This window comes from Herpailurus yagouaroundi, unplaced genomic scaffold (assembly GCF_014898765.1).
Source record: "Herpailurus yagouaroundi ecotype Mexico unplaced genomic scaffold, PumYag 189, whole genome shotgun sequence".
NCBI classification, from domain to species: Eukaryota; Metazoa; Chordata; class Mammalia; order Carnivora; family Felidae; genus Herpailurus; species Herpailurus yagouaroundi.
Window position 1 is genome coordinate 756,277 of NW_024412420.1, and position 72,089 is coordinate 828,365.

The 72,089-nt window shown below is 38.9% G+C and overlaps 2 protein-coding genes and 1 non-coding gene across 3 annotated transcripts in view; 2 read left to right on the forward strand and 1 right to left on the reverse strand.

Annotated features, from left to right (window-relative positions):
* Positions 1-1,033: 1,033 nt before the first annotated feature.
* LOC121045205 (U6 spliceosomal RNA) lies at positions 1,034-1,136 on the reverse strand. The gene has a single exon (XR_005797634.1). It is a non-coding gene; the product is annotated as a U6 spliceosomal RNA (small nuclear RNA).
* Positions 1,137-6,998: 5,862 nt separating this feature from the next.
* PPM1D (protein phosphatase, Mg2+/Mn2+ dependent 1D) lies at positions 6,999-55,340 on the forward strand. Its single transcript, XM_040496921.1, has 6 exons — positions 6,999-7,674; positions 24,249-24,477; positions 32,097-32,221; positions 45,052-45,242; positions 47,087-47,329; positions 53,850-55,340. The coding sequence occupies exons 1-6, from the start codon at positions 7,203-7,205 to the stop codon at positions 54,405-54,407; spliced, it is 1,818 nt and encodes a 605-aa protein (XP_040352855.1). The 5' UTR covers positions 6,999-7,202; the 3' UTR covers positions 54,408-55,340.
* A 12,152-nt stretch (positions 55,341-67,492) lies between these two features.
* The window catches only part of BCAS3 (BCAS3 microtubule associated cell migration factor), a 632,238-nt gene continuing 627,641 nt past the window's right edge, over positions 67,493-72,089 (forward strand). The window contains exons 1-4 of the mRNA XM_040497881.1: positions 67,493-67,502; positions 67,599-67,682; positions 68,218-68,295; positions 69,625-69,712. Of these exons, the coding sequence (XP_040353815.1) occupies positions 67,493-67,502; positions 67,599-67,682; positions 68,218-68,295; positions 69,625-69,712 (260 nt within the window). The remainder of the gene's footprint in view (positions 67,503-67,598; positions 67,683-68,217; positions 68,296-69,624; positions 69,713-72,089) is intronic.

The window sequence follows — 72,089 nt, forward strand, 5'->3', positions numbered from 1 at the left end:
AGTAAAAAAGATCAGAGGGGTGCCTGACTGGCTCAGTCAGTAGAGCATCCAGCTCTTGATTTCAGCTCAGGTCATGAGCCCAAGATCATTGGATCGAGTCCCGCCTTGGGCTTTGTACTGACCTTGGAGCCTGCTTAAGATTCTCTCTCTCTCTCTCTCTCTCTCTCTCTCTCTCTCTCTCTCAGATAAAACAAATATAGGAGCACCTGGGTGGCTCAGTCAGTTAAGCATCTGACTTTGGCTAAGGTCATGAACTCTCTATTTGTGAGTTTGAGCCCCACGTGGGGCTCTATGCTGAAAGCTCCAAGAACCCGCTTCAGATTCTGTGTCTCCCTCTCTCTCTGTTCCTCCCCTGCTTGCACTCTGCTCACAATCTGTCTCTCTCTCTCTCTCTCTCAAAAATAAGTAAATAAATAAATAAATGAATAGTTAAAAATTAAATAAATAAAAAATAAAAAGAATACAGGGGTGCTTGTTGACTCTGATGGTTAAGTGACTGACTTTGGCTCAAGTCATGATCTCGTGGTTTGTGAGTTCAAGCCCCGATTAGGTCTCTGTGCTGACAGCTCAGAGTCTGGAGCCTGCTTCAGATTCTATGTCTCCCTCACTCTCTGCCCTTCCCTCCCCCCTCTCTCTCCCTCTCTCAAAAATGAATAAACATAAAATAAAATAAAATAAAATAAAATAAAATAAAATAAAATAAAAATATTTATTGATTTAATTTTTTAAAAGTTTGTTTTTGACAGAGAGAGAGAGACACAGAGAGAGAGAGAGACAGAGCATGAGTGGGGGAGGGGCAGAGAGCAAGGAAGACACAGAATCTGAAACAGGCTCCAGGCTCTGAGCTGTCAGCCCAGAGCCCGATGCGGGGCTGAAACTCACAGACTGCGAGATCATGACCTGAGCTGAAGTCAGAAGCTCAACTGACTGAGCCACCCAGGTGCCCCAAAATAAATATATTTTAAAAAGATCAGATAGTAAGAAGTCCTCTGCAGAGAATTTAAGTAGGGTTATCATAGAAGTCGCTTTTTCTTTAAATATGGAATGCTTCACGAATTTGTGTGTTATCCTTGTGCAGGGACCATTCTAATCTTCTCTGTATTGTTCCAATTTTAGTATATGTGCTGCCCAAGCAAGTGCTAAAGGCCTCTTTTAAAAAACAGGCCTGACTGCTTTCAACAAGAGCAAACCTATGGAAAGAGCCCAAATGTCCATCAACTGATGAATGGATAAAGAAGATGTGGTTTATATACACAATGGAATACTACTTGGCAATGAAAAAGAATTAAATCCTGCCATTTGCAGCAACGTGGATGGAACAGGAGGGTATTATGCTTAGTGAAATAAGTCAGTCAGAGAAAGACAGATATCCTATGTTTTCACTCATATATAGAACTTGAGAAACTTAACAGAAGACCATGGCGGGTGGGAAGGGGAAAAAAATAGTTACAAACAGAGAGGGAAGGAGGCAAACTGTAAGAGACTCTTAAATACAGAGAACAAACTGACGGTTGGTGGAGGGGGTGGGGGAAAGGGGAAAATGGGTGATGGGCGTTGAGGAGGGCACTTGTTGGGATAAGTGCTGGGTGTTGTATGTAAGCAATGAATCACGGAAATCTAACCCCAAAACCAAGAGCACATGGTATACACTGTATGTCAGCTTGACAATAAATTACGTCAAGAAAAAAAAAAAGAGAAAAGAAAACAGGCTTGAGCAATGACAACTTGATCAAGGCAAAAGGGCCCCCAGCAACCACTTGGCTGAATACACAGGCCCATCAGGCGGCCCACATCAAAATATCTATAAGCCCTAGCTCACCAATGGGCTTTTTATATCCAGGCAGTTACCAAAAAGGGGAAAATTTCATATGTCCCCATGTCTCCTCACCTTCTTGCTTTATTTTTTTTTTAAATTTTTTTTTCAACGTTTATTTATTTTTGGGACAGAGAGAGACAGAGCATGAACGGGGGAGGGGCAGAGAGAGAGGGGGACACAGAATCGGAAACAGGCTCCAGGCTCTGAGCCATCAGCCCAGAGCCCGACGCGGGGCTCGAACTCACGGACCGCAAGATCGTGACCTGGCTGAAGTCGGACGCTTAACCGACTGCGCCACCCAGGTGCCCCTATCACTGTCTTGCTTTAAATACAACCTCCACCCACTGCCTCCTTGCGGACAGTCTCTCTTTTGCAGTCCTGCCTACCCATCCCTTGCAGTGTATTCAACAAACTTCTTTTTTGTTGTGCTTTGGATGAGCCCTTTCACCGTCCATGCCACCATCTTCCACCCAATCATCGCCTCACATTTGGGGGCCGCCATCCGACTGGGCAGAGAGACACCGTACGTTATGTGGTAGAAATACTGGGTGGCTACTTTAGACTGGATAGCCAGGAAAGTCCCTTAATATTTAGACTGAGGTCTGAATAGCATGAAGAATCCAGCCTTGTTAAGCTACTAGAGGTGAGGTAAGCATTCTTTATTTATAATTCTTTATTTACAAGTTTATTTATTTATTTTGAGAGAGACAGAGACAGCGTGAGTGGGGGTAGGGTCAGAGAGAGGGGGAGAATCCCAAGCAGACTCTGCACTGTCTTCCTGATGTGGTGCTAGAACACATGAAACAGATCATGACCTGAGCCGAAATCAAGAGTTAGTTGCTTGACTGACTGAGCGACCTAGGCTCCTCCGCAGGCATTCTGTGGGGAGGGAACAGCTAAATGCAGAAAGTCCTAGGACTGTTAAATAGATTGGCTGGTTCAAGGAACAGAAAGAAGGCCAGTGAGGCTGGAGTGTAGTGGGGAAGGGGAAAACTATTATGAAATAATGTTATTTTACTTTATTATTTTTTATTAAAGAATAATTGACATACAATATTGTATTAGTTTCAGGTGTACACCATAGTTGGTTAGAAATTTATATGCGTTATGAAATGGTCACCACAAAATCTAGCTACCATCTGTCACCATACAAAGTTGTTACAATATTATTGATATTTCCTATGCTGTATGTTACCTCCCCGTCTTATTCATTTTACAACTGGAATATTGTACCTCTTAATCCTTCACTTATTTTGTCTATCTTCCCACCCCCATACATATTATTTTAAATGTGAGGGGAAGTCATGGAGCATAGTGAGTCGCAGAATGACTTGACCTGATTTACGGTTTTGAAAGATCACGATAGTAGCCAGTGGAAAAAGGAATGCCAGGGTCAAGAGTGAAAGAAATGAGATTTTGCGAGGAGACTGATGTAGTGACCCAGGTGAAAGGTAATAGTGACTTAAACTGGGATGGCAGTGGTGGAGGGAGTGAGAAGTGGTGGATTCAGTATTGATCTTGGAGATTTAGTCAAAAGGATTTGCTGATGAATTAGAAGGATTGGAAATTGGTAGGGAGATGGAGTGGGGGGAAGAGAATGAAAGAAAGAATAAAAAAACTCCTAGGTTTGGTTTTTTTGTTTTGTTTTTGTTTTTGTTTTTGTTTTTTTTTGGCTTGAATAGCATGGTGGATGGTGATGCTTACTGATGTGGATAAGACTGAGCGAGGAGAGCTATGGTCCTGGATGCTGTTACCTAGGGGGAGTGTATAGGAAGAGAAAAGAGCCCAGGACCAAGCCCTGGACTCTCCCCAGCAACTTAAGGTCTGGCTGGGGAGCAATCAGCAAATGAAAATGAGAAAGGGTGGTTTGTCAATCAGGTAGGAAGAAAACCAGCATAGTGTGGTTTCTTTTCAACCAAGAGAAGTTTTAAGAAAGAAGCATTGGTTTGACTTGCTACTAAGTTTCAAGAAGGAAACAGTGGTTTCATTTGCTTCTTCATTTGGAGCAGAGTCAGTAACAGAAAAATCATTCTTAGCTTTGGAAATAAAGAGGTCTGGTTATGTCACAAAAAGTCTAAGAACAATGGGTATTGTTGCTTGTTTGGAATAGGTTAAGGAGAAATTATGAAGTAGGAATTAAATGTAGAATATTAGAGACAAATCTTTCAAAGAATCTTCCTGTGAGGGGAGCAGAGACATGGGGTAGTGTAAGGGGTCAAGGTAGGTAGTTTTTTGTTGTTGCTTTTTTAAGTGTTTATTTTTGGGAGAGAGAGCAGGTGAAAGCAGGGGAGGGGCAGAGGACCTGAAGTGGGGTCCAAGCCGACAGTAGAGAGCTGGATGCAGGGCTTAAACTCATGAACCATGAGATCATGACCTGAGCCAAAGCCAGAGGCTTAACCAACTAAGCCACCCAGGTGCCCCTGTTGTTGTTTTTAGTTAAAATAGAAACCAGAACATGTCTGTGCACAGATGGAAATGACCCAGTAGAAGAGGAAAAACTTATGAGGTAGGAGCAAGAAAAGATAATTGGTGGAGCAAAGCTCTGGGGAAGGAGAGAGAAGAAAGGATCTGGAACACAAATGGAGGGTTTGCTTTTAACAGTATCAAGACCACTTCATGAAGAGGAGAATTTGGAACCGAGAAGACAGGGTGTTGGATGGAAAATGTGGATTACATTTTGAAAAAGTGGCTGAGAAGTGACAAAAATAGTGGAAGAAAGGAAGACAATGAGCCATGAACAAATGAAGAGGGAGTTACTAGGGTGATGACATCTTGGTGTAGTAGCAGTTGGCAGTACTTTAAAAAAGCTTGGGTTTTTGAAGGAAAAAGAGAAATGATTTGGAGGAACATGAAGAGCAGGTTTGAAGATAAAAAAAAAACTGAGAAGTAAAACAATCTCCTCTACTTGGAAAGTTGCAAGAGAGGTAATTTTGCCAGGTGATAAACCAGTTTACAGTTGGAACAGGAAGTTGATGGGAACATTTAGAGAAGAGGTGAAGAATAAAGGGGAAATGACTGTTAGCAGATGTTGAAATCTAAAGTGTGGAGTGAAATGGTTAGAATGGTTGGTGAAAAGTGGACGCTGAATCAGATTAATGGAAGTAGTGGGTAGCATGGAGATGCTAATCAGTGTAATGGTGTATGACCCGGAGGCTACCGGTTGTGAATGAGTGAAAAGGATTATAAAGCTCAAGGGAATTATCTTTTTTTGTAATCTCTAGGGAGGGAGGGAAGGTGGGTAAACTGTTTAAGATGAATAATATAAAGCTACACAAACTGTTTTCTCTTGCAGGTCTCAAGGTATGCAGGCTACTGGGTTAGAACTGCTAATTTTTCATTTAGGATTTTTGCATTTACAGTTATAAAATACTCTATAGATTTTCTTCTGGTGTTATGATTATTAGGTTTCTTGTTTGTTTTTTATTTTTAGAGAGAGAGCTAGAGTGGGGGAAAGGGGCAGTGGGAGGGAAAGGAGGGCAAGAGAGAGGGGGGCAGAGAGAGAGAGAGAGAGAGAGAGAGAGAGAGAGAGAGAGAGATTCATAAGCAGGCTCCATGCTCAGGAAGGAGCCCCACAAGGGGCTTGATCCCATGATCCTGGGATCATGACCTGAGTGGAAATCAAAAGTGAACACTCAACCACTGAGCTACCCAGTCCTCCTGATTGATTTGGTTACAGGATTTGATTATTTTTCAAAACAAGCTGGTATTTTTTCCAAGTATTTTCACACTCTGAAACTATCTGGTCTAGTGTATTTTGGTGTATAGGGTCATCTCTGATTACAGTTTTAATTGTAATTTTATGTAATTCAGATTTTCTACATTTTGAGCTTTTTTGTTTGTTTGTTTTTAAGTTTACTTATTTTGAGACAGTACGCAAGTGGGGTTGCAGAGGATCCAAAGCAGGCTCTGTGATGACAGCAGTTAGCCCCATGCAGGGCTGGAACTTATAAACCAAGATATCATGACCTGAGCTGAAGTCAGACACAACCAACTGAGCCACCCAGGCGCCCCCTGATTTGGTTAGTAGTAGTAGTAGTAGTAGTAGTAGTAGTAGTAGTAGTAGTACAAGGAGGTTTTTTTTCTCCTATTTGTACTTCTTAAGCCAACTTTTTTTTTTTTTTTTTTGGTGCCAATTGTTTGAATGACCATTTTCCCTACTCCTATTTCTGTACTAGTAGAATTCCATTTGAGACTCTGGAAAGCCCTACAGCAAAGGGCACACGGGAGAATTGATGAAGTGGCTAAAACTGGAAAAAGGGAACTTTAAACTGATTCACTTCAATAAAGTTTGCAGCTAAGAACATATAACCTGCCTACTCTGAGGTTTCATTTGTGGAAATCCGTGCAAAGGTTTCAGTGCTTAGAATACAACCTATTGGGCAAAGGGGGTGGAAAGCTAACCCAATTGTTAGAGCACTGAGTGCTTGGCAATTTCCGTAAGCTATTTCCAAGTGATAACTTGAAGTGGTACCACCAAAGGAGTACAATACTGTACCCAGGGCTCGTTGGGAAAAGTACTAGGTTTAACAAAAGCTGAAAAGATGTTTAAAATTAGTTAAAATATAACCCTTTTAAGTCTCCGACATACTAGTTATGTGAAACAAAACTGCAGCGGATGGTGGAAATTTCCCGTTTCCTTAACAACACAAACTGGATTCCCTGCCAGTCGGATACATCCCACCCAAATCCAGTTCAAGAGTGCCACACTTTTTCCAGCCTTTTCACAACTACCTTCCTAAGTGGGGTTTCCCGCCATTTCACTTCAAGGAATGAAAGGTTTCCCCTCCCCAGATTGTCCACTCGTGGGAGGCCCGAGCCTACGCGGCTTCCCACTCAGGCGAGCGGCGGAACGCCAAGCGCAGTAGGCTGCATTACGATCCCGGCGACTGAGCAATAAAGGTGACAGCCCAAGCTGTACAAGTGCTCAGCATCCGACGAAAACCCGGAGGCAACAACACCCACGGCAAAGCGGAAAGCCCGGCAGGGCAGCGCGCGGGCCCAGTGCCCGCGCACGGAGGATGAAGCTCGGCCGTTGCCGGTAGGAGCGAGGGTTGGGGGCGGCTTTGCCCCAACCCGACTCCGGATTGGTCAGGCCCAGAGAGCCGAATGACGACAGCCAAGGAGAACGTCTGATTTGTGTGGTGGGCGCGGGCAGGCGGGGAAGCGCATTGCGCAGGCGCAGCTGCTCGGCTCCTCTCGCCCTAGAGCCCCGGCCCAGCTCTCGCGGACAAGTCCCGACATCGCGTGCCCCCCCTCCGGGACCGCCCCCTCCCCCCTCTCGGCGTCGTCGAAGGTAAACAATAGTTGGCCGGCGGGCGCTGAGTGTGTCTCCCGCCGCCAGATTCGGCGGGCTGCGTGGGACCGGCGGGATCCCGGCCAGCCGGCCATGGCGGGGCTGTACTCGCTAGGAGTGAGCGTCTTCTCCGACCAGGGCGGGAGGAAGTACATGGAGGACGTTACTCAAATCGTGGTGGAGCCCGAGCCGACGGCTGAAGAAAAGCCCTCGACGCGGCGGTCGCTCTCTCAGCCGTCGCCTCCGCAGCGGTCACCGTCGACTCTTGCTGGCAGCGAAGTCTCGGGGAGAGGCCCGGCGGCGGCAGCCCGAGAAGCTCGCGACCCTCCCCCGGACTCCGCGGCCTCACCAACTCCCGGTCGCTGCTGCCGCCGCCGTTCCTCAGTGGCGTTTTTCGCCGTGTGCGACGGGCACGGCGGGCGGGAGGCGGCACAGTTTGCCCGGGAGCATTTGTGGGGTTTCATCAAGAAGCAGAAGGGATTCACCTCGTCCGAGCCGGCGAAGGTTTGCGCTGCCATCCGCAAAGGCTTCCTAGCTTGTCACCTCGCCATGTGGAAGAAACTGGGTAAGTTCGCTGGCTTGTTTGTCTCTTCTTCGTGCAGTTGAGGGCTCTTACAAGAGCGCCAGCCCCGAGTGGGCCCCTGGCACCCAGATCGCTACAAAGTGCACCTTGGTTGTTACTGAAGTCTCTCCTAGGTTCAGTAGCGCTTTCGAGGGTGGAGGGTCGGGCGAAGTGGCTTTGGGAAAGATCGGATCGCTGTCTCCCCGCAGTCGGCCCGCGCTTAATTTCCACCTTCCAAGGACCCAGGGATGCGGTCCTCTCCCAGCGTCACTTTGGTGGCAACCTGCGGAAATGTGTTTGAAACCTGGCGCCAGATTTTGGCCAAAAGATGAACTGAAAATACGTTGTTACCTGGGCCACGCGCAAAGGAAGCGGGAGACGGCAAAAATGAGAGTGCTTCCCTAGAATCTGTCATAATTTTGCTCTGGAAGGACTTGTCCCTGTCGGTTGCCTCCTACCGGTGGTGTCAGTTCACCAAATTGACCCCGGGTGGTTGGTAGTTGAAGTATACTGCAGACTAATTTAATAAGGTTAAATGTAATTATCCAACGAGTTACGTCTTGGGAGGAATTCGGTTGCTTATCATAAAATGTATTAAAGATCTTTATGCTTATACTGCTTATGGGAAAAAAAAAAAAAGCGGGGATTGCATTGCTATGTCTCAAACTGGCCCCGCCTTAGGCGTGTGTGTTAAATTCGACTAGGGCTTTTTAAAAGTATACTTTTTTTTTTTTAATAGTTGCCTTAGCTAAGCCATCAGATAATTCTCACCAGTTCTCACTTTTACTACTTAAAAGTTGTAACTGCCGGTCAAAGTAACAGGAGAAATTACTGATATGCTAAAAGGAAATAGCTTTATTTTTAAAAATTCAGCAGAGTTGTAGTTTCCTCTAAGCTTTAAATGTTTTCTAAAGCAGCCATTGTTTCTGTACCCAACATGTGTTATACAGAGTTATAGGTGCTTATCCATTACTCCGAATGAATGGCATGAGCCTTTTTTTAGAGAGAGGATAATAACCTCTGTCATTTAAAAAATTGTCGTTTGTGGTAGCATAATATTGCTTTATTTTCGGCAGCGGGACAGGGGGATAGAAGAGTGTAAAAATTGGTCAAATAGAGAACAGTTTTTATAAGGTATTGTCAGAGTTGTAGACTAGCTTCTTTCAAAGTCTGTTTTCTGTTTGCCTGGCTTTCTGCCAAAAATTGTTTGATTGACTCATAGAACAGCCAGTCCTCCTGTCAGAGGCGTTTCCCATCCAATCCCAGAGGCCCCTATTATTTGTTTTGTTTTCGTGTAGGCAGAGCAGAGCTGGAAAGCGCTGCAGTATATTCCAGAAATATGTCATTTCATTGCCTACAGGGCAACTAGGAGTGGACATCAAGATAGAGGAAGATTAGACACAAAGAAGTATTTAGAGGCCTATTTATTTTGCAGTACACTTGGAGCAGCATGAGTGTGCCATATATTTGAACTAAAAGTATAAAGTATAAACCTTGTTACTTGAGCATTTTTTTAATAAGGCAGGGACCATGCTGTCAAATGTGAATGTGTATGTTTTTTGACATACCATACTTTTTAAATCAGACTTTCACTCTTATGAGGCATAGTTTAGAGCCTTATACACCAAACGGATGTTAAAGTTTGCTTTGTTCCACAGCTAAGCCTTGTACTCAAAACTTGAAAAAAAAAAATATTGGGGTGCCTGCGTTGCTCAGTAGGTTAAGTTGCCTGGGTTGCTCAGTAGGTTAAATGTCCAACTTCAGCTCAGGTCATGATCTTGCTGTTTTTGAGTTCCAGACCCTGCAACCAGCTCTCTGCTGTCAACACAGAGCTTGCTTTGGATCCTAGGTTCCTGTCTCTTTCTGCCCCTCCCCCACTAATTCCCTGTCTGTCTCTCAAAATAAATAAACCTAAAAAAAAAGGAATATGCTGAGTATATGAAAGTCTTGACACAGGAGTTGCAGATTTTTTTTTTAAAGTTTATTTATTTTGAAAGAGAGAGAAACAAGCAGAGGAGGGACAGAGAGAGGGAGAGAGAGAATCTCAAACAGGCTATGCGCTATTAGCTCAAACTCATGAACTGTGAGATCATGAACTGAGTGGAAATCAAGTCAGATGCTTAACTGACTGAGCCACCCAGGCACACCCAGGAGATAAAGGTTGTTAGAAAAAAATTGTTCTTCAGTCCCAAATTTATGGATAGCCCCTCATTTTCTATATAAATGAACTGCGTTTATAATTTATAGGGTAAGCCCTTCCCAGTCCAACTTTAGACTCTTTATTCAATTTTATTTGTTACCCACATTTCTATTACATTAGTCTTTTCACCATCCCAGAGCACATTGAAATACTCCATTTTCTTGAATTCTCCTCCAAAAAAGAAAACTGAAAAATAAACTCCTCTAAGTTTCCAAGTCAATATGTTTTCTTCTGTGAAGGTTTCTGTTTCTTTTGGAATTAAGCATCCTTTGTTTCTACTTTTGTAGTGCTCCTTAGGTTATAGCAGTGGTTCTCAAACTTTCTGCTCTCAGAACCCTTTTTACTCTTAAATGATTGAGGACCCTGCAGAGCTTTTGTTTATGTGGACTACATCCATTATATTTGCACTGTGAGAAATTAAAACTGAGAACATTTAAAAACACTTATTAACCTATTAAAAGTAAATCAAATGTATCTTAATACATTTAAATGAACATATTCATAATTCATCATATTCATTATTCAATAAATAGTCATTATTAATATATAATTAAAATTTTTTTTAACGTTTATTCATTTTTGTGAGACAGTGTGAGCGGGGGAGGGACAAAGAGAGAAGGAGGGACAGAATCTGAAGCAGGCTGGAGGCTCTGAGCTGTCAGCACAGAGCCCGATGTGGGGCTTGAACTCATGAACCATGAGATCATGACCTGGGAGGCTTAACTGACTGAGCCATCCAGGCACCCCAATATATAATTTAAGTGAAAATGCTTTTTTCTGAAATAAATACTGAAATAAATATTCTCATATCTGTTTCTGCATTCAGTCTATTGTGTTGGGTTTTCTGGTTGAAGTATATAAAGAAAAGGCAACCTCACATATATAATAGGAAAAGGGAGGAATAGTTTAGTGGAGTTTTCAGATAATTATGGATATCCTACACCAAAGTGATAGTTTCTTTTTTTTTTCAAGTTTTTGTTTTTTTTTTTAATTTTAATTTTTTTTTTTATTTTTGGGACAGAGAGAGACAGAGCATGAACGGGGGAGGGGCAGAGAGAGAGGGAGACACAGAATCGGAAACAGGCTCCAGGCTCCGAGCCATCAGCCCAGAGCCTGACGCAGGGCTCGAACTCACGGACCGCGAGATCGTGACCTGGCTGAAGTCGGACACTTAACCGACTGCGCCACCCAGGCGCCCGGAAAAGTGATAGTTTCTTAAAGTTGGTAAAAATGGAATCTGAAACCTGATTGATTGGTCTGCCTTGCACTTTGAATGAATCATGAATCATTACCCATGTGTAATTTATGACATGGTACATTAGTCATTTGGGAAATAATCACTGAATTATGCCAATTTTCGAAATATTGACATTTTATTATGCAATATGAAAATATCACATTTGTTAATATTCCTGATCTCATCAGAAAAGTCTTAAGATTGGGAAGCTATCAAGTTCACTGTAGTGAATACACATTTTCCAAAATGTGAGTTTTTAAGTAGCAATTAGAAATTCATCACTGGCAGGGCACCTGGGTGGCTCAGTTAAGCGGCCAACTCTTGATTTTGGCTCAGATCATGATCTCACGGTTCATGAGTTTGAGCCCCAAATTGGGCTCTGTGCTGACAGCAGAGCCTGCTTGGAATTCTCTCTTTCTCTCTCTCTCTCTCCCCCTCCCCCACTTGTGCTCGCTTGCTTTCTCAAAAAAAAAAAAAAAGTTTATCACTGGCAACAAATACTGCCAGTTGTTTTTCTTGAAGTCAAGAGCTCACTTTGTACATATTGTTTACTTTTTATTTATTTTTGAATGTTTTTAAATTTATTTTTAAGTGAGACAGAGAGCACAAGCAGGGAAGGGCAGAGAGAAAGAGAGGGAATCTGAAGAAGGCTCCAGGCTCTGAGCTATCAACACAGAGCCCAATGCAGGGCTTCAACTCACCAGCTGTGAGATCATGACCTGAGCTGAAGTTGGATGCTCAACCGACTGAGCCACCCAGGTGCCCCTTGTTTATTATTTTTTTAAGTTTATTTTATTTGAGAAAGAGTGTGCTTGGGCACATGCATGGGGAAGGGGCAGAGAGAGAATCCCAAGCAGGCTCCATGCTGTCAGTGCAGAGCCTGATATGGGGCTTGAACTCACGAACCGTGAGATCGTGACCTGAGCAGAAATCAGTAGTCTGATGTTTAACCAACTGGGTCACCCAGGCGCCCTTCACTTTGTTCATTTTGAAGAAAATGTATGTCAAATGCCCAAGTGTTGTTAATATAGTTTATCAGTCTTGCAAGTAAAAATGATGGTCCGTGAAAAATGGGCTAGATCATTTCATAACTGAGTCAAAGGTACTTTTCCTCTAGACAGGCATAATATGCAACTGAAGCCTGTTGTATGTACTTCTCTTTCTCTACAGAATATAAAAAGACATGTGTTCATGGGTGGAGGCTTAATAAAATTAATTTTTTATTGCGACATCAAGGACATTAAGTAAAACTGGTTTGGTTCCCTCCCCCCCCCCCCCCGACTTGGTTTTTGTTTTTTAACTGTAAGTGGGTGGCTGTGGAGAATACAGAGACTACTAATTCAGTTTGGTGTCACTGCCTTGATTCCTGCTAAGGCACCAGCAGTTTTACAAACCACTGCTTTTGAACCATCAGTTCAAATGTCAACACAGTGAAAAGGGCAAATAAGCTCTTAGAATTATTATGAAAAGAGTTTGGCTTTGTGAAATCCCGGTAAAGATCACACAGACAATTGTGAGATGACCATTACGTTTTTATCTGTCTTTCAGGTAAATTTTGAGGTCTTTTGGTTGGGGATGCCTTACATACTTCATAATTAATCTCTAAGAGCTGATTTCTTGCTTAAAGTAGCTGCTAGTTGAGTTGAATTTCTGTGGGTGAAATGATTAAATTGGATTTTTTACTCTATTTTTTAATTACAAAAATTTTTCCCATTTAAAAAATTGTGGTAAAATACATACAAGATTTACCATTTTAGCCAATTTTATGTATACAGTTCAGTATACTCACAGTATTGTGCAACCATCACTATTGTCCATTTTCAGAATTTGTTCATCCTCCCATACAGAAACTGTAATCATTAAACAGTAATTCCCTATTACCCTCGTCCTTAGCCCCTGGTAACATCTGTTTTACTTAGTGTCACTGTGAATTTACCTATTCTAGGTACCCCGTGTAAGTGGAATCATGTAATATTTGTCTTTTTGTGTCTTATCTCACTTAGCATAATGTCTTTAAGGTTCATCCAGATTATAGCCATGTATCAGGATTTTTTCCTTTTTTTTTTTTTTAATTTTTTTTCAACGTTTTTTATTTTATTTTTTGGGACAGAGAAAGACAGAGCATGAACGGGGGAGGGGCAGAGAGAGAGGGAGACACAGAATCGGAAACCGGCTCCAGGCTCTGAGCCATCAGCCCAGAGCCTGACGCGGGGCTTGAACTCACGGACCGTGAGATCGTGACCTGGCTGAAGTCGGACGCTTAACCGACTGCGCCACCCAGGCGCCCCGGATTTTTTCCTTTTTAATGGTGAATAATATTCTATCCTATGTATATATGACATTTTGTCTATCCATTCATCTGTTGATAGACATTTGGGTTGTATCCACCTTTTGGCTAGCATGGATAATGCTGCTGTGAACATAGGTTGTTTGATTCTGTTTTCATTTCTTTTGGGTAGAAACCCTAGAAATGGAATTAGTCATTTTTTTTCTTATTATTTTCTTATTTTTCTTTACTCTTTGTTCCCAAGTTATAATACATACCTGATTTATGTGTATTCACATGTATGCGTTATTCTTGTGTTATGCTCGCCTTCTAAGAAATAATGTTTTAAAGTTTGTGCTTTAAAAAAATTTTTTTAATGTTTATTTTTGAGGGGGGGGGAACATTTTTGAGAGAGAGAGAGAGAGAGACAGAGGCACAGAATCCAAAGCAGTCTCCAGATCTGAGCTGTCAGAACAGAGCCTGACGCCGGGCTTGAACTCATAAACTGTGAGATCATGACCTGAGCCTAAATCAAGAATCTGATGCACAACTGACTGAGCCACCCAGGTGCTGCTGAAGAATAGGTTTGGCAGATAGTTTTCATTTACCTTAAATTTAGAAATGAGACCAACACTGAAAGAGAATGGGAGGGATAGAAGGAAAGATAAGGGAAAGTGTGATAGAATTAAATTTGAAGAAGAGTTCTCTTAAATCAGAGAATTTTAAACCTGTATCTTTATTTTGGTTTGGTATTTCTGTTTTTACTTTCAAGGACCTTCACCTTGTCACACATCACATGTTCGAAAGAGTTTGCCATATTTATCCAGTACTAGATTTTTTCTATTTTTGTCAATCATTTCTTTCGATCAGTATTAGATAATTTCTGTTACCACATGTTTTGGCATATATCAGTAGTTCATTGCTTTTTACTGAGTAGCATTCCATTGTGTAGATACACCACAATTTGTTTATCCATTCACTTACTGATGGACATTTGGGTTGTCTTCAGTTTTGTCTATTACAAATGTGTAAGGCTTTACAGTAGAAAGGCCACTAATAAATGTAGCAGGAATGATAATGTTTAGTAACCATCATAATAATGATTCAATCAGGAGACATAAGTGAATGCTAAAACTAGTGGGTGAAAATTTGAGGAACAGAATTATATTAGTTTCTTAAAGGTGTTATAATAAATTAGCATGAATTGAGTAGCTTAACATAACAGAAATTTATTCTTTTATGGTTCTGGAGGTCTGACATCTGAAATCAAGGTGTTAGCCTCTGTTTTGGAAGCTCTGAGGGAGAATCTGTTCCATGCTCTCTCCTAGCTTCTGGTGGCTTCCAGCAATCCTTGGCATTTCTTGGCTTGTAGATTTATCACCTAGTTGCCACCGTCTTTTTTTTTTTTTTTAAATTTTTTTTTTTTTAATCCTTTTTTTTTTTTTTTTTAAGGTTTATTTATTTGAGAGAGAGAAAGAGAGGGGAGAGGGAGAGAGGGCGGACACACAGTGGGGAGGGGCAGATTGAGGGAGAGAGAACATCCGAAGCAGAGTCCACACTGTCAGTGTAAGACTGATGTGGGGCTTGAACTTGTGGACCGTGAGATCATGACCTGAGCTGAAATCAGAAATCCATTCGGATGCTTAACTGAGCCATCCAGGCACCCCTGTTTTAAAGCAATGTATACACACAAAGTGGGGCTGGAACTCACAGCCCTGAGATCAAGAGTTGTGTGTTCCACTGACTGAGCCAGCCAGGAGCCCCATCCACCATCTTTATATCCCTTTCTCTGTGTCTTCTCCCCTTCTCTTTTAAGGGCACTTGTTCCCTTTGAGGGCACTAAATCCAAAATTTAGGGCCCAGTCTAATCCAGGATGATCTCTTAAGATCTTTAACCTAATTACACCTGTAAAGATCTTTTTCCCAAATAAGGTCACATTCACAGGTTCAGGGTGGACCTACATTTCATTCAACCCACTACAAGGATTTTTTACATGGTCTCAGATTATCTTCCCACAAAATACTTATTCATTACAAGAGGAAAAAGATTAGAGTGGAGAAACCTGGTAGACACGAACTTAAGTGACCAAAGGTAGTGTTATTTTAATGCATAAATTGAGATTGCATACTGCCAGCAATGAAAAGATGATATTTAACACTTCTGTGTTATTCCTGCCAAAAATGCATAATCTGAATACAAACATGAGGAAACATGAAACAAACCCAAATGGAGAGACATTCTTGAAATGATTGATCTAGTAGTCTTAAAAAGCATCAAGGAAACAGAAGAATTTTTCCAGATTGAAAGGCTAAAGAGATAGGATGAGTAAATATAATAAAGAGGTCCTGAATTTTATCCTTTTATTATAAAGCATATTGTTAGGATAATTGATGAAAATTTGAATGAGATCTGTAGATTAGTTGGTAGTATGGTATCAGTGTTAATTTCCTGATTTTGATGGTTGATTGTGGGCCTGTAGGAGAATGCCCTTGTTTATAGGAATTAGATACTGTGATAGTACTTGGGAGTGATGGGATATACTGTTGGCTATTTAGTCTCTATCCGTTCAAGAACAAGAAATTCTCTGAATTATTCATGCATAATTACTTCATTTTATGCAAAAAAGAAAAAAAGTAAATCCAAAGAAACAGGTCTCAGAAAGATCGGAAGCCTGGGTATCTCCAGGAATTTAAGTAGCAGTTTCATCAGGGCCTTGCTGCTGAATGCATACCAGATAGCCAAGGCTGTATTTATTTGTTTTACTAAAGAGGATAAATCAGAAACAGCAGTTGCATTTAGGATCACCACTGAATGTAATCCACTCTCGTTTTCCAAGAACTGTCAGAACTTTTGCAGTGGTCAAACTATAGAATTAAATATGTTGGATCCCTACCCCTGCTTTCATGTTTTAATGGTGCCAACCAATCTTTGTGATTCTTTGAGAGATGAGATAATGCTTTTCATTTACTATTTTGGAGGAGAGTATCATTGTTGGGGTGCTCTCAAATCTTAACACTTGGCCTCTTCAAGTATAATGGGCTTCCTGACTCGTCAATTAAGAGCTATGAGGAGAAGCTATTAGTTGCTGCAATTATTTGGGGACTAAACTAGCTGTGGCATAGGTTTGGGGTTCCACTGAGCCTGAGGTGTACTGGATTCAAAGTGCTATTTAGTACTTGGTCTCCATGAGCCTTAGCCCATGACCAGTGGACTGTGGTTGTGTTCTGTAGCTCCAGAATTATTATCTTAGAGCCGTCATTCATTAGTTACTCAATGATGTGGGTATTTCTCTTTCCTTGGTGTACAAGTACATGTAAATGGCCACATACCATTTTGAAAAAGGTTAATGATTTCTTTAATTAAACTAGGAAAAGTTTTTGGTTTTTGTTTTGTTTCTTGTTTTGTTTTGTTTTTGATTCTTTGAATCAAATAAGGCCTTGTGAGTGACCATTCTGGAGATGCATTTTTTCCCTCTGCCCTGTTGTCAGTTAGGTAAGGTAACCCTACCAACTTTGCTTTGCGTTAACTACTCCTATCTAACTACTCCTATCTGATCTCTGTAACCTCATGGTTCTCTAATCCCTACACAGATCAAGGAACCCATTTTAGTTGCGGCTTCTTTGACTAATATTCTTGCCTCAAGAGAAGGGTCAATAAAATGTGTTTAAAAGATTTTAGTGTTGAAACGCCTGAGTGGCTCAGTTGGTTGAGTGTCCAACTTCAGCTCAGGTTGTGATCTCGCAGTTCGTGAGTTTGAGCTCCACGTTTGAGCCCCCTGCTTTAGATTCTGTCTCTGTGCCCCTCCCATGCTCACGCTCTGTCTCTCTCAATAAATAAACATTAAAAAAATATTAAAAAATAGATTTTAGTGTTTACCTAATTGCTTCCTTTTTTTTTCTTGAATTTTTAAAAATGTTTATTTATTTTTGAGAGAGAGAGAGACAGACAGCGTGGATGGGGGAGGAGCAGAGAGACAGGGAGACACACAATCGCAGGCTCCAGGCTCTGAGCTGTTAGCATAGAACCCGACACAGGGCTCCAACTCACAGACTGTGAGATGACAACCTGAGCCAAAGTTGGATGCTTAACTGACTGAGCCACCCAGGTGCCCTATGATACTGTGTTTTTAATATGCTCCTAGTTTTAAGTCATTTGTTTTTAAATCATTTTTTGAATACATTTTTTAAAAAAGTTTATTTAGAGAGAGAGAGAAGAGAGAGGATCCCAAGCAGGCTCTGTGCTTCTAGTGCAGGGCCTGTTGTGGGGCTCAAACTCATGAACCATGAGATCATGACCAGAGCCAAAACCAAGAATCAGACGCTTAATCGACTGAGCCACCCAGGCGCCCCTTTTTTAAGTCATTGAAAAAAAAATTCTTTTTAATGTTTATTTTTTTTTTAATTTTTTTTTTTTCAACGTTTATTTATTTTTGGGACAGAGAGAGACAGAGCATGGACGGGGGAGGGGCAGAGAGAGAGGGAGACACAGAATCGGAAACAGGCTCCAGGCTCTGAGCCATCAGCCCAGAGCCTGACGCAGGGCTTGAACTCCCGGACCGCGAGGGACCGCGAGATCGTGACCTGGCTGAAGTCGGACGCTTAACCGACTGCGCCACCCAGGCGCCCCTTTAATGTTTATTTTTGACAGAGAGAGAGAGAGAGAGAGACAGAGTGTGAGCCGGGGGAGGGGCAGAGAGAGGGAGACACAGAATCCCAAGCAGGCTCCAGGCTCTGAGCTGTCAGCACAGAGCCCAACACAGGGCTTGAACTCACAAACTGTGAGATTGTGACCTGAGCTGAAGTCGGACGCTTAACCGACTGAGCCACCCAGGTGCCCTGTTAAGTCATTTTTTAAAAACTAAAAGATTAAAATAAAACGTAAAGTAGAAAACAAGGAACACTAATTATAAAGATGTTGATTCCTTAGTATATAAATTTATTGCAGTTTTAATCAGACCTCAACAGGGTTTGTTATTTTAAATTTCCAACTTCTAAAGTTTTTTGGAATTCTTTTTTTTAAATGTTTTTATTTATTTTTGAGACAGAGAGAGACAGAGCATGAGCAGGGACAGAGGGAGAGAGGGAGACACAGAATCCGAAGCAGGCTCCAGGCCCTGAGCTGTCAGCGCAGAGCCCGACGCAGGGCTCAAATTCATGGACTGTGGGATCATGACCTGAGCCGAAGTCAGACACTCAACCAACTGAGCCACCCAGGCGCCCCATGGAAATCTTAAGATTGTTAAAAATAGAAGAAGAATTGGGGAATACTTAAATTCCTAATTATTGAAAAGAACCATAAATAGATTAGTAGGATGAGTTTAGAAATAGGTCTGAGGCAAAATGTAGCATATGATAAAAGGTGACTTTCAAATGATGAGAGCATGTTCAGTATTTTTAGATCATTGCAGAATATCACTTTGTACATATTAGTGTTTTTGACCAAAAAATGTGATTTAAATAATGTTAATATTATAATTTTGAATATTCTTTTTCTTTAAAGTTCTTTTTCTTCTTTTCCATCTTGTTTAGGTGCTTTTTGCAAACAGCTGGTAAATTTTAGGTAAATTTTGCTTTCTGAATGTGCTTAAGAACCTTTCTGGGAGTTCTCTCATTCATACTTACTGTGATAATTGTTTTTTGCAGCTAAGAACTTTAAAAAAAATCTATTTTAGCTTATTTGAAAAGAAAAGGTTTTATGGGGGCGACTGGGTGGATCAGTTGGTTGAGTGTCCGACTTTGGCTCAGGTCATGATCTCACAGTTCGTGAGTTCCAGACCTGTATTGGGCTCTGTGCTGACAGCTCAGAGCCTGGAGCCTGCTTTGGATTCTGTCTCCCTCTCTCTCTGCCTCTCCCTCACTTGTTCTCTCTCTTTCTCTTTCATCTCTCTCCATCTCTCTCAAAAATAAATAAATGAAAGTTAAAAAAGAAAAGGAAAATTTTAAGCGGGAGCTGTAGTTAACCCACAAAATAATTGAAAGAAACATTCAACATACTGTAGGTTGAGCTTCTAGGAGTAATACCTGTGACCAAACTGGGAAAGTAGATGGGCTAGGGAGCTGTCTGCTGTGATCTATGCATGCAAAATTGATGCTTCCTTCCTGCTTTTTTGTTTTTGTTTTTGTTTTTTAACTTTAAACAAAATGTGAAATATAGCATACATATAAAAATGTCATGAAACGTAAATGTACACTTCAATGAGTAGTTACAAAATGAGCTTTAAAAGTTAAGTAAGAGAACATTGCCTGTACAACAGAAGCCACATATGTCTTTTCTGATCTCATATTCTTATATTCTCAAGGGGTAACCACTGTCCTGACTTTTGTGGTGCTAGTTCTATAGCAATTTACTTATTTTTCTTTCTTTTTTCCTTTTTAAAAGGAAGTTTTTTTGAGAGAGCAAGCATGAGTGGAGAACAGAGAGAGAGGGAGGGAGGGGGAAAGAGAGAGAGAGAGGGAGAATCCCAAGCAGGCTCTGTGCCCTACACTGAGTCTGACGTGGGGCCTGATTCCATGACCACAAAATCATGACCTGAGCCGAAATCAAGAGTTAGATGCTTAACTGACTGAGCCACCCAGATACTCCTTAAAGATTTTATTTTTAAGTAATCTCTTCACCCAACGTTGGGCTCAGACCCACAACCCCAAGATCAACAAGAGTCAAATGCTCCACTGACTGAGCCAGCTGCCCTGATTTACTTATTTTTCTCAATAGTTTTACTACTTATTTTAAAACATGATAGTTTTCTTTTGAAGAGAATCATGCGGTTTGCTTTTATCTCATGCTTCTTGTGAGATTCTTACATGTTACATGTAATGTAGTCTATTGTAGTCTTTTGTCACATTGAAGGACATTTGGGTTGTTCCTCCTTTTCAGCCCATATGAATGATGCATCTCTGAACATTCATATGTATTGTGTGTATGTATATGTGTGTGTGTGTATATATATATATGCACATACACACATTGATTTATGGTATATGTCTAGGGATAGTGCGTAGTCAAAGTGTATACGTATATTTATTTTTGATAATGCCTAGATGTTTTCCCAAGTAGTTATATCAGTTTATACTCCCACCAGTAGTTGATAGAACATGTTGCTCCATATTCCTAATCACAGTTACTATCGTCAGACTTTAATTTATGTGATCTGATAATTGTGTAGTGGAATCTCATTGTGGTTTTTATTTTATATTTCCCTGTTGATTAAAGAAGCTGAATACCTTTGCATGGTTTTTGTCTGTTTGGATTTCCTTTTATGCAAAAGGCCTGTTCAAGCCTTTTGTCCATTTTTTATTGCATAGTCTGTCTTATTGATTTGTTTTGTAGGAGCATTTTATATATTCTGGATACTATTCCTGTGGAATGTATATATATTACAAACTCCATTTTTTGAGATACTTTTTGCTCTACTCATGGGATCTCCTGACAAGAATTCTTAATTTTGATGGTAGTACAATTTTGCATTTTCTTTATATGGCTAGCCCATCTTTTGTCTTTAGGAAATCCTTCCCTATCTTGAGGTCATGAATGTACCTTCCTAAATATTTTCTAAGCAGCTTAAGCTTTACTTTCATATTAAGTCATTTGATGTACCTGGAATTGACTTTTTGTGCTTGGCATCAGGGACCCAAAATGTTTGGTAGTTTTGGGGTTATTTAAAGAGAGAGAGAACAGGGGAGGGGCAGAGAGAGAAGGAGAGAGAGAATCTCAAGCAAGCTCTGCGTGGTCGGCCACCCAGACACCTGTTTTTTGCTTTTTGTTTTGTTTTAAATCTTGTTGCAATTTCATGTACTGGATGCTATCTTTACGGTTGGTGTATCAAGTGTTTAAATATGCATGGGTCCGTTTCTGTGCTTACCATTCTCTTGTAAACGGTACTCTGGTTTACAACTTTTCCATAAAAGTCTTGTTAGAGATTTGTTAGCCATGTTCCCAGGTATATACCTTTTGCTGTTCATTGTGAGTGGTATTTTAAAAGTTACATTTTGTAATTTTTTTAAAAGACAGTAAGAGAGAGAGAGAGAAAACGTGTGCCCCTGAGCAGCGGAAAGGGGCAGATGGAGAGACAGAATCCTAAGCAGTCTCCATGCTCAGCACAGAGCTGGATATAGGGCTCAATCCCACAACCCTGGGATCATGACCTGAGCCCAAATCAAGAGTCAGATAGATGCTCAACCAGCTGAGCCATTGGGCACCCCAACATTTGTAACACTGTAATTTTTTGTTGCTGGTTTACAGAAATAGCATTGATATTTTATATAACAATATATAACCGTACTGAACCTTGTCAGTGCCAATAATCTATAGATTCTTAGGATTTTTCCACAGATTTTTTTTGGGGGGGGCCTTTTTTGTTTGTATACTCCTCTTGATGCCTCAGGCTCTTTGCTTTTCTTAAATAATGGTCATAACAAAAACTAACATTTATTGAGCATTTACTGTGTGTCTAGTACTGTTGCAGTGGTTTTACATTGTGTGAATTTCTAGCTTAATCAGTATTGGTAGCTGTTCTGGTTTCCCTCAGCAGCTGTGAGGGCCATTATTTCATATGTTGCAAGCAGCCCTCTGCTGTGAGTGACAGGACATTCTGTGGGGTGGATTCCATCTGCTGGATGAGATGAGGAGATGCACTGTAGGATTCAAGAAATATCTTTTTAGCGTATGTAATATTGTAAAGAAAAGAACTCTAGGTAGGGACGCCTGAGTGGCTCAGTGGGTAAGCATCCGACTTGATTTCAGCTCAGGTCGTGATCTCACGGTCCATGAGTTCAAGCCCCGCATCGGGCTCTGTGCTGACAGCTCAGAGCCTGGAGCTTGGATTCGGCGTCTCCCTCTCTCTCCATTCCTCCCCTGCTCATGCTCTGTCTCTGTCTCTCAAAAGTAAATAAATGAACTCTAGTTAACCTGAATACACTAGAGAAACCTTGTGGCTATGAAAGGTGTGTAGCACCCCATCCAGTTTTTTAGGCCCTATTTCTTATCCCTCATCCCCTTTGAGCCCCTGTTGTCTCTATCAACAGATGCATCACTTCCCTTAAAAGAAAGGTATTATAATTACTGGCAGCTTAAGAACTAAAATGTTTCACCTTTTACTGTGCAGAAGTTTAGGCACTGACCTAGCTCCTGAAGTTTTAACTATATCTGCCAAACTTCTGCTATCTATTCCTGACACAGCTGCTGTCACTGTCTGTGAGTTTGAGCTTTTCTGGGACTCTTTTAACAGGGAAAACTGATGTATTGCTTTCTTTACTGACTGTGGTTTTTGCTTATATTGGATTACAAGTTTTGCATTCTGATTTTTCCTTTAATGTAATTCCATTTCTTTAAAATTCTGGGGATTCCTCAGATTTGCTTATGCCCCTTCTCTGTGTTCATGACTGCTATGGACTTTTTCTAATACTTATATTCTGTCCTTTCAATGGGATTTTGGTGAGGAGAATGTGTCAGTGTTTGGAGTCAGTTGGCTATCTTGAACCATAAATTGTAGTTTATTTAATATTACAGAATATTTCAAGTTTTTTAAAAGTTTATTTTAGAGAGCGAGAGCGCGCCCACAAGTGGGGGAGGGGCAGAGAGCGAATCCCAGGCAGGCTTTGAGCCTCAAGCTCACGAACCCTGAGATCATGCATGACCTGAGCTGAAATCAAGAGTCAGACCCTTAATTGACTGAGCCACCCAGGTGCCCCCAGAATATTTAGAGTTTTTCAATAACAATGAACTAGACATTTAAGATTTTGGAGTTAAATATATTGGGTCTCTGCCACTTGATATTTGAGTTGTCTTGAGCAACTTTCTGAACTATTTCAAACTATTGATTTCCCTATTTGTAAAATAAAAATAATGGGAATAATTTTACCTGTCTTGGAGGTTTGCTGCAAGTATTATTTTAATTAAAAAAAATTTTTTTTAATGTTTATTTTTGAGAGAGACAGAGTGTGAGCGGGGGAGGGGTAGAGAGAAGGAGACACAGAATCTGAGGCAGGCTCCAGGCTCTGAGCTGTCAGCATGGGGCTCGAACCCACAAACCATGAGATCATGACCTGAGCCAAAGTTGGATGCTTAGCATACTGAGCCACCCAGGCGCCCCATGCAAGTGTTATTTTGTTGTTTTTTTTTGTTTTTGTTTTTGCAAGTGGTTATTTTAGATTATTCATGTAAAGCTCTTAGCACAGAACCTGGTATACAATAAGTGCTCAATAAAAATGTTATTTGTTAGATTACGAATATTCAAAACAGCTACTTCAAAAACAACTCAAGTAGCTTTTTTATGGAAATCTTTTCAAAGAGAAATTAATAAATAGATGCTAAGCTACTGACTATAGAGGTATCAAAACTCTGAGGACATCCTTGCTGCTAAATGTAGTTAGGACTAAGACATTTGGAACTAGTTACTTTATCCTATAATATATTTTTAAAAAAATATTTATTTATTTTTGAGAGAGTGCAAGCGGGGTGGGGTTGGGAGAGGGGAGACAGAGGATCCAAAGTGGGCCCTGTGTTGACAGGCTGACAGCAGCAAGCCCAATATGGTGCTTGAACTCACGAATAGGGAGATCATGACGAGCCAGAGTCAGACACTCAATCAACTGAGCCACCCAGCTGCCCCTATCCTGTAATATTTTTTTCCTAATGTTGGTTTGATGGTTGTAATATAATTATATTATTGATAAAATTCATTAATATATTGATGAAGGAATTAACACAAGTTCTTTTTGAATAGCTTTAAAAATATTCTTAAATTTTATTCTATGCTAATTCAAGTCTTTTTTTTTTTTCTAAATCAAGTCTGATTCAACACATGTTGCCAGTTTTACTCTGATACAATACTAATGTTTATATCTGGAAGAGTAAAATATTTTATTTCTTATTACAGCAGAATGGCCAAAGACTATGACAGGTCTTCCCAGCACATCAGGGACAACTGCCAGTGTGGTCATCATACGGGGCACGAAGATGTATGTAGCTCACGTGGGTGACTCAGGGGTGGTTCTTGGAATTCAGGATGACCCGAAGGATGATTTTGTCAGAGCTGTGGAGGTGACACAGGACCATAAGCCAGAACTTCCCAAGGAAAGAGAACGAATCGAAGGACTTGGTGGGAGGTAATCATTGTGCTGTTTTGTCTTTCCTCTCTTGGTTCTATTTAGTCCTTTTCTGCTTTACTAACCAGATTGACCTTTACTCACTTTTGAAGTTATTTTCTCAGTATTACATGTTTTTAGTTTGCCTAATAAAGTACCCATCTGTGTTCATACTTATCTCATTGTTTTGAATTGACTTTTTTTTTTTTCTAATGATGGCTCCAGAAGGAAATACTATTTTAATGGGAGTCAAGTAACACATACAAGGATTTACTGATCACCTTTTACATAAATACTGATCAGCAAGACTTTCAGAATCTGAACAGAACAGCCCTTAGGATTCTGGAGTAGAACAGTTTGAATCTGGCTTTGAGAATAGAATTTTGTTACAGTTAACCTTCAGCTCTTTGTTTTATTTTTTTATTTAAAAAAATTTTTTTAATGTTTTTATTTATTTTTGAGGCAGAGAAAGAGGGAGACACAGAATCTGAAGCAGGCTTCAGGCTCTGCGCTGTCAGCACAGAGCCTGACGCGGGGCTCGAACTCACAGACTGTGAGATCATGACCTGAGCCGAAGCCGGACGCTTAACCGACTGAGCCACCCAGGTGCCCCTAGCTCTTTGATTTTTAAGTCAGATGTGCTGCTGCAAACCTTTCTTCTGATTATTTTATTTTGCCTGTTTCAAGTTATTGTTTCAATGTGTAGTTTGTAAACTATGAACTGAAAGTGGCTTTAGCATATTTTATGATGCACACTAAAATGCAAGATTATTCTAAAAACCAGAGGAATGAATAACATGAGAACATTTAAAAATTATTCCAATACTAATGTTTAAAAATTCAGGGTATGAGGCAAGTTAAATAGAATCCAGTATTTTCTAAATAATTGTTCTAACTAAAGTCTTACCATGATATTATTTCTTGCCTCCTTTTTCTTCCTTCTATTAGATCAAAATAGTTTTTTTCCGGAGTATTAATAAACTGGGAAAATAATTAATATCCTTAAACTATAAGGGGTTCAAAAATCAGTAAGAAAAACACTAAAACATTGCCACACCCAGATAGGTGAATGAAGGAGAGGACTTTTGAACAACAGCAACGAAAATGCAAAAGCGAGTAAATATTTGAAAAAATTGCTGAAGTGAAACTATTTCTTGCTATTGGGTTACCAAAGTTAAAAAAAAAAACAAAAACCAGATACTTCTCAATATTTTATAGTGTGAAATGGGAATCCTGTTGGTAGGATTATAAATTGGTATGACCTGTATAGAATATAATACACATCACTAACTTAAAAATGTTTATAGATTTGTAATTTTGGGAATGTATTCTAAGGAAATCTGAAATGTGGACCAGAATATCTAAAGAGAGTTATTGATTGCAGTGATGTTTAATGGCTGTTGAAGCCTGGAAATAACTTGAAGGCCCAACAATTGAAGAATTGTTAAGTAAATTATCAAACATATTTATAACATTGAATATGATATAGCTATTAAAAATAATGTTTATAGTAAATTTTTAAAAATCATGGTGTTAAAAAAATTTTCAAACATAGGTAAAGGTAGAGTAGTATAATGAACTCTCATATGTATGAAGAATTTTTAGTAATATAGGATAATGCTTACTAGTCACAAAATAAGCAGGATGTAAGTTATATTTGTAGTGTGATCTCAACTATGCAGAGAAATAGGAGTAGTATAGGAATACACCAAATGTTAATAATTTTCTGTATGATGATTTACATATATCTAAATATGTATAATTTATTTATTTATTTATTTTTATTATTTTTTTAAATATGTATAATTTTTAATGGGAGCATTCATTTGGTTAAAATTTAGGTAGCATAAAATGATGTACTTTAGAAGGTTTCTCAACTACTACTGTCCCACAGCCCACCCAGTTCCTCTCCCTCTCAAGAAACCAGTATTACTGTGTATTCTTTGATGGCTATTCATGCACAATCCAATATGAAGCTGTACCATGTATGGATGTACCATCATTTATTTAACTAGTCTCCTGTTGAAGAGTATTTGTTTCTATTTTTTTGTTGTTGTTGATATTACAAACACTACTGTAAAATGAAAAATCTTGTGCACGCATCTTTTTGTGCATACAAATATATTTGTAGGATTATTTCCTAGATGGAATTGCTGGGCCAAAGAGGAGTATTTTTAAATTTTTAAATCATTAATTAATTAATTTAAAATGGTTACTTACTTATTTTGAGAGGGATCGAGAGAGAGCGCATGTGATTGGAAGAGGGGCAGAGAGAGAGAATCCCAAACAGGCTCTGCACTGTCAGCACAGAGCACAACATGCTTCCCAGAAACCATGAGATCATTACCTGAGCCAAAATCAAGAGTTGACATTTAACTTACTGAGCCACCCAGGCGCCCCAGGAACCCTTTATACTCTTAAAAATTGTGGACCTCAAAGAGCTTTTTGTTTATATGGATTATATATAATGATTTTACCATATTAGAAACTAAAAATGGAGACATTTTCAAATATTTCTTAATTCATTAAAAAATAATACTAAACCCATTGTGTTAATATAAAGAACATTTTTATGAAAAATAGCTATTTCTCAACACGTGTATTTAGTGAGAGGATTGGCATTGTTTTACACTTTTGAAAGTCTCTTTAATGTCTGGCTTAATAGTGATAGCTAGATTCTCATATCTGCTTCTGCCTTCAATCTGTTGTAAGATGTTTTAGTTGCAGTATCAGAAGTAAAATGTGGTCTTTCATAGATACATAATTGGAAAAAGGAGGAGTATTTTGTTTCATTCATTCATTTATGTATTTATGTTTTTAATGTTTATTTTTGAGAGAGAGCAGCATGTGAGCGGGGGAGGGGCAGAGAAAGAGAGAGAGAGAGGGTGAAATGGAAGCAGGCTCCAGGCTCTGAGCTGTCAGTACAGAGCCCAGTGCAAGGCTCAAACCCACAGACTGCAAGATTGTGACTATAATTGACTGAGCCCACCCAGGTGCCCCAAGGAGGAATATTTTAAAAACTTTTCCATGTATTGGAGATATTCATCTTTGATGTTATTCCAGAACTCAAAAAGAGGTAGTTTCTTAAGGGTTAATAATAGTATATATTAATGACCTTTTTATACACTCACATTAAGATCCATAGGTATATCAATTGAGAGCTATTGCTTAAATGGCTTTTTTTTTAAATCCACATAGGATTTTTTTTTTTTATTAATAGACTTTATGTTTTAGAACAGTTTTAGGTTCATGGCAAAATGGAGTGGAAGGTACTGAGAATGCCTATATACTCCCTGCTTCCTCCTATACACACAAACTTCACTCCTACACCAGAGTGGTGTATTTGTTACAATTGATAACCCTACATTGACATATCATTATTGCCCCAAGTCCGTAGTTTACCTTAGGGATGTTCTAGAGTTTTGACAGACATACAGTAACATGTATCTACCATTACAGTATCATAAGAATAGTTTCACTGTCTAAAGATTCTGTGCGCTTTGCCAATTTATCCTCCCTACCTCCTTTGTTACTGGCAACCACTGGTTTCTTTGTTGTCTCCGTGGTTTTGCTTTTTCTAGATCATATAGTTGGAATGGTACAGTATTTAGTGCCATGTGTGATTTTGTAACATAGGCATTGGTCATTTGTAAAATACTGGTTTATTGAGTTACACATATCCAAATATTGACACGTTTTATCATATATCATATCAAGACATGTAGCCTTTCAAAAATTCCACTGTATACACATGGTCTTACGAAAATAATTTTGACCTGGCAGACCCCCTGAAAAGATCTGGGAATCACTTTTCTAGTACTTGTATGGAGAGACCTTCAGTCTCCCTGGAATTTTAAAATCTGAGATGTGTAGTAGGGTACAAGTAATTTTTTTTCTTTATGGCCATTAGTAGCTACTGGAACAATTATATATCTTTTTCTTACTGATTAGAAGTCTTTACCAGGCATAAAACCCCTCTTTAATGGGAAGATAACCTTGAGTTTACTCTCTTCTAGCACTGTTTCTCTGGTTAAGATAAATAACAGAGTGTTAGCTCTGTTATAAGGTAACATTGCTTATGGTATACTGATCCTTGAATTGGAACTGTATCTGTTTAGAGAAGATTTTGAGTGTACTATAAATTTCTGTTGGAAAGCACAGACCTTATTAGCAGCCCTATATCATGCAGTTTGACTTGTGCAGGGATGGGCTATTAAAAGACACTGATTCCTGTGGCATATGAAGCTCATTTATGGGGGCTAGAAAATGGCTCTTGGATTTCTGTTAAGGATCATTTCTGGAGACAACATGACTGAAGCTGCCATGCTGGCATACTGTGCTTCCTGTTCTGTATCCTACAAAGTTAAATGAGCCTGGTTTCATGCTGTCATTTATGTGGTCCTATGAGTTTGAAAGTCAGTCTGTATCTGAGACCAATACTGGTAGTCATGCAAAGTGGGCTTTGCAATTGTAAACTGAATTCCTGTATATCCTTGGGTCTTTTTCTGAGCTTTTTTAATATTATATGTGTACCAATAGCATGCTTTTTTTTAATTGAGGCTTTGTTGCAATTTTTTTTTATTTTTTTATTTTTATTTAAAAAAATTTTTTTTTTTCCAACGTTTATTTATTTTTGGGACAGAGAGAGACAGAGCATGAACGGGGGAGGGGCAGAGAGAGAGGGAGACACAGAATCGGAAACAGGCTCCAGGCTCTGAGCCATCAGCCCAGAGCCTGACGCGGGGTTCGAACTCCCGGACCGCGAGATCATGACCTGGCTGAAGTCGGACGCTTAACCGACTGCGCCACCCAGGCACCCCTTGTTGCAATTTTTAATATTGGTAGGCCTGATCCCTTTTCATTAATCTTTTAAAAATATTTTCTTGATGATTCTTTATTTTTTATATGAATTGTTAAATTAGATTTTCTTTGATTTTTTTTTTTTAATAACTTTTTTTAGAGTTTGTTTTTTGTCTTATCACTTAAAATACCATCTGGATAGTTGGACAGATGCTCTTTGCCATTTGGGAGCAGGTGTCTTTTTGCACAAATTGAGCTGTTTTATTAGAAGTTATTTCCTCCTTTCCCTCTGTCTCACCCCAGGCAACTGGCCAGTGCTATGTTTTTCCAGCCTTCTGTTGCTGCTCAGTCAGCTCTCTGCATATCAGGCTGTTCCTTTTGTGTATGCCTTTTAATCATACAGGACAACAGCAGGGAGTACAATAAAAGCAGTCTGCTTTTGTTTTTTGTTTTGTTTTTTGTTCCTCAGAAACACAGAGACCATAATATCTTTGACTATTAAGTGTCAAGAGAGCTCCTACTTAGATTTATAATGGAAACAATTTGGGTAGCTACTGTAATTACCTAAGTATGTATTAAAACTTACATTTTAGGGAGCAGGTTTAGGAAAGAATAGGGCTTAGGTGGTATGAAGACAGAATGATGGTGTTTCTTCTTGTGAATGGTAGATTTAATCTTTACTCTCCTGTTTGTTTTTTGAGGATCAGCATTGAAGAAAGCATAGAATAACAAAATGGCCACCTTTGATAGTCTCACTCTTGAGACTATGACCTAGAATAATGTTGCTTTGAGGACTGTGAATTAAACTAAATGGTTCTCAAAGGGATAGTAAATAAACAACTCTCGTAATTTTCTCTTCTGTGTTATCATTGACAACGTTTTGTGACCATTCTGTACTTGCTTCATTCCTCCTTTGTGCTATCCAATATAGTTTCCACTAGCCACATATAGCTGTTTAAATTTAAATAGAAGTAAAATCAAATAAAATTAAAAATTCAGTTCCTCATTTAGCACTAGCCACAGTTACAGTGCTCAGTAGCCATGGAGAGCAGCAAAGTGAACATTTCCATCCTTACAGAAAGTTTCGTGAGACAGCTGCTCAAGTCCCCTGGCATGCCCTTATCAGATAAGTTTGTTTTCTACTTCAGAAAGGTTGAGGCTGTTCTGCCATATTCATGTTTTTCTTGGCTCAGAGGAAGAGTGGCCTTTTCTCATTTATATGGCTTATGCCTTTATTTTTCTTCTCTTAGAACTTTTATTCCATTTGTTATCTTTTTTTTCTCTAGTATCTTCATTCTTTTGAAGTTAGAGTAGAGATAGAAAAGCCATAGTTGGGGCTTAACTAGCTGGCAGCTGCTGAGGTATATGGCATTTTATAGTGACATTCCTTTGAGGGTGGTTACCATTAGTTGTCCTGTCTTCAGCTTTCTAAATCTTTTCTTTTTTTTTTTTTTTTGAGAGACAGAGACAGAACATGAGCAGGGGAGGGGCAGAGAGAGAGGGAGACACAGAATCAGAAGCAGGCTCCAGGCTCTGAGCTGTTAGCACAGAGCCCGATGCAGGGCTCGAACCCACAAACCGTGAGGTCAAGACCTGAGCCGAAGCTGGATGCTTAACCGACTGAGCCACCCAGGCACCCCACAGCTTTCTAAATCTTAAAGCCAGTTTTATTTTGGTGTTCATCAAGTTTAGGAGGATAGAGTCATGCTACTCAAGGTCAACATAATCAACTGATAAGGGACTCATGTATTCATCAAGATGTCTTAGTACTCATTAATCATGAGAAAAATAACTGACAAGAAAACCTCATGTTATTGTCAGTTGGCCTGCTGTTGATGAAATGAAATTTCAGATTATAATCAAAGGGTTTCTGGATGCACGGGAGTTCTAAGTGAGAAGACTTAATTATATTATCTTAGTGTCATCTGTCTCAGAGTCTTGGGAATTACCCTCTGTCTTCTGCATGTATCTGTCAGGTAGACTTAATATCAATTAGGCTAATATAGTTTCTTGAAAATTCTCTTTGTGTTTTTCTCCCCAACTTTTCTAGCCTTCCAGAGGAACATTTTTCTTGTGTAGATTTTTTTTTAATCCAGGCAGGTTATTAAATTAAGAGTCAGTTTACCATTTCAGTCATGCCAGGTAACTGCAGAGAGACCATCTCTATTGTGTTACTACTTTTTTTGCTCAAAGATTGACTATATTTTCATGTTTTAGGTACCCTAACATGTACTAACTTCTCCATATACTAGTTACAGATTTCTGTTGCTCCTATGCCACATTCCTTTTTAAGAGTTTCCTTGTTCTGTAACTCCCACATCTATATCTCTACAGCTGATCTGCTTGCAAAGTCTACTCTTATACTTCTAATTACAGAAATATTTCTGTAATACATGGTTGTTTCTATTTAGGTATATCCTATGCCTCAAATTAAGAATATTAAAACTGAATTTGTACTGTTTTCAGTACAAGTCTCAAAAACTACATAACCTTCCCCTTTTAATTTTTTTATCATTGTTTATTTATAGCCTCTTCCTCTCCTCAGTTTTGTTAGTTATCACATTACCTTGCTTTTTTCTCTGACAAGTTATCTACTCATTTTTCTTCTCATTACTTCCACTCTGTTCTGTCTAACCTACCTTAGTAATCTCCAAATTCCCCATGTTAATCTACCCTATTTTGTCTTTGCTCTTTAAACAGGAATCTTGGCTTATGCATCTTTGTGTCTGAAACAGATAAGTCATTATTTCGTGATAATTGATTGTATTAGGTATTTGACACATTGACCTGCTTTGTTATATTTTATTCATTTAGAGTATTTTTATGAACTCTTTTTTCAGTGTGATGAACAAGTCTGGGGTGAATCGTGTAGTTTGGAAACGACCTCGGCTCACTCACAATGGACCTGTTAGAAGGAGTACAGTTATTGACCAGATTCCTTTTCTGGCAGTAGCAAGAGCGCTTGGTAAGTAGGACTTACTTAGTGAAATCCTATTACATTTTCTACAGTGTACGGTGGTAACATAAAAGAGGAAACTAAGAACTAAACCTTCATTTAACAGATAATGGGGGTAGAAATATGCTGTTTTAATAGTAAATGCTTTAACAATCCAGGGGAAGGTTAAAATACGGATTTCAGTGCCAATTGCTTCTTAAATTTTTTTTTTTTTCAACGTTTATTTATTTTTGGGACAGAGAGAGACAGAGCATGAATGGGGGAGGGGCAGATAGAGAGGGAGACACAGAATCGGAAACAGGCTCCAGGCTCTGAGCCATCAGCCCAGAGCCTGGCGCAGGGCTCGAACTCCCGGACCGCAAGATCGTGACCTGGCTGAAGTCGGTCGCTTAACCGACTGCGCCACCCAGGCGCCCCAATGCCAATTGCTTCTTAATTAGGAGTCACGTTTAATGTTTTGCTGATTCCTACCTATACTTAGGGAAGTATATGTATGTCTGGGCTTGGTGTTACCCTTAAAACTGTTTTTAAATGTGCTTCCTTCAGCCTTTCATATTTCTCTTAAGAGCCTTTAAGTTTCTTTTTCTTTTTAGCTAGCAAAATAATTGTTCATTACAAAATAAAAATACTTCTTTTCTAGTCTACCTGGTTTTGGAAGAAAGGCTAGAGGATTATAGCTACAGAAATATCTTACCTGGGATGTGCCAGTTAAATTTTCTTGTACAGCAAATTTCTTTTAGGAAACACTGATTTTTTCCTTCTTTCCTCTAACAGAAACTTGAGTACTGACTTAGTGCCAGGCACTGAATTAGGCTTTGGAGAGATTTTACTGGTAGATATATTCTGTTTGTTTTCACGGAACAAGACTATGTAGTTGAGGAGATAGGCAATAAAGAAATAAGCTTGTAAATGAAATAAGTATGGATTAGGAAATACTGTGAGGAAAAGAAATGGGGTTCTGTAATAAAAAATAATTTAGAATGGAAAAACTTTTATATAGTGTAATAGAAATGCTCCTTTTAGGCGGTGTTATTTTAGCTGAGATTTGATGGCTGAGAAGGAGCTATTCTTGTGAAAAGTCTGTTAAAGAATATTTCAGGCCTGGATCCTGAATTGGGAAAGAACTTGACATGTTCTAGGAATTATCAAGAGACTGGAGTTAATGAGGCAGACATGGGCCATATCATGGCAGATATTTGCATTCTAGTCTGAGTGTGCTGGGAAACATTGAATGATACTAAGGTAAAGAGTAACACCATCTGATTTGCATTTTCAAAAGATCATTCTACCTTTCATATTACTATCTCTTAATTCGTCTTTGGTGATCAAATGCAGATAGGCTTAGCATTCATGGAACCTATAATCTAGTGGAGGAAATAGACAATAAATGAACAAATGGGAAAGTTGTTCTAAAAAGTGTCATAAAGGAATTAACCAAGGTGATATACCTGTAATTGGTAGGAGGATTAGTGGGTAACAGTGGAAGGCTACATTAAAGAGGATGATCAAGGAACATTCTTTAAAAAAGTATTTATTATTTGAGTTAAGACCTGAAGGAGGAGAAGGGGGCGAGGAAAATAATAGTCAAAACATTCCCACAAAGCCATTAGGCAGTAGGTATTTGATTTGGGGCAGTGGATGGGTGAGTTGTCCAGCATGTATTCTCTTTTCCTACTAAATAACATACTGAAATTTTGGGAATTATGTCTCCCCTAATACGTGCAGTCTTAATTTAGACGTTCCTATTCAGGCTCCTTTTGTAAAACATAGGTCAGCTCAGTTAAATCAGTCAGATTCTCTATTCTAGGATTTTGAATTGTGACTCTATTAAGGACAAAAATTAAAAACAAAGAAACTGGTTGGAATGAATTCATCTTAGGAATATTGACTTCTTTCGGCAGTGCCCATTGATATGGTAGGGTTTTCCTGCCTAAGGCTTGAAACTGACCTGTATCCATGCTTGGTTCTCCAGCTTCTTGTCTGTTGTGTGAACTACTTGGGTTTTCTTCTGAGTTGCCTTTTGGGCCTAACTTAACCTGAGTTGGAAATTGTCATTTGCAAGCACAGAATCCTAATGCAGGAAAGAAAGGGCTTGATGTCTTTAAGGAACATGAATGAAACCAGTGTGAGAGAGAGGAGGTAGAGATGTAAAATGAAAGTGGAGATGAGGATACTTACCCAATTAAGAAGGGCTGTGCAGGCTAAGTAAGGTAAGTTTGGTGAAGACATTATGGGTGGTAGGCAGGAACTAAACCCCACAAGGCTTTATGGCTAGACCATAATAAGGAACTTCATTTTAAATACTTTTGAGAAAAGGGTACCTGGGTGGCTCAGTTGGTTAAGCATCTGACTGACTCTTGGTTTCAGCTCAAGTCATGATCTTGTGGTTCATGGGATTGAGCCCTGAGGCATTGGGCTCTGCACTGACAGCGTGGAGTCTGCCTGGGATTCTTTCTCTTTGCTCCTGTCTCACTCATGCTGTCTCTCAAAATAAATAAATAAACTTCTGGGGCGACTGAGTGGCTCAGTTGGTTAAGCATCTCACTTCAGCTCAGGTCATGATCTAAGCAGTTTGTAAGTTCGAGCCCCACATTGGGCTCTGTGCTGACAGCTCAGAGCCTGGAGCCTGCTTTGGATTCTGTGTCTGCATCTCTCTCTGCCCCTCCCCAGCTCGCACTCTCTCTCGCTCAAAAATAAATAAACATAAAAATAAATAAACAAATAAATAAATACTTTTGGGAAGGAATTGAGGAGTAGAAGTATACCACAGTAGTTAAGAGAGAAACTTTGGAGCCAAGATTCCAAGGCTCCAATCCAATGCTGTTTACTTACTATACAAACTTGGGCAAATCACTTATTATATGTAAATTACTTAATGGGGTACAGTTTTTTCAGCTGTAAATGGGGTTAATGATGGTACCTGCCTCATTCTTTTGTGAGGATTGGATGACAATATATTTAAAGTGCTTAAAATAGTGTCTGGCACATCATAAGCACTCTATAAATGTTAGCTGTTGTTATCGCTTATCGAAGTAGGACAGGGACTGATTCAGTTTTTTATTTTATTTTTTTATTATTTTATTCATTTAATTTTATTTAAATCCAAGTAGTTAACGTATAGTGTGATAGTGGTTTCAGGAGTACAGTTTAGTGATTCATCACTTAAAAATAACATGCAGTGCTCATCCCAACAAGTGTCCTCCTTAATGCCCATCATCCATTTAGTTCATCCCCTCACCAGATACCCCCTCCAGCAGTCCTCAGTTTGTGTGTATTTAAGAGTCTCTTATGGTTTGCCTCCCTCTCTGTTTTAATCTTATTTTTCCTTCTCTTCCCATATGTTCATCTGTTTTATTTCTTAAATTCCACATATATGAGTGAAATCTTAGGATATTTATCTCTCTGACTGACGTATTTTGCTTAGGATAATACATTCTAGTTCCATCCACGTTGTTGCAAATGGCAAGATTTCATTTGGTCACTGAGTAATATTCCATTATATATATATACACACACACCCACACCCACACACACACACACACACACACCACATCTTCTTAACCCATTCATCAGCTGATGGACATTTGGGCTCTTTCCATAATTTGGCTATTGTTGATGGTACTATCGAGTTTGTTTTTAAAGGGTTGTTTTGGCTGCTATAATGGCTAAAATTATAGGGTAATAAAATTAGAGACAAGGGTGCTATTTAGGGGCTTGTAGCAGTATATAGGCACTTTACATATTTTGTAGATTTTTGCAGAACTAGAATGCTATCTTAGTTACCCAGGTTATTCATGTCATAGTATAAGCATGTGATGTAAGAGATCCTTCAATTCTTAGCAAGGAAAAAGAGGGAGGAAGGTGATAATTGGTAGAGAATTAATATTACTAAAGAATAGAGGGTTTTTTATGGGGCAATTCACTGGACTGAGGGCAGGGTCTCACTTCAGGTTCAAAAAGTAAAGTGAACTTTCAGTTTAGATTCTGGGGTGCCTGGGTGGTTCAGTCGGTTGAGTGTCAACTCTTTATTTCAGGTCAGGTCGTGATTTCACAGTCATGAGATCAAGCCCTGCATCTGGCTTTGGGCTGGCAGCTCGGAGCCTGCTTGGGATTCTCTCCCTCCCTCTCTGCCCCTCCCCTGCTCACATTCTCATCACAAAAATAAATAAACATTTTTTAAAGAGTAGATGCCAAGGTATTATGTATATATGAAGTATATGTGCCAAGCATTTTAAGCCTTGAAACCCATTAGTGATTGTGTAGTGGAAAAGAAGGAGCAGAAAGACCAAGAAAACTAACTGGTTTTTCTGTTTCACATATTCTTCTGTTCAGAGATATCTCTAGAGCAATTCAGACAAGAAATAATTCAGCCCATGCTTGAATATCTTCAGTAAATCCTAATATTTCATAGTATAAACACTTGCATAATTGTCAGTTAAAATCTGCCTCCATGAATCTTTCAGATGTTGGCTCTAGTTATGTGTGCTGAAACAAAAACAAAGCAGTATATTTATTTTGCCTTTTGCCTAATGACCATGATTTTACCTATTCAAAATTGCCTAGCATGTTTCTCTAGTCTTTCCTCTAGGCTAATTTCAGTCTCTTCATTATTCTTATCATATTCCTCTAGATGTTTCCTTCAGTAAATGTTCCAGAATTGAGGACACTCTACAAGATGTGGTGTGACCAATTTGAAGTATAATGGAAATATTTAGTTCCTGCTACCTGAGTGTTGTACTTCTAATAAGAGTCCTGGAATCCTGTCATTAGCTTTTAGTAATCATATCACATTTGTTTTATTCAAATAGCTCCAGTCTTTAGATGTTTTTCTTATTAACTGCTACCAGGTCAGATTTCTATATTGCATCTTTGTTCTTTATTGGGATGGGGGGGGAGATGGAGACTGAATAATAGCATTCAATGAGCTTCTTACAGAATGTATAGTCAATACAAAAAGTATTGATTGGTGTATTTGGAGAGATTTTTTTTTTTAAGAGAGAGCACAAGCAAAGGAGGGGCAGATAGAGGGGAACAGAGAATCCAAAGCAGGCTCTGTGCTGACAGTAGAGAGCCCAATGTGGGGCTCAAACCCACGAACCATGAAGTGTTCCATGAAGTGTTCACATGGCTAAATGGCTACCCGTTGTGGTTAGCATAGATTTCTACAGTGGATAGGAAGTTAGAGAATATAAGACTTTGAGGATCTCTTATAGTTTTGAGAGTCCATGGTAATATTTTTCAAATTGTTGATCTTTGGGATGTGAGGGCGATCTGGCTGTGACATCTGTCAACCCATTGATTGCCAGGGTTGATTTGACTGATCTGGCTGGCTAGGTGGGTGTCCCCTTCCTCCCTCACTGCTCTGTGTGCATCTCTCCTGAAGCTGCATACTTGGTTGATGAGGATGACCTTCCCTGATAGAGGAGGACCCTTCTTCGGTTAAGGGTATATTAGGAGCTGTGCTCCCCAGCTAGAGTCTCCAAACAAGCTCTCGAGGTCCACTGATAGGAGAACATAGGGTAGTGTCAAGCTTCCAAGACTCCAGACACATCCAAATAAGGTCTGCATGTGGCAGTCTGCCTTTATTTAAAATAAATAAGTTAAACAAATAAGTAATTAAATGTTGATATTTGGATTAGCTTTCTGTCATAGTCAAAACACCTTTTTTTTAACTTGCTATTTTCACTGTGTGTTGTTTTTGAGATTTATTCATCTTTACAAATGTAGTTTTAATTTAATTGTTGACTATTAGATGTTCAGTCTCACTATGAAACTGTATTTTCTTCTTCCATACCCTGATTGGACAGTTAGGTTATATCTGTGCATTTGCTACTATGAAAAATGCTGCTATGAATATATACACCTATGAGATTTCTTTAAGGCATATAAATTAGAAGTGGAATTGCTGGGTCATAGTACATTACTTACCAACTTTTAATCTGTATTTATTTTTGAGACAGAGAGAGAGAGAGAGAGAGAGAGAGTGCGAGTGGGGGAACAACAGAGAGAGAGGGAGACACAGAATCTAAAACAGGGTTCAGGCTCTGAGCTGTCAGCACAGAGCCTGATGCAGGGCTCGAACTCATGAAACTGTGAGTTCATGACCTGAGCCAAAGTCAGACACTTAACTGACTCACTCAGGCGCCCCCTACTTTTAAAACACCACATCAGGGGCACCTGAGTGACTCAGTCAGTTAAGCATTCGACTTCAGCTCAGGTCATAATCTCCCAGTTTGTGAGTTTGAGCCCCATGCTGCTTTGGATTCTGTGCCTCCCTCTCTCTTCCTCCCCTGCTCATGCTCTGTCTCTCTCAATATCTGTCTCTCTCAATAAGTAAACATTCGAAAAAATTTTTTAAATACTATGACATACACATACAGTATGATAATATTTCTTCAGTAAGTGAGGGAGGCTACTTCAGGCTGGAGGTAACTGGCCTAAAGGCTCTAGCCACTCAGGTCCCATCCTGCTAACACATGGTCATACTCAATCCATTCAAGGCATACCAGTTGGAAAACTCAGTTCATAGATAAGTACATTTTTAATGTTGTTAGATCTTACTCAATATCTCCCCAGAGTGAGTAACTGAATTAGTTATCTCTTGCTATCTGACAGAATATTCTCAAACTTAGTTTAAAACATTTATTATTTCATATGGTTCCTGTGGCTCAGAACCTGGGAGTGATTCTGGCTCAGGGTCTCGCATGTAGTTGTAATCAAGATATCACCTATGGGTATCATCTGAAAGCCAGAATGGGGTTGGGGTATTCACTTCTAGGATGCCTTACATACTTGGCTGTTGGAAGTAGGCCTCAGTTCCTTGTCCTGTGCGCTTCTCTGTAGGGCTCTTTGATGCAGCTGGCTTCCCCTGATCAAGTGATGCAAGAGAGCAAGGTGCAACAACCATAATGTGTTTTTATGGTCTAGTGTCAAAAGTGACACATCATCACTTCCTCTTAGACTAGACTAGAAAATCTAGTCAATTTTTCTTCTAGGCAGAATTAAGCTGTGCTTCTTATGAAGTATAATGAATTTGTGCACTTATTTTAAAACCACACAGAGTTCCCACTTCTTCATGACTCATAAATGAATCTTTGTTGATTTATTTACCAAATATCCATTAAATGTCTATTATGTGCCAGGTACTCTTCTAGGTTCTAGGGATTCCACAATGAACAAAACAATAAAAAATTCCTGGACTCATGAAACTTACCTTCTAGTAGGAGAAAACAGACAATAAAGAAATAATAAGTAGACTATGTATTGTGTTATGTAGTGAAAGGTGCTATCATGAAAAATAAAGCAGGGAATGTTGTGGGAAGTAGGGGTGTAATTTTAAATGGGATACTCAGAGGAGATCTGAAAAAATGACATTTGAATCAAGAGATGAGGCATTGAGACCTATGGGTGTCTTCTGGGGCAAGAGAATTTATTAGGCAAAAGGAACAATGAATGCAGATATCCTTATTAATGATTTTTTTTTAACTGAACAGCTATTAATCACATAGCAAATACTGAAACATCAGTTGTAAAAGGAGGTCAGGAGTTCTGTTTTTAACAAGTTAGTTTGAGGTGCTTATCAGACATAAAACCACTGATGTCCAGTTGACTTCTGGTTATGAAAATTGGCAGTAGGTGAGGTCCAGGCTGGAGATAGCAATTTGGGAGTCAGTGGCATAGATAGGAGTATTTTAAATACTGTTGATGGGGTACACCTGAGTGGCTCAGTTGGCTAAGTGTCCCACTGTTAGTTTCAGCTCAGATCATGATCTAATGGTTATGAGATTGAGTCCTGTGTCTTGTTCCGAGCTGAGCGTGGACCCTGCTTAAGATTCTCTCTCTCCCTCCGTCCCTCCCCTGCACATAGGTGCATGCGTGTACTCTTTCTGTCTCTCCCCACTACTGCTAAATTTTTTTTAATTAAAAAAATTAATAGTTTAACGTGTTGCATGATAATACTTATTGGCTCATAGTAAATTAAATTATCGTATTTAGCACCATTCTTATGGTATGTGGCCATTTTTCTTCTAGCGTTTTGGGAAAGAGGGAAGTTTGCTTAGCAGAAATTGGTATCGTTTTTTAGGCACTCATTAGGATTATAGTTACTTGAGTACAGATGTGACAGAGGTGCCTTCTTGTGGCTGCCTCATGGAATTGCATGTGAATCTTGCAAATCATTTATTCATTGAACAGATACTGATTACAGTATGTGTCAAGCATGTGGTTGGCCTTTGTCCTCATGGAATCTTACAGTTTAGAGAAGGGGAGAGGCATTCATCAGATCACAAAAAGGACTGAAAAATTACATCTCTAAATATTTGTATGCATGTTAATAAGAACTTAAAATAAGGGTATTTTAGGGGCACCTAGGTGGCTCAGTTGGTTGAGCATCTGACGTTGGCTCAGGTTGTGATCTCACGGTTGATCATGAGGCTCACTGCTGTCAGCGCAGAGCCCACTTGAGGTCCTCTGTCCCCTCCCCCCCTTCACTCTCTCCTCCGCTTGCACACGTGCACTTTCTCTCAAAAATAAATAAAACATTTAAATAAAATAAAATGGTATTTTACTAGCTGGAGAAGCAAGAGATATTTAAGTCTGAACAATTACTTGATGTTAAAAGTGGAAGAATGTGTGTTCTAGGCATAGGAACTGCATTTACGAACAACTCTGTGATGGGAGGAAGGCTGGTGAATATAAGGAGCTCTGACAAAGGACAGTGTAGCTAGAACAGAGATTGATACAGGAAAAAGAGGCACAGATAAAATGAGAAAATATTTCATGTTTTTAGACTGTGGTTTAAGAGTTGTGTCTTAATAGGAATAAACTGTTGCAGAGTAGAAGTGGGAAACAACTCGATTTGTGCGTGTGTTTTCAATTATGGCAAATACATATACAGTTTTGCCATCTTAACCATTTTATTTTATCATTATTGTTTTTAATATATGTTTATTTATCTTGAGGAAGAGAGTCCCAAGCAGACTCTGTGCTCTCAGCGCAGAGCCCAATGGGGGGCTTGATCCTATGAACCTGTGAGATCATGACCTGAGACCAAATCAAGAGTCAACCACTTAACTGACTGAGCCACCCAGGTGCCCCCCATCTTAACCATTTTAAGTGTGCCATTCAATGGTAGTGTTAAGTACATTTACAATGTTGTGCAACCATCACCACCATCCATCTTTTTCTTTTTTAACTTTTTCTTTTAACATTTATTTATTTTTGAAAGAGAGAGAGCACTAGTGGAGGAGGGGCAGAGAAAGAGACGGAGGGAGACATAGAATCTGAAGCAGGCTCCAGGGTCTGAGTTGTCAGCACAGAGCCTGATGCGGGGTTTGAACCCATGAACTGTGAGATCATAACCTAAGACAAAGTGGAACACTTAACTGATTGAGCCACCCAGGCGCTCCATACCACCATGTTAAATTTGAGTTTTAAAAGGATGATTTGGGTTGCAGTTTTAAGAATGGATTAAGTGAGGCAAAAGTTGTTTGGGAGCTCTCCATGGGAAGCCACCCAAAGAGGGTAGGGGGAGGAATGTTGAAATTCAGTAGGGGTGAGGACCACTGTGTCCTGTGCACTGGGCTGCCATGTGCCACAGAAGAAAGCAGAAAACATACTGAAACCAGAAGGAAGACCTCTTTCTCCTCTGGGGTCCCTCCAGTGCCTCTACTGAAGACAAAAAGGAAACAGCCAACAAGCAGGCAACCAACTACATCTGCCCCAGTGCCCAAGGTCCCTCCCTTTAGAATGTACAGGAATGATACTCTGTGATCCTATTTTGGTGTACAAACTGTAGGTCAGTGATAGAAACAATTAGTTCAAGGGCCGATTCTAATCCTCATTCATTTGATCTCAGGTAAAGCCATGTAAATTCTCTGAATTGGTAACATAAGGAACTGTGGCTATATCATATATTCTTAAATCTGGCTATGAATACAACTCACGTAATGAGTTTGTTAAAAAATTAACACTCCAAGGACTTTTACTGGCAAATTTAAAGCAACTGGAGCATCAAAGCAAATAACGACAGGAGTAATTTATAGCATATTGAAGGAAAAAGAATCCATAAGTTTATGAAGATACTAAAAAGATTATAAACAAGTAGAGGAGAATGGGAAACTCTTCTTTAGAAAACACAACAAAAAGTGTAATTTAGAATGTTCTTATTCTGTCATCAGTTTACAACCATCATAGTAACAGTTAATTATAGAGAGTTAAAGTTAAACATACAGTTAAACATAGGGGGCTAAGAATCATTAATGAATGCTAAAACATGACATATTTTGGTGGACAAGAGGATATTTCACACAGACTCAAAGCTATCACCCTTTGGATTACATATCAATTACAAAATGAAAAGGGCACCTGTACAGTGGTGGTTGATAGCATTTGAACCAAATGGTTCAGGTTGGCATTGCCAATGATGGGAGAAACTGACACACTCTGCCTCTTAAGTGAAAAAAATTACTTATTTAAAAATATTTTTAAATTTATAAAGATATTAATACTAGTTTATACATGAGAAATTGTGGCCCTTTTTAAAGGTCATGTAATCTGCATTATATTGAAAATTGGAATTTCTTTTTTTACATAGATTTTAAATTTAGACATATGTTCTTACTTGGAATGGCAATAGTAATTCCAAATAATGAGGAAAAACTGCTTTTGAAAGCTTTTAGCATCACTTATGAATTCTGTACTTTCTATATTAATATTTATCTGAACTGTTTCCATGCTCATTTTAAAAGTTTCATCAGCCAAAGACCTTTGTTTTGCTAACATAAAGAACTAAATGTGTCTTTGTGAGTCGACCTGGATTATAATTAGCTTTTAGTGGTCCCGTGTGTTCTTCTTGTTTGTTTGTTTTTAAAGATTTTATTTTTAGGTAATCTCTAAACCCAGCATGGGGCTTAAACCCACAACCCCAAGCTCAGGAGTTGCATGCTCTACCAACTGAGCCAGTCAGGTGCCCGTATGTGCACTCTGTTGCTACTCTGAAGACTGAATTGCCCCTTTCTCTTTCAAGGGGCTGGTTTAGCAATGAATTTTGCTCTTTTAGAGTGGAGTAATTGATATGAATTATTTTTTCCTTAGACTCTGAGCATGTTTGAATTGGCCGATACTTCTGCTGGGTGGTAATAGGGAAGCTTAAGTAAGGAAGAGAAAGGACCAGGAGCTTCCTCTTTTTTAAAAAAGAAGTCAGACATGGTGAAAGTGCAAAAACCACCTTCTTGTCTGAAAACCTTTTGCTTTTAATTTAGGTCTTTATGGGGCGCCTGGGTGGCGCAGTCGGTTAAGCGTCCGACTTCAGCCAGGTCACGATCTCGTGGTCCATGAGTTCGAGCCCCGCGTCGGGCTCTGGGCTGATGGCTCGGAGCCTGGAGCCTGTTTCCGATTCTGTGTCTCCCTCTCTCTCTGCCCCTCGCCCGTTCATGCTCTGTCTCTCTCTGTCCCAAAAATAAATAAACGTTGAAAAAAAAATTAATTTAGGTCTTTACTCAGAGTACATTTCACTATAAACAAAAGAGTCAGAGATTAATGTTTTCTCCTTTCTTTCTACTCTTCCCCCAGTTTTGGGGAGCAAAAGAAAAGTTACATTGTTCCACTTACTTTGTATTATGTATCACAGAAGAATAAATGGTTTCTGTAAAATGTTTTTTCTATCTCACTTGTAAAAATCTTTTTGATGGCCTGAGTCAACTAAAAGTTCTTAAGTTGCACATTTTGAGGTTTGTACTAATACGTCTGAAAGGTAGGAGTTTAGGTATTGTTTCACAGAGAGCTAATCAAGAAGGAGGGTAACTGTATGAGGACTTCTTTTCCTCACTCACTGAAAGGGTGAACTATTAATCTCCAAAGACTGGTCATGTGGTAGTTTAAGAACATAAAAATGCTCATTTTTATTTCTAGAATTTTCTTCCAAGTGACTGACATTTATTCTGTAAGTTTTGACTAGATCCTTTCTTGACCCTACGGGTGAGCAGGGGTTTTCAGATAGCAACTAAGACTCCTAGTTGTTGAGCAAGTTCTGTCTTTTATCTTTTCTTCACACTTGTCTTGGTTAATCTTGGCCCTTGTTCTTCCCTGTACATTTTAAAAATAAGCTTGTCATTCTACAAAAATTCTTTAGGGGTTTTGCTTGGAATTACACTGACTTTAAAAGCTATTTTTGGGAGAATGAACATCTTTAAAGTATTAAGTCTTCCTTTGAAATAGTTTATTTCTCCATTTATTTAGATAGTCTTTTTAATGTTTTGTAATCTAATTGTATAATTTTGTCCATAAAAGACTTGCACAACTTTTGTTAAATTTATTTCCAGATATTTACATTTGGTTAACTGTTATAAATACATTGTTTAAATTTATATTTACTATTTCTTACTATTGTCTAGAAATACAGTTCACTTTTATAAACTGGGTTTGTATTTAACAACCTTTCTAAATGTTCCTTTTCTGATAATTGATCTGATTTGGTTTTGATTTCCCATGTAGAAATAAAATTATCTGAAACAAATGGTAGTTTATTTTCTCCTTTCCAGTTTATATATCTGATTTTAATTGTTTAAACTTACTATGCAGGGAGGGACCTTCAGTATAGTGTTAGAAAAGAACTTTTATCATATTAAGGGAGTTGTCTTTTATTTCTAGTTTGCTTAAGAAGTTGTGTGTGTGTGTGTGTGTGTGTGTGTTTTAAATCATGTGTAGACTTTGAATGTTATCAAATACTTTTCTACATCTGTTGAGATGAATATGTAGATTTTCTCCTTTAATCTGTTGACATGATATTACTAGCTTGGAAATAATACTTCTTGCTTCTTACTTCTGCCCCCCACCCCCAGGTGATTTGTGGAGCTATGATTTCTTCAGTGGTGAGTTTGTGGTATCACCTGAACCAGACACAAGTGTCCACACGCTTGACCCCCAAAAGCACAAGTACATTATCTTGGGGAGTGATGGACTTTGGAATATGATCCCACCGCAGGATGCCATCTCAATGTGCCAGGACCAAGAGGAGAAAAAATACTTGATGGTGAGAAGTGACTCAATAATTTGATATTATGACCTGTACATTGTTTTAGTACGTTGGTCAGGAGTCTTGAATATGAACTAAGGATGTTCACTTTGTGTAGATTTTTGCATTTGCCTGGCTCTAGAATTAGTAAAACAGACTTTGCAACTCATCAGGAAAAGGAGACAGGATATAAATAAATGAAACTAGATAACAAAACACACAACCATAGACTTTTATGAATAGCCTTAAGACTTAAGGGCCTATGAAACCTCATTAATTTTTTATTTTATTTTTTTAAAGTTTATTTATTTTGAGAGAGAGAAAGAGAACACGAGGGGCAGAGAGAGAGAGAGAGAGAGAGAGAGAGAGAGAGAGAGAGAGAGAATGAATCCCAAGCAGGCTTCGTGCTGATAGCACAGAGCCTGACACAGAGCCGGAACCCACTAACCATGAGATCATGAGCTGAGCAGAAACCAAGACTTGGATGCTTAACTGACTGAGCTGCCCAGGTGCCCCTGATTTGATTTTTAGCAATGGATCTATTAGGCTTCCTTTTGGAGGCTACTGTTATATTCCAAATGAGAAATTTTGCAAGCTTGATATAGGGTAACAGTGGTAAAAAACAACAAATCCATATATACACAATAACAAAAGAAATACATGAGTGGTAGAATTGATAGAATTTGGGTTTTTAAGGAGGAAGAATGTGGTGATGCCCAAATTTTTGACTGGTGATAGCTGTTATCAAGAAGAAACACATATATTCTGGGGTAGAAGGGTGATAATTAATTCAGATGTAGGCATGTTGAATTGGAGGTGCTTGTGGTTAATCTAGATAGGTATTTTCATTAGGCAGAAATATTTGAGAGAGAAGCCTCTCAAATACAAATTTGAGTATTAAGAGTTAGGTAAAGCTGTGACAACTTATGAGATCACCTAGTAAGAGTGTATGGTGGAGGAAAATCGTTTTCATTTCTGTTCTTTGAGACTTAGTAATTATTGAATACATGTATTGAATCTGTGTATGATACTAAAAGTTTTATTCCAAGCCACATTTATTTGCATAACATGAGATCATTTGGAGTTTTGTTTTTTTTTTAATTTCTGTTTGTATGTGGTGATCTCCATACCATAGCCACTTACTGTATTGTTTTTTTCCTCATATCAGTGGCATCATTTTTATGTACAGTTGACCTTTAAACAACATGAGTTTGAACTACGTGTTTTTTGTTTGTTTGTTTGTGTTTCTTTTTTTTTTTACCATGCCTGATTATCTCATTTGTGAATTGTTTACCTGTAATAATTTGATGTTTACTTCCCATTTTAGATAACTTCTATATAGCTTTTCCTAATTAAAGTTACAGTGAAGACTAAGTTTCTTGCTACCAAAAAGAAAAAAACACAGGTGAAATTTAACCACAGGATAAGGCCTTGTTTTATTACTTTAAAAAATTTAGAGCAATACTATTTTAACATAGTTATGGGGACTGTGGATAATGTTTGAAATTTTGGAGATTTAATTTAAGCCATATGAATACCTCATTTTAAATTTGATAAAACAGGGGCGCCTGGGTGGCTCATTTGGTTGAGCAGCCGACTTCAGCTCAGGTTATGATTTCACAGTTTGTGAGTTCGAGCCGCGTGTTGGGCTCTGTGCTGACAGCTCAGAGCCTGGAGCCTGCTTCGGATTCTGTGTTTCCCTCTCTGTCTGACCCTCCCCCACTCACGCTCTGTCTCTCTCTCTCAAAAATAAATAAACATTAAAAAAAAAAACCCACACACACCTTTAAATTTGATAACAGATATAGTGGCAACTAAATCTGAGTTGTGAACTTTCTTTCTTCTTGTTCTTTTAAATATAGGGTGAGCATGGACAGTCTTGTGCCAAAATGCTTGTGAATCGAGCACTAGGCCGCTGGAGGCAGCGTATGCTTCGAGCAGATAATACTAGTGCTATAGTGATCTGCATTTCTCCAGGAGTGGACAGTCAGGGAAATTTCACCAATGAAGATGAGCTCTATCTGAACCTGACGGATAGTCCTTCCTATAATAGTCAAGAAACCTGTGTGATGACTCCTTCTCCATGTTCTACACCACCAGTCAAGGTATGTAATTCTCTTAAATGGTATTTAAGTTGTTCTAATAAACAGAATTTCTTTGGTTGGTGTTGCCTGAAAAGTTTTCAGATTCTTCATAGAAAAGGATTTTGGATTTGAATGAGGTTCAAGAAAGTGATAGATCTTTGTCATGTAACTTATTGTCATTGATTCATCTTCACATCAGTGCTATTCTGAATGCTAGCTATGTGTACAGCACCTAATAGAAAGGTGATGTAGATGTAATAATATTCTAATGATCCTCTTCTAATACTGTGAACATTTGTGTAAGCATTTAAAAGTTTGTGAAGTACTTTCATATATATTTCATTTGAACCTCATAACCCAAATAGGTAAATAGTGCAGTTGTTACTCCGTCTTACAGATAATAAGACTGAGAGATTAAACAGTTTGGATTAGATCGTACAGACTCAAGATTGAAGTGGACCTTAGGATATCAGACCTTAGAACTGGTTGTCTGATAACATGGATAGGAAACATTATTCCTCTTCTTACTCATGTTAATATTGAATGAGTTTAAGATAGGCTATGAAACAAATTTAAGTGGTACCATATTTCCTTTTTTTCTGATTTCATCCCAGTATTTTCCTACTAAAAATTAGTAGTATTGATAACTACTTTGTTATACTTGGGCCTTCTGAGAATGTGCTTTTTAGAAGACTGACCATTAAAATAGGAAATACAGTAGAATTTTATGTTATGTATTCGACAGTTTTTTAAGGTATTCAGAGCTACACAGTACAAAAAATTTGATTGATTTTGGTATTGTGATCCTATGCTCAGTACTTGGAAATTTACTTTTAGTGCTTTCTTTTACTTCACATACAGGTGGCAACTTAGTTTTCCTTGCATTGACTCTTCATTTAGAAACTGACAAATTAATATTTTGTACTTATATTCTTAGAAGAATTTCTTGTCAAAGCTTTCTTTTCTTTGAAAACTTTTGAATAATAATGCAGATTGAAACCTTTTAAAATCTCCTTTCTCTTTTTGAGAGTTGTGAAGGAGCTTATGTTCATTTGAGTATTTGTCTATTCCTCAGTTTGAATGTATTCATTACTTTCGTGTTCCCTAATGTATTTATTTGTATTTGAATCACTGACCTTTAGGCAGAATAAAGAAGGAAGCATTAGAATGGAGATAAAGGGTAAGGGGACATAGATTGTGATAGGAATAAATATTATTACTTTTTAAGTTAATTTTTTTGAAAGAGAGAGCACAAACAAGCACGTGACCAAGTGGCGGAGGGGCAGAGAGGGGAAGAGGGAATTCCAGGCCCTCTCTGCACTGTCAGCGCAGAGCCCGATACAGGGCTCCAAGTCACGAACCATGAGATAATGACCTGAGCCAAAGTTGGACATTTACCAAAATGAGCCACCTGGGTGCCCCAAGGAATAAATAAATATTCTTAAAAAAATTTTTTTCTTTAATGTTTATTTATTTTTGAGAGAAAGAGACAGTGTAAGCAGGGGAGGGGCAGAGAGAGAGAGAGGGAAACAGAATCTGAAGCAGGCTCCAGGTGCCGAGCTGTCAGCACAGAGCCCCACGTGGGGCTAGAACCCACAAACCATGAGATCCTGACCTGAGCTGAAGTCGGATGCTCAACTGACTGAGCCACCCAGGCATCCAAAATAAATACTCTCTTTTTTTTAATTTATTAATTTATTTATTGTTTAATTTATATCCAAGTTAGCATATAGTGCAACAATGATTTCAGGAGTAGCCCATCCCACCTCCCACAACCCCTCCAACAACCCTCTGTTCTCTATATTTAAGAGTCTCTTATGGGGTGCCTGTGTATACACCATATCTTCTTTATCCATTCATCTGTCGATGGACATTTGGGCTCTTTCCATACTTTGGCTGTTGTCAATAGTGCTGTTGTAAACATCGGGGTGCATGTGCCCCTTCAAAACAGCATACCTGTATCCCTTGGGTAAATATGTAGTAGTGCAATTGCTGGGTTGTAGGGTAGTTCTATTTTAAATTTTTTGAGGAACCTCCATACTGTTTTCCAGAGTGGCTGCATCAGTTTGCATTCCCACCAGCAGTGCAAGAGATTTCTCTGCATCCTTGCCAACATCTGTTGTTGCCTGAGTTGTTAATGTTAGCCATTCTGACAGGTGTGAGGTGGTATCTCATTGTGGTTTTGATTTATATTTCCCTGATGATGAGTGATGTGAGCATTTTTTCATGTGTCAACCATGTGAATGTCTTCTTTGGAGAAGTGTCTATTCATGTCTTTTGCCCATCTCTTCACTGCATTTTGTTTTTTGGGTGTTGAGTTTGGTAAGTTCTTTATAGATTTTGGATACTAACCCTTTATCTGATATGTCATTTGCAAATATCTTCTCCCATTCTGTCAGTTGCCTTTTAGTTTTGATAATTGTTTCATTTGCTGTGCAGAAGCTTTTTATTTTGATGAGGTTCCAGTAGTTCATTTTTGCTTTTAATTCCCTTGCCTTTGGAGATGTGTCAAGCAAGAAGTTGCTATGGCCAAGGTCAAAGAGGTTTTTGCCTGCTTTCTCCTCAAGGATTTTGGTGGCTTCCTGTCTTACATTTAGGTCTTTCATCCATTTTGAGTTTCTTTTTGTTGTATGGTGTAAGAAAGTGATCCAGGTTCATTTTTCTGCATGTCGCTGTCCAGTTTTCCCAGCATCACTTGCTGAAGAGACTGTCTTTATTCCATTGGATATTCTTTCCTGCTTTGTCAAAGATTAGTTGGCCATACATTTGTGGGTCCTTTTTTGGGTTCTCTATTCTGTTCCATTGATCTGAGTGTCTGTTCTTTTGCCAGTACCATACTGTCTTGATGATTATAGCTTTGTAATACATCTTGAAGTCTGGGATGGTGATGCCTCCAGCTTCGGTTTTCTTTTTCAAGATTGCCTTGGCTATTTGGGGTCTTTTCTGGTTCCATACAAATTTTAGGATTGTTTGTTCTAGCTCTGTGAAGAATGCTGGTGTTGGGATTTTGATAGGGATTGCCAGAATAAATATTCTTAATATTGATTTCACATAAAAATTATTGCAGCCTGCTGATTGGCATTAGTAAAAATTGTACATATGTTTCAAAAATTATTTCTAGAATTTTAGAAATGATGATCTAGAGATATAAGGATCTAGGAAAATAATGATTCTAGAGAAATAATGATCTAATACTAAAATAAAGATAAGGAGATTTATGTATACACTAACTTATATTTAGGCATAGTTACTTGTTAACCAATTGGCCCCACCCAAATAGAGGAAAATATTTGGAGCCATCAGAATAATTAGTGTTGTTGGCTCTGACCTAACAAGTAAGTAAAGGCAAATTTCTTCCCAAGAAATTGTGTTTTATCTTAATTGGCAACCATAAGTACATTGCCTCTGATTTATTTCCTTGTTAAAATAATCCCATGTTTAGTAACATCTAGATAAATATAATGACATTTTGGGCAATTTGGTTTTTAAGACTTTCCCACATTTAAATTTAAGTCACAAAACAGATGAACATAAGGAAAGGGAAGCAAAAATATAAAAACAGGGAGGGGGACAAAATGTAAGAGACTCTTAAATATAGAGAACAAGCTGAGGATTGCTGGAGGGATTATGGGGGGGGTGGGGTAAATGGGCAAGGGACATTAAGGAAGACATTTGTTGGGATGAGCACTGGATTCTACTTCCGAAATCATTATTGCACCATGTGCTAACTAACTTCTATGTAAATTAAAAATAAGGAAATAAAACAGACTGTCCAACATTTGGACTAGGCATTTGAGTGTAGGTTTATCTATCTATAGACATGTGAACTTGGGTATGGATTCTAAGGTATACCACTAGTTATATCTTTGTTTTGGAATAGATATGGTAGAAATACTTTGTTTAAGTGATATATTACTCTGGCACACATTTCTTTCTCCATCCTTTCTTTAGGGCAAAACTAAATTTACCTTTTTTTTTTTTTTCTATAAGCCAAGAGCTATAGGAAGGAGGAATAGGGAAGGGAGTTGTTTCAGAAAATTAACATTTGGTTTCAGTTGAGTTCTCCACACAATTTTCAGTTAGTTATTTAATATTGTTGGATTGTAAGGTAGATGGAGTGAGGAAGTTGATCTCTGAAGTAGTGAAACTTGTAAAGTATGTATTTTTAGGAGGTAATCTCAATATCACATATGTTTTATGAACATGTAAAAAGGTCTAGTAAAACAACTAATTAATTTGGGATGAGTGTGAGAACTCTAAGCAGTTGCCTGTGCTGACAGATGCAACGTATTCCCACAGAATGCCAATAAAAAGAGAATGAAAAGGAAAAGTTCAAGGAGAAAGTGGGGGAAGAAAAGCCAGCACGCCTGTAGTGTCAGAATAATAATCTGTGAATTTAAAAAGACCCAGCACACCAGAAATTACAATAAATTGTGTTAAAATGTGTAACGTTGTTTTACAAACTGGAGCAGTATATTCTATTCCTATCAATGGCTTGACTATTACCTTCTTTCTTAGGCCTGAATTAGTGATGTGATTGTTTGGTTAGTAGGAATCCTTCTGTCTGCCTTGTCTTGTTGTAAATCCTTTTTCTGTATTAAAGCAGGACAAACTCGAGGTCAATAATTTCTTATGAGGGGCGCCTGGGTGGCGCAGTCGGTTAAGCGCCGACTTCAGCCAGGTCACGATCTCGCAATCCGTGAGTTCGAGCCCCGTGTCAGGCTCTGGGCTGATGGCTCAGAGCCTGGAGCCTGTTTCCGATTCTGTGTCTCCCTCTCTCTCTGCCCCTCCCCCGTTCATGCTCTGTCTCTCTCTGTCCCAAAAATAAATAAACGTTGAAAAAAAATTTTTTTATAAAAAAAAAATAATAATAATTTCTTATGAGTAGATACAGTTTTCTGTGATTTTCCAGAACATGCTTGTGACCACAGTAGGCATTGGAATCAACTAATGCAGAAGGATAAACTCACCTACAACTCTTGTTGATATTATTGAAAGTCATATGTAAATATCCTGGAATGAAGACTGTTCCGTTGTCCTTTCTTGACAGTGGCACTTGGAAATAAGATTGCTGCCCAACATCTAGTCAGTGTTAAAACAGATAAGAACTGGCCTTTCAATAAACTATGCAATATAAAATAAATGAACCAATGACTGCAGAAGGAAAGAGTATTTTCTTAGTTAAAACAACAACAATAAAAACAGCAGCAATCTAATTGAGGCAGTACCAAATTAGGAACTAGGGTTTCTCATCTCCAGTCTCCATTTGACCTAAAGTCATTATATTTTGATTTGGTTTGATTGAAATGCTTTCAGATGGCTTAAATTTCCCTTTTTTTTAATTCTAGAAACATAAAGCATTCTTTTTAGAAGTATACTTTTATATAGCACTTTCTGAAAGGTGTTTATTTCTAAGGGATTTTATATCAGGAAAATAATATGTTTTCATTTACCCTTCTATAAAAGGGTTTACTTCAGAATATGTTAATATTTTAATAAACTTGATTTGATTTAAAAGAGGTAATGATTTGAGGGAAATGTTACATACCTGAAGGAGCCATAATATTTATGCTTAAACTCCATTTTTGAGAAACTATTAAGACAAGGATTTAAAATTTTTTTTTTTTCAACGTTTTTTATTTATTTTTGGGACAGAGAGAGACAGAGCATGAACGGGGGAGGGGCAGAGAGAGAGGGAGACACAGAATCGGAAGCAGGCTCCAGGCTCTGAGCCATCAGCCCAGAGCCCGATGCGGGGCTCGAACTCACGGACCGCGAGATCGTGACCTGGCTGAAGTCGGACGCTTAACCGACTGCGCCACCCGGGCGCCCCTAAAATTTTTTTTTAATGTTTATTTTTGAGAGAGAGAGCACGAGTAGAGGAGGGGCAGAGAGAGGGAGACACGGAATCTGAAGCAGGCTTCAGGCTCTGAGCTGTCAACACAGAGCCTGATGCAGAGCTTGAACCCACGAACTGTGAGATCGTGACCTGAGCTGAAGTTGGACACTCTACCGACTGAGCCACCCAGGTGCCCCAAGGATTTTATAAAATATTAGTGGTGTGGAAGATTTGGGTTTGATAGGAAAAATATCATCTACCAATGGGAAAAATATTCTGAGTGTATGTAGAGCACTGTATCTGAAGGAGTAATGCATATCTGAATCACTTGTCAAACTTTTAAAGAACTATCTGAAAGTTTCCATATGATTTTCATTTGTTTCTTTGAGAGTTGCCCCATCCATGCTCTGTAGGTTCCCATATGTCCTGCTTTTCTCAAGCCCCAGAACAGCCTCTAGTGTTTGGGAAATAGGTACAAAGCAACAATATGAGTTTGCATTATGACATTGTTGCTTTAATGTTACACTTTACATTATCTATACTACTAAATATTCAGAAATGAGAATACAGAAAAAAAATGGGAAAGTAGGAAATAAACCAACCAAATTTGTCACTTACTCTAATGAAACTTCTTCATCTCCCCAATGGTTGAGTTGAATTCTAGAATAAATTATTTATTTGGCTTACTTTCTTGTTTTTCAGTCACTGGAGGAGGACCCATGGCCACGGCTGAACTCTAAGGACCATATACCTGCCCTTGTTCGTAGTAATGCCTTCTCAGAGAATTATTTAGAAGTCCCAACTGAGATAGCTCGAGGCAATGTCCAGGCGGCAGTCATACCCGCAAAAGATCCAGAGCCACTTGAAGAAAACTGCACTAAAGCCCTGACTTTAAGGATACATGATTCTTTGAATAATAGCCTGTCAGTTGGCCTTGCGCCTACCAATTCGACAAATACCATCATGGACCAAAAAAATTTAAAGATGTCGACTCCAGGTCAAATGAAAGCCCAAGAAGTTGAAAGAACCCCTCCAGCAAACTTTAAAAGGACATTAGAGGAATCCAACTCTGGTCCTCTTATGAAGAAGCATAGACGAAATTGTTTAAGTAGAAGTAGTGGTGCTCAGCCTGCAAGCCTCCCCACCACCTCACAGCGAAAGAATGCTGTTAAACTTACCATGCGACGCAGACTTAGGGGCCAGAAGAAAATTGGAAATCCTTTACTTCATCAGCACAGAAAAACTGTTTGTGTCTGCTGAAATGTGTCTGGAAAATGTTTTTTTCCCAAACTTAGGATATAAGAGGGCTTTTTGAAGTTGGTGCAGAACTTGAACTTTTTTTAGGGGGACAAAATAAAAACAGTATACAGTTTCACTTTTTGGAATTTGGCAGTTTTATCCTGGCCTTGTATTGTATTATAAATGTGAATTTTGTAGATGTTAGGGTATAAGTTGCTGTAAAATGTGTGTAAATTTGTATACTCCACACAAACTCAGTCTCTTATTCTGACACAGTAAATGTAACAACAGGGCTAAAATTTAAAAAAAATCAAAAGAATCTATTAGATTTTAGAAATACATTTAAACTTTTAAAAATGCTTATTAAGAAATTTGTATAAGTCACTTGTGATGAAAACTACACAACTTTTTAAAGTAAATTATTAAGCAAACTGGAAAAGTGATGTATTTTCATAGTGACCTGTGTTCCACTTAATGTTTCTTAGAGACAGCTAGTGTCTTTTAAAAATTATTTTTTATTTCTAATTTCATAATTCAGAACTAAATTTTTCATAGCAGAAGTGTTGAGCCATGCTTAAAGTAGCTCGGCATTAGTCTTCTTGTCCTAATAAAAAATACTATGCAGTATCTCTTATTTCATTAGCATTTTTGTAAAACATCAATCATGAGATATACTCCTCAAATCTTTGGAGTAGAAGGAGGTGTGTTTGCCTAAAAAGGTGCCCTTCTCAATCATCCCAGACATTCAGTGGCATTATTGGGTCTTAAAGTAGTTACCCTCTTCTCGTGTTTGCATAAAATATGTGAAGTTTTTCTTGCTATTTCAATAACGGATGGTGCTGCTAATTCCCAACATTTCTTAAATTATTTTATATATTGGACAGTTTTCATTGATTATATGGATATATGTTTGTTCATCTAATAAATCAGTGAACTGTTGTTGATGTGCTGGAATTTTGTCGTTGGTTTAATGGTAGATATTAATTTTTTGTTGTGCTCTGATCATGCTTTAGAGCAACATTTTAAAAATATGTTTATTTTTGCACTCTTGACTTTTTTTTAATGTTTATTTATTTTGTGAGAGAGAGAGAGAGAGAGAGACCAAGCGTGAGCAGGAGAGGGCCAGGGAGAAAGGGAGACACAGAATTTGAAGCAGGCTCCAGGCTCTGAGCTGTCACACAGAGCTCGACGTGGTGCTTGAACTCATGAACCGTAGGGTCATGACCTGAGCCGAAGTCAGACGCTTATCTGACTGAACCATCCAGGTGCCCCCCCCCCCTCTTTTTTACATGTTTATTTAGCTCTTAACTTTTGGTTTTTTTAATGTTTATTTATTTTGAAGGAGAGACAGAGCATGAGCAGGGGAGAGGTAGAGAGAGGGGGAGATAGAGTGTGAAGCTGGGCTCCAGGCTCTGAGCTGTCAGCACAGAGCTGGACGCGGGGCTCTAACTCACAAGCCGTGAGATCATGACCTGAGCCCAAGTCAGATGCTTAACCAACTGAGTCACCCAGGCACCCCTTAGCTCTTGACTTTTTAATTTTATTTTAGAATACATTGAAACAGGCTAAATATCCAACAATAGACTATGGTTAAGAATATGGTTAAGTCAGTTATGGCTTGTAACCATTTGATGAAATATTATGTCCCACTTAAAAGTGAGTAGAAGTATATTATACCTAAGAGTATGTCATTTTGGTATGAATTGTTCTCCAATAAGAAAACTTTTTAATTTATTAATTTAGAACAAGATATCTCATTAAGAGATTGAAGAGCTAATTCATGCATTCAACATCCACAATATGCTAGGAACTGCACAACCGGAAGCATACCAGTTTTCAATAACAGGATTGAGAACCAGTGGTCCAGGTAAAACAGTAATTGTGGTTCTTAAAAAGGATTTTTAGTTCCTGAAGAGTTTGCTTTTCCAATCTTTCCAAGACAGAGACCTAGCAACTAATAGACACTTTAGAAGTCAATTTATTGTGAAGGGTTATTCCATCTTTTATTTATTTTTTTTTTGGGGGGGGGTTCCATCTTTTAGACCTATGATACCATCTTAGCTGCACCAACTAGAAATTGAACCAATCTGAATGTATATTAAAGAAAATTCATTTAACTGCTTTTACTTTTTTTGCCAGTGATTGTACATGTATCTACATGAAATTAAAATTTTCACTTGATTAGAGTAATGCATTATTGAATCTTGATTTTTCAAATCAGTTTTTTTTATGTTTATTTATTTGTGAGAGCGAGCATGTGAGCGGGGAAAGAGAGAGGCAGACACAGAATCTGAAGCAGACTGCAGACTCTAAGCTGTCAGCACAGAGCCCAATGTGAGGCTTGAACTCACAAACTGCGAGATCGTGACCTGAGCCAAAGTCGGACTCTTAACCGACTGAGCCACCCAGGTGCCCCTCAGATAAGTTTTTTAATGTAAAAACGTTATACATTTCTTTCCTAGATCACCTTTTTAGTGCAATGGAGTCCAATTCCATAAGTAGTAGCTATTTAATACTAGAAACATTTTTGGTTTAAGACACGACTACAAATGCTAAGATTAGCCCTTTTCTGTATGTGTTTCTAGGATTGTGTTTAGTCCTGTACTTTAAGGAGTTGAAGAGGTTATGCAATCACAAGCAGTGTTTTAATGTTTCTACTTTGTTTTATTTTCTAAATTTATTTGCCTGTGTGACATAGATCAGTAGTATAGTACATTATGGAAAGTATATGATGTATGAGATGGTACATAAGAACTCCCACCTCGGTTCCCAAGGCAGCCAACATTTCCCCCTTTTTGTGTTATTTTAGTGATAATCTATGCATAGCATGCAATACACATGCAACTTTACCTCTTAATCTTGAAAATTTTCTCTATCACTATTTCACAGAGCCTCCTCAGGTTTTAGTATTCTAATCTGTGGATATAAGTTTATTTAACAGTGCATTACCTATGTCCACTGAAAGGAAAACATTTCTTCCTTTACTCATACGATACTTATGACACCAGATGTGTGGGTTTTCCTTCACCAAGCAATTCTCTAATTTTCTGTAGATACCAGTTGGGTGTCCTACAATTCAGTTCAGTTCTGACACTTCCTAGGGTTATCATCAGATCCCACAAGTTAAGGGCTCAGTCTCACAAGACTGCCCCCACTCCAGAAACCAACTGCAAGTCCTAGGTTGTCACATATACTTCTAATCAACTGGCTGTAAATCCATTTCCACAAGCCCCTCAAGATTGATAATTTGCTAGAACAGCTCACAAGAATTTAGGGAAACGTTTACTGGTTTATTCTATAATAAAGGATACAGATGACAGCTAGATAAAGAGATGTATCAGGTGAGGTCCAGAATGGTCCCAAGCAGAGGAGCTTCTGACCATTGGCTTGGGGTGAACCTCTTTCAGCATGTGAGTGTATTCACCAACCTAGAAGCTCTGAACCTCATACTTCAGGGATTTTTGTGGAGGCTTCATCATTTAGGTGATCAATTATTAATCTCGAGCCTCTTCCCTTCCAGGAAAAAAAAAGGTGTGTGTGTAGTGAGCTCTCCAAGAAAGAGTTATCTCATTAGAACAAAAGCTGCTCCTACCAGGAAATTCCAAGGGATTTAGGAGCTGGTGTCAGGAATAGGAGTTAATGACCAAAGACAAAAGTTCCTAGTGACTTTATTACCTAAGAAATCACAAAGATTTTACATACTCTAGCCAGGAGCCTGGGACAAAGGCCAAAATATGTGTTTCTTATTTTATCACAATATCACATCCACACACTGGTTCTTTTCAATATTTTGTAAAACATAATTATCCTGTTTCTCAAAGACTAAAATACGTATTATATATTGCTACATAATAATACCTCAAAATTCAGCAGCCTAAAACAACAAAAAACATTATCTTCACAGTTTCTAAGTGTTAGGGAACTGGGAATGATGAAGCTAGGTTACAGAATCATGTGGTTGCAGTCAAGATACCAATCAGGGCGACAGTCATCCAAAGGCTTCACTAGCACTGTTGCACAGTGCTCACTTAACCTATCTGTTAGTAGGAGGCCTCAGTTACTGTCACATGTACGGCTTCTCACAACATGTTAGTTAACTCTTCCCCCGCCCCTGCCACCGACATAGCAAATGATACTGGAAACAATGCAGAAGGCTCAATGTCTTTTGTAACCTAACCTCAAAAAAATATACCAATTCTGTGTTTAATCTTTTTATTTTTATTTTTTTCTATTAAAAGATTGAGATTTAATCATAATATTATAGAATGTTTTTCCTCCTCCACATCTTACCACCACACAACAGAGTATATATCCAGTATAAACACAGAGCTGAAACTATAAAATTTAGACTTTCTCTGAGTAGTGCAAAGCCCAAAGTCAAGAGAGGACACAAAAATTAAGTGATAGGAATTTGAATTTATTGGCACCTCTGGCTACAGCCAACATTAAATAAATCTGACTCCCAGCCAAACTAACATAACCCTCATGCTAGACGCATATTTACTCTAGTTCCTATTACTTAATGCATGTCTGGATTTTTTTACAAGTTTTTCTTTAAATTCCACACAGTAACATACAGCGTAATATTCATTTCAGGTGTACAATTTAGTGATTCATCACTTACATATAATACCCAGTCCTCATTACTACAAGTGCCCTCCTTAACCTGTCAGACATTTAACACAACCCCACCCACTTGATCTCCAGTAACTTTCAGTTTCTCCTCTATAGATAAAAGTCTGTTTCCTAGTTTGACTCTCTCTCTCTCTGTCTTTTTACCTGTATGTTTCCCTGTTTTATTTCTTAAATTCCATAAATGTGTGAAGTCACATGGTATTTGTCTTTCTCTGACTGAATTATTTTGCTTAGCATAATACTCTCTAGTTCCATCCCCACCATTGCAAATGGCAAGATTTCATTCTTTTTTATGGCAGAATAATATTCCATTGTGTATATATACCACCTCTTCCTTATCTATTCATCAGTCAATGGACATTTGGGTTCTTTCCTTAATTTGGTTATTGTTTAGAATGCTGCTATAAACAATGGGATGCATGTGCATGTGATTCCCTTTGAATTAGTGTTTTTGTATCCTTGGGGTACAAAATACAAAGTAGTGCAATTGCAATTGTAGAGGAGTTCTATTTTTTTTTATTTTTTAAATTTACATCCAAATTAGTTAGCATATAGTGCAACAATGATTTCAGGGGTAGATTCCTTAATGCCCCTTACCCATTTAACCCATCCCTCCTCCCATAGCCCCTCCAGTAACCCTCTGTTTGTTCTCCATATTGAAGAATCTCTTCTGTTTTGTCCCCCTCCCTGTTTTTATATTATTTTTGCTTCCTTTCCCTTATGTTCATTCATCTGTACTGTGTCTTAAAGTCCTCATATGAGTGAAGTTATATGATATTTGTCTTTCTCTGACTAATACCCTCTAGTTCCATCCATGTAGTTGCAAATGACAAGATTTCATTCTTTTTGATTCCCAAGTAATACTCCATTGTACAGATGTACCACACCTTCTTTACCCATTCATCAGTTGATAGACATTTGGGCTCTTTCCATACTTTGGCTATTGTTGATAGTGCTGCTATAAACATGGGGGTGCATGTATCCCTTGGATAAATACCTAGAGGTGCAATTGCTGGGTTGTAGCATAGTTCTTTAAATTTTTGGAGGAACCTCCATACTGTTTTCCAGAGTGGCTGCACCAGTTTGCATTCCCACCAGCAATGCAAAAGAAATCCTCTTTCTCTGCATCCTCGCCAACATCTGTTGTTGCCTGAGTTGTTAATGTTAGCCATTCTGACAGGTGTGAGGTGTTATCTCATTGTGGTTTTGGTTTGGATTTCCCTGATGATGAGTGATGTGGAGCATTTTTTCATGTGTCGGTTGGCCATCTGGATGTCTTCCTTGGAGAAGTTTCTATTCATGCCTTTTGCCTGTTTCTTCACTGGATTATGTGTTGAGTTTGATAAGTTCTTTATAGATTTTGGATACTAACCCTTTGTCTGTTATGTCATTTGCAAATATCTTCTCCCATTCTGTCAGTTGCCTTTTAGTTTTGCTGATTGCTTCCTTTGCCGTGCAGAAGCTTTTTATTTTGCTGAGTTCCCAATAGTGCATTTTTGCTTTTGTTTCCCTTGCCTCTGGAGACATGTTGAGTAAGAAGTTGCTGTGGCCAAGATCAAAGAGGTTTTTGCCTGTTTTCTCCTCAAGGATTTTGGTGGCTTCCTGTCTTACATTTAGGTCTTTCATCCATTTTGAGTTTCTTTTTGTGTATGGTGTAAGAAAATGGTCCAGGTTCATTCTTCTGCATGTCACTGCTCAGTATTCCTAGCACCACTTGCTGAAGAGACTGTCTTTATTCCATTGGATATTCTTTCCTGCTTTGTCAAAGATTAGTTGGCCATACATTTGTGGGTCCATTTCTGGGTTCTCTATTCTGTTGCATTGATCTGTCTGTTTTTGTGCCAATTTCTGTGCTTTATAAGTTGCACAGACCAAACTGGTAACAGTGTAGGAGGCAACTACACAGGGCACGAATATCAGCAGATGGGCATCATTAAAAGCCATCTTGGAGTCTAGCACAATCTAGAAGTTAAAAGCATTAATCATGTAAAATACAGGCCTTTTAGCATTGCTTTCATAAGCTGTGCACTAAGTTTGTTTTGGTCACATTAATGATGTTATTTTCATCTTCCAGATATCTGGAAGATAGTGCTTTAATGGAGGGAAGCATTTTAGTGGGCTTTTTTCTCTTGAATATACTATGTCATAGAAAAGTTGAAAACTTAAACTTTGATCCTTGAGGCAAAATATTTTGGCTCTGTGAATGGTTGCATTAGGGATTACAATATACAAACTTTGGTAGTCTACTTAAAGTCAGTATTTTACCACTTAAAGTACAATGTAGAAAATTTACCACTGTATTACCCTCTCCTCTATATGGTATAGTTGTCATATCTGTATATGTTGAAAACCCCATCATGTGGTATTGTAACTTTTGCTATCAAAAATCAAACATTTTAAAGAACTCAAGAGGAGAACACTCTGTGATATTCATCCAGATATTTACCATCGCTATTCCTCTTTTTTCATTCCTGATATTCTAGGTTTCCTTCTAGTATTGTTTTCTGGTTTCTGATGAAAAAATCTATAGTCATTCAAATTGTTCTGTGGGTAATGCATTGTTTTTCTCTGGCTGCTTTCAACAATTTTTCCTTTGTCTTCAGTTTTTAGTAGTACGATTATGAAGTGTCTGTACATGGATTCCTTTGAGGTTTTCTGCTTGGGGTTTGCTGAGCATCTTGAATCTGTAGGTTTATATCTTTCACCAAACTTGAGGAGGTTTACAACCATTTCCCCCCTTCCCCATTTTTGTTTTCAGCATCACATTCTTTTTCTTCTTTCTTTGAAACTCTTTGTTTTTCCTTTTGTTAGAACATTTGTTGTTATATTTTTGAGTTTGAAAATTTCCATTTGGTTCTTTATTTTTATTTTATTTTTTCCATTTGGGTCTTCTTTGTATCTTTGCTGAGCTGTTCTGTTTTTTCATGCATGTCAAGGGTGTTCACAATTGCCCGTAGAAACTTTTTTTTTTAAGTTTATGTATTAGAGAGAGGAAGAGAGCAAGCTGGGGAGGGGCAGAGAGAGAGGGGGGACAGAGGGGATCCAAAGCAGGCTCTGTGCTCCAGAGAGCTGGATACAGGTCTGGAACTCAGGAACCACGAGATCATGACCTAAGCTGAAACCAGGAGTTAGTCACTTAACTGACTGTGCCACCCAGGTGCCCCAGGAACATTTTAAAACATTTTTTTTAAATCTTTATTTATTTTTGAGAGACAGAGCATGAGCGGGGAGGGGCTGAGAGGAGACACAGAATCTGAAGCAGGCTCCAGGCTCTGAGCTGTCAGCACAGAGCCCATCGTGGGGCTCAAACTCACAAAATGTGGGGTCATGACCTGCGCTGAAGTCAGAGGCTTAACCGACTGAGCCACCCAGGAGCCCCTCCAGAAACATTTTTATAGTAGTGCTTTAAAGTGTTTGAAGGATAATTGTCATTTAGGTATTGGCATCGGTTGATTGTTTTTTCTCTGTGAGTTAAGATTTTCCTGGTTCTTTCAAAGTTCTCAAAGTCTTTGATATGCTAATTAGGACCAGATCCTTGCTATCTATAAGGTCCCTCTCCTGAGTTCCTCTCTTCCTACAGTCTCCATGGTACTTTCCCTACTCAGCATCTCCCCTTTTTCAGTTTTTGTTTTTAAGTTTATTTTTATTTATTTTGAGAGAGATAGAGAACAAGCAGGGGAGGGGCAGAGAGAGAGGGAGACAGACAGAATTCAAAGCAGGCTCCACGCTGTCAGCACAGAGCCTAATGTGAGGCTCAAACCCACGAACTGTGAGATCATGATCTGAGCAGAGATGGAGTCCAACAGTTAACTGACTGAGGGAGCCCCTCCCACCACCTTTTTAAATATTTATTTTTGAGAGAGAGAGAGAGAGAGAGAGAGAGAGAGAGAGAAAGAGGGGGCATGACAGAGAGAGAAGGAGACACAGAATCGAAAGCAGACTCCAGGTTCTGAACTGACAGCACAGAGCCCAACACAAGCCTTGATTTCACCAACCATGAGATCATGACTGAGCCACCCAAGTGTCCCTCCCCTTTTCAGTTCTCTGGGCAGAAAGCTGTGACTTTAGGAACTATGCACTTCTACCACTGTGCCTACATTTGGAGCTAAATGGCTTAACACGTTTGTGTCTTGGTACTCATCTATAAAATGTAGATAATAATACCACAATGCCTGGCCTATATAGCTAAATGTTACCTAATATTACTCTTATTAAATGTTTAGCCTCTCAAAACTATTAATACAGATTCGGTTTTCTCAGATTTTAAAGCAGTTTTTATTCAGGGTTATGTGTATATGGGGAAGGCAAACTATGCCCTGGGCATCATTAAAACGGTTGATGAAACTAATTTTTGATCTTTGTAAATAGTTTTGGTTTTCAGTATCTTTTAATTATAAATACATGCTCCAGATTGCAGGATAAATCGTTGGGGTTCTGACATGTAATTTTTCCTGTTAGTTTTATGTTTCATAGTTTTATGGAGAATAGAAATGAAACAAATGATCCCTTCTGCTAAAGAGTTTCCATGTTTTCTAAGTAGACAATAGAATTATACATTAATCAACTAGAAGAGTTACAAAGTAGTACTAATGTATCAGAAATAAAGGGAAGCCATATTTAATGGTTTGCCTGAGATAGTCCTACTCTACCTTTTCTTGCAGGTGTGTGTGTGTAATTGTTAACAGACCCTCATTTCATGAAGGTTTTCTGGTTAGGATGATAAATGGTATAGATACTGGTTATTTTCAAGACAATGAAAGGAAAACAATCACCATGTCTTCAGAAAGTTTGCTGGGCCTCAGAATGAGCTAAATGAATCTAAACAAAGACTTAGAATTTTGAATAGAGATGTGGGAACATGCTGTTTTAGAAGCCACAGTTATGTCCTAATATGCAGGACAGATAAATGGCAGACACTATTGCAATCAAATAGATATGAGGTGATATGACCTTTGTTGGTTTTACTCTTCTACAAAGTTTAGAATTCTACTTTTTAGGACATTACTATAAAAGGTAGTGTTCAAAAGTTTCAACCGAATAAATGCACCAAAGAAAGTCTATATAGTGAGTAATTAATGTAGTTTTACCTCACAATTGGGGGATTTTAGAGAAATGTGATTTTATTTTTATTTTTATTTTTTTTAATTTTTGTTTTTTTTCAACGTTTTTATTTATTTTTGGGACAGAGAGAGACAGAGCATGAACGGGGGAGGGGCAGAGAGAGAGGGAGACACAGAATCGGAAACAGGCTCCAGGCTCCGAGCCACCAGCCCAGAGCCCGACGCGGGGCTCGAACTCACGGACTGCGAGATCGTGACCTGGCCGAAGTCGGACGCTTAACCGACTGCGCCACCCAGGCGCCCCGAGAAATGTGATTTTAAACAATAGACTTTTTTTTAAGAGCAGTTTTAGGTTCATGGCAAAATTAAGCAGAAAGTGCAGCTATCCCACATATGCCCTCTCCTAACTAGTTTCCTATCACTTTCTACTTATACAACACATGTATAGTATCCCTCGTTATCAAAATCCCCAGAGTGATACAATTGATGATCCTACATTTGATGATGGTTATTTTTTTTACCTCTTTGGTTTTTTTTTCCTTTCACTTGACTAAAAACTAAAATATTAGTGTTTATCATAGTTCTGTGTGAAATCAGATTATTTTACTACTGCTTAAATCATGTGATTGTTGTCCAAGTGGTTTTGGTGGCCAAGGTAAATGAGGCATTGGCTTGCTTGAGGCTAAAAAGGACTCCTAACGCTACCGAAACAAAAACTCATGATAAAGTATAAACTGCCCTTGAAATTGGTTTTCTTCTTTTTTAATTTTTTACTGTTTTTTAATTTATTTTTGAGAGAGACAAAGACAGAGTGCAAGCAGGAGAGGGGCTGAGAGAGAGGGAGACACAGAATCTGAAGCAGGATCCAGGCTCTGAGCTGTCGGCAAAGAGCCCGATGCAGGGCTTGAACCCATGAACTGTGAGATCATGACCTGAGCCAAAGTTGGACACTTAACCAACTGAGCCACCTAGGTGCCCCAAAATTGGTTTTCATATGGATCATTCCCTGATGATTTTCTGGAGATTTTTTTGTTTTGATTTGCAGGGCCATTAGGAGAGGCAATTTTAATCATTAGTGATTTATTATACTGGATCATTTAGGAACTGGAAGAACACAGAATTCTGGCTCGAAGTCACTCTTTTACACTGAAAATCAGTTTCCTAGTTAGTATTGCTCAGCTACAAGAACAGATTGTTGAAAAGTTTCCTCATATACCAATGCTTTAAAATGACTCAAAAGCTGGCAATATGTACTGAGTAGCCTTAAGTTACATCCATTTAAAAAATGATCTCCACAAATTTGCTTTCTCTCTATTTGAAGTCTCATGAGAGAATCTTATACCATCTCTGTGGAGAAAAAAAAATGGAGTAATTAGAAATAGTGGTTAATTAGAAGTAGTTAATTTGGAGAAATTTCTAACTGGTTCTAAGAATCTGTCTATCTATCTGTCTATCTATCTATCTATCTATCTATCTATCTATTTAAAGTTACTTATTCATTTTGAGAGGGAGAGAGAGAGCACAAGCAGGTGAGAGGCAGACAGAGGGAGAGACAGAATCCCAAGCAGAATCCCAATACCTGACTGAGCCACCCAGGTGCCCCCGGTTCTAAGAATTTAAAATTTCTTTACTATTCATAAAAATCCTATGAACCTCAGAATAGTCTTTTTACAATTTATAAAGGATGAAACCAAAGCACAGAAATGCGCCCTTCCTAACACTCTTCATCAAAATTCATTCCCTTCTTAGACCTTTGTACTTGTTCCTTTTGTCTGGACTGCTTTTTTCCCACAGTAGCTTTCTCACATACTTCATTAAAGTCTTTGTTAAAATACAGAGAAAGACAGATGCCATATGTTTTCACTCTTATGTGGATCCTGAGAGACTTAACAGAAACCCATGGGGGAGGGGAAGAAAAAAAAAAGGAGGTTAGAGTGGGAGAGAGGCAAAGCATAAGAGACTCTTAAAAACTGAGAACTAACTGAGGGTTGATGGGGGGTGGGAGGGAGGGGAGGGTGGGTGATGGGTATTGAGGAGGGCACCTTTTGGGATGAGCACTGGGTGTTGTATGGAAACCAATTTGACAATAAACTTCATATATTGAAAAAATAAAAAATAAAAAATAAAAAATAAAATGTTATCTCCTGAGAGGGCTTCCCTGATGACACTACGTATATCCAGCCATCTATTTATCTGGATTATTATATTTTTTTCATAGCATTTTACACTACTTGAATTTCTCTGTTTATTTCTGTATTCCCATCAGAATGTAAATTCTCTGGCTGAGGAAAGCACATTGATTGATTTGTTTATCACTGTACCTGTGGAGCTTAGAACATGCCTGACATTTTATAGGTATTAAAATATTTGTTGAATGAATGAATGAATGAATGAATGAGTGAACTTGTGTACAACGGTATTCTTTATGTTTTTTTGTTTAATTGTTTTTTTCCATAGCTTTGTAGAGGAATAGTCAAAGAGCTATGGAGTTTAACAATGCATATGAAACAGGTATTGTAACTGAATAACTTTATACAAATGCTGGTTGTCCCATTTGTGATTATTACCTATTGGTTTCCTCTGGATTTCCTCTTTATTCCTGCTCTGGGTCTTGACGGCATGAAAATAGTAATTATTTAATTCAAGTAAGTCTGAATCTTGAAATACCTGTTGTGTTTGGGGCTGTTAGGTGGTAAGAGGGATTGAAAAATATGAAAACTTTAATCTTCTAATACCTAGGAAGAATTTAACATTCTAGTTGGGGAAAATGAGATATGCACAAGAGAAACTCCAAACATTTCAAATACAGCAAAGAAGTAAGCTAATGATAGCAATAAGAGCAAAAGGAATTTAGAACTGTGGAAAGATTCTTCCGTTAGTGGGCTTAATGTAGGAAGCAAATCTTAAAAGGCCATGGTGCTCAGAATTTGTGTGTGTAGTGGAAGAAGATAAATGTTCAGAATCTGTTATTAGCCAATGTTCAAACATTAGCTCGATAAATAGCACTTTGGGTGTGCTATTTATTGGCATTGATAGAGCGTCAAGAGCATATAGGTGGTTTCTTGGCTACATCTACATCTATATCTATATCGGTATATCTATCATCTATCTCTCCAGCACCTGATTAACTGCATATTTCCGTTGAGGTAGTTTCTTTACTAAACTTTTCCATCCTCCATTGTGCTTAAAACCTTTTTAAAATTTTCATTGCTGTTTCAGCCAATTTTCTACAAACCTCATGCCTATTAATAAGCTATATCCTCATGGGATTGCCGTATTACATTTGATAATACTTATGAAATGCTTAAGACTGTATTGAGCGTTGTTTCAAAAAATCAATAAATGTAAATGTAAAGGAAATGTAACTGACGCAATGGCACTGGCGAAATCGCGATCTCTTCCATAGGGGAAATGGAAACAGGTAAGGAAGGAGTCAGGTGAGCTCCACAAACCTTGCTCAAATTGACACGATCACCGGCCGCGCCCCTCATTTAGCTCAATACCTCCTTGGCTCTAGGTTTGCCCACCCGCGCAAGCCAGCCGAGGCTCCCGGAAGGTAAACACATCGAGAAGGGCGGGGCAGAAGGCGGGTTAGGGATGGGTGAGTGGCCAGCAGAAAGTGATTGGCAGCTGCCATGTCCACGTGCTTTGTGCTTCGAACTAGCTGTCGCGAGAATTCGATGTAAACAGACCAGTCCCGGGTCCTCCGACTCCCAGCCCGAGACGCTCAGCTGAGGTGCAGAGGAGTCTGAGACCTAATTCCTTTTGACAAAGCCACGAAGGTGTGCTGTCTGCAAAGGAAAATAGACATGTTCTTAACTCTCCCTACCTGCCTGCGTTCGCAACCGAACCTGACACCTCGGCTTCACCCAAACTTACATACTGTTTTGTTTTCCCTGGAGCCCCAGCGGATTGGATAAATTCAGGAGGCGGGTCCGCCTCTTTTCTACTTGCTGGTTGGCGAAGCTGACCTCCAAGGGCGGTGCCCGGCCGTAGCCAGTTTCCTTCTGGGATTGGCTAGAAAAGTAGTTCCGCTGAGGCGTGGTAGGAAGTGGCAGCCGTCAATCACGAGGGGAGACTCCAAACAGTGAGCCTTGAGCTGGAGAACAGCGTTTACCGGCGGGGCGGCCGGTGAGAGGGCTGTTGGGGCTGTGGCTTTGGGGAGGCTTGGCGAGAACGAGGTGCAAGCAGCGTGAGGGAAGAGGGCTTGACTGGTATGGATTCGACGAGAGAGAGCTATCGAGATTGGAGGGGGAGGGGAAGAAGGGCAAGGGGCCAGAGGGCGGCCGGGGGCAGCGGTGGCTCCGCGTTGGAGGTTAAGTGGGTATCGCTGTTCGTGTCTTTCAGGAGAGTGGGGCCTGAGGGTCGTCCTCAGGAGACAGGGCCCTTATAGGACATTTCTTGGAAGGCTCTGTTTCGGGAAATGAAGGGTGGAATGGAAATGAGAGTGCTGAGGGGTTGGTGGTGAAGATACCTACCGAGGAAGGGGTACCTGGACTAGGTGGGGCAAAGGGTGTTTTTGTTGTAGCAGGTGACACTCCTCAGTTTGGGAATTTTCAAATACGGTGAGAGAATGCTTCTTACTTAGAAGTGATGGTTTTAAGGGCTTTCAAGATTAGTTCCAGGTTGTGGACTTTCCTGAGCCCTGTAAGAGATCATTGATATTGCTGTCAATCCTCTTTTAGCCTTAACCAAGTACACTCTATGTTCTTAACATCTACACAGTGATTCAGATGCTTAATGACCATTAAAGGATCAAGATTCAGTGATGTGACAGGAAGGACAAGGGGCTTCTAATGTCATATAGGTTTTTATTACTTATTAAGGCTCTGGTGTTTAGGTTATAATAGTAAGGGGATTGACAATCTGATTTAAAAACTCTTGTCAAATTATGATCATGCAATCCTTTTTTTATAGCTGTTACTGACATAACGTTGTATTAGTTTCAGATGCACAACACAATTTGATTTGATATTTGTGCATATCTTGAAATGATCACCACAATGTCTAGTTAACATCCATCACCAAACATAGTTACAATGTACAGTCTTGCTTATAGATTCCCAACAGTTTTAGTTGGAAGATATTACCTCACTGTTCCATTAAGTCTCCAAATAATGTGTTATGTGTATTTTCACTATCTCAATTTAAGATTTTAGTACATTTTAAAATTTTGGCACACAGAGCACATTTTTAAAAAATATTAAGTGGTCTTGTGCTAGACTCTCTATCTAGCACATCTTACCTTTCTAGTTTGTGTTAACAGTGGATGAGAGGGGCCAGAAAGAGTCTTAACTAGTTTTGGGGTTCTGAGGCTTAGTCCAAAAAAAAAAACCCAAAATCCTCTCACGATAATTAGAAAACTTCTTTATCTATTTCCTCTCCTAATCTTCCCCCTTTCTGGTATAATTGGAATTTCTGGGAAGATTTCCTATATTTTAGGCATTTTTGATAAGGGATCTCTAGTGAGCAACCATAAACCTTTCCCTCTACCGCCAACAATAATGATCAGTTTTTTTCTATCTCTTCCATTCTGCAAACAGGTTTAGTGAATGAAGCTATGGCTACAGATTCTCCCAGAAGACCCAGTCGTTGTACTGGTGGAGTTGTGGTTCGCCCCCAGGCTGTCACGTAAGCAAATTTCAGTATAAGCCTAAAAGCTAAAGAAAATTTGCTCAGAATAGTAACTAACATTCAGGTTTCCTTTCTGAATGTTGATTACTTTTTAAATTTAATTAAGGCTTTATAGGATGATAAATATCGCCAAGGCCAAATAAAAGGAATAATGGGAGGGTCAAGTCGATGTAGTCACGTTTACAGAGTATGTCAAAAGCATTGTGCTAAATTCTAAGGAATGATCGTTTTTCCAACTCCAGGTTCAAAAATTGGTGGATCATTAATTCAGTGGATCAGGACCATTATTTAAAAAATGAAATAGCATATAATAGAAAATATAATTGGGAATATTCTTTTGTGACACACACATGGATATTTTCATATGTATGTATATGTTCACCAGATCCTGATGTAAAATGTATCTCTTACTCTAAGTCTCAGAAAGTTTCAGAGTCAGTGTCATAAAGAGTATATTTTAAGCATTCTTTGACAAAGCCTATTTATACTTTCTGGGAGCATATGATCTTTTTTTTTTTTTAATGTTTATTCACTTTTAGAGAGAGGGGGCACGCATGTTTGTGCACGTGAGCAAGGGGAAAGGCAGAAAAAGAAGAGAGAGAGAATGCCAAGTGGGCTCTGTGCTTGCTTGATCTCATGATCTCTGAGATCATGACCTGAGCCAAAATCAAGAGTTGGCATTTAACTGACTGAGCCACCCAGGCGCTCCTAGGAGCATATGATCTAACGTGGTTTTAAGATATGTTACTTGGGGGCGCCTGGGTGGCGCAGTCGGTTAAGCGTCCGACTTCAGCCGGGTCACGATCTTGCAGTCCGTGAGTTCGAGCCCCGCGTCGGGATCTGGGCTGATGGCTCGGAGACTGGAGCCTGTTTCTGATTCTGTGTCTCCCTCTCTCTCTGCCCCTCCCCCGTTCATGCTCTGTCTCTCTCTGTTCCAGAAATGAATAAACATTGGAAAAAAAAAAAAAGATATGTTACTTGAGGGGCACCTGGGCTCAGTCTGTTAAGCATCCGACTTCGGCTCAGGTCATGATCTTATGGTTCATGAGTTCAAGCCCCGCATTGGGCTCTGTGCTGACAGTTCTGAGCCTGGAGCCTGCTTCAGATTCTATGTCTCTCTCTCTCTCCTCTCTCTCTCTCTCTCTCTCTCTCTCTCTCTCTCTGCCTCTCCCCTGCTTGCACTCTGTGTTTTTCTCTTTCTCTCTCAAAAATAAATAAACATTAAAAAAAGATATGTATACTTGAAATCACTATAATTAACAAAAAAGATGCCAGCACAACAGCATGAGAATTGAAAGGAGTATTCTAGTGGGAGTATTTAATGGGAATATTTTAGTATTTTAGATCCTAAAGGGTTTTATTAAGAAGCTAACATAATGTACTTTAAAGGCTGAATGGAGTTTAGACAATTAGAATCAAAGGTACATTTTAGGCAAAGGGACTAGAGTGAACAGATATGGGTAAGGCAAGCTATTTTCGTAAATGGAATATAGGGAGGTTGACCTATATAAAGTAGGTTAGGGTGGACAGTTAAGATCCTTCAGTATTTGGATGAGGTGAAACTTGTTTTCTACCTTTTAAAATGTTTATAAGGGAATGTTAATATTTTGTATTATTCTCTTGGGCAGTTTAGCATGTTACATAAAGATTGCCTTTTCAGACTAAGAAAAGTATATGTATTTTACTATAATACTTCCTTTTTTTCCTTCCTGTATTTCCTGGGGCCATATTTCTTTGCTAACTATGGGCCATGGAACAAGTTAAGCATGTTATTAGCTATGAGTTAGGTACTATTTCAGTCTTCATTTTTTCCCCCTCCCTCTCAGCCTTTGTTTTATAGGTGAGAATACCAAAGCAGGGAGAAATTAAGTAAACTGCCCTTGGGAACAGCCAAGAAGGGGAACCTGGATAAAACCCAGGCAGTTTGTCTCCAGAGCCTGTGCACTTAGGCAGTATTGTATGTTGCATTACCATATTGGTATTCAACATATATTGCTTTTTTTTGTTAATTAAATACGTAATTTTAGTGTTTTTTTTAAAAAAAGTTTTTTTTTTTTCAACGTTTATTTATTTTTGGGACAGAGAGAGACAGAGCATGAACGGGAGAGGGGCAGAGAGAAAGGGGGACACAGAATCGGAAACAGGCTCCAGGCTCTGAGCCATCAGCCCAGAGCCTGACGCGGGGCTCGAACTCACGGACCGTGAGATCGTGACCTGGCTGAAGTCGGACGCTTAACCGACTGCGCCACCCAGGCGCCCCTTAAACAAAGTTTTTTATTTATTTGTATTCTTTTAACAAATAATGCTCAAACATCCACTCCATGCCTAAAGTACTGGATTGTAGATTCTGGAGGTAGAAGGGAAAATGAGAGTT

Excerpts from the sequence above, each read along its gene's own strand:
- PPM1D (XM_040496921.1), top strand. The coding sequence starts at position 7,203 with ATGGCGGGGCTGTACTCGCTAGGAGTGAGCGTCTTCTCCGACCAGGGC. Across the intron at positions 32,222-45,051 it reads GGCAGTAGCAAGAGCGCTTG|GTGATTTGTGGAGCTATGAT; the intron begins GTAAGTAGGACT and ends CCCCACCCCCAG. Across the intron at positions 45,243-47,086 it reads AGGAGAAAAAATACTTGATG|GGTGAGCATGGACAGTCTTG; the intron begins GTGAGAAGTGAC and ends TTTTAAATATAG.